This window comes from Elephas maximus, chromosome 11, assembly GCF_024166365.1.
Source record: "Elephas maximus indicus isolate mEleMax1 chromosome 11, mEleMax1 primary haplotype, whole genome shotgun sequence".
Classification (NCBI taxonomy): Eukaryota; Metazoa; Chordata; class Mammalia; order Proboscidea; family Elephantidae; genus Elephas; species Elephas maximus.
Genome location: NC_064829.1, coordinates 101156509 through 101217456, shown reverse-complemented (window position 1 = coordinate 101217456; position 60948 = coordinate 101156509). Strand labels below are relative to the sequence as shown.

Below are 60948 nucleotides of genomic sequence, written 5' to 3'. Positions count from 1 at the left end.
AAATTGACAACAGTAAATGGAAAGATTAGGTAGGAAGCTTAGGGGGCAGTAAGTCTATGTTAATGGGGGAGGAACAATTTGGAAAAGGAGAGTGAGAATGGTTGTACAAATCAAAGAATATAATCAATGTCACAAAATTGGACATGTAGAAATTGTTAGTGTATGTTCTGTGCCAGCAGTTCCAATCCACCAGGCGTTCCTTGGAAACCGTATGGGACGGTTCTACTCTGTTCTATAGGGTCGCGATGAGTGGTAAACAACTCCACCGCAATGGGTTGGGTTGGTTGGCTGGTTCTTCTGTGTATATTTTCAACCACAATAAATAAATAATTCAAAAAAAAAAAAAAAAGGAGACTGAGGTTGGGAGAGATGGGGTGTGGCCAAAAGTCGCTGCACTCGGAGATGGAGGCTGAATTCGAGCCTCCGACTTGAGCCGGTGATTTTACCCGCCTCACTAAGGCGCCATCCCCACTGTCCACCAGGGGGCACCAGAGGCCGAGCGAACGGTTTGAGGGGGGGCACCCTTCCCGCCCCCCCGCCCCTCCCTCCCCTCCGCTCGGCTGCGGGCCCCACCCGGCTCAGACTGCTCCGGACGGGACCGCGAACACAGGCCGTTCTGCGGGCGCCTCGGATCCCAGCGGGACCCCCGCCCAGCAGTCTGCACACCCGGCCCGGCCCGACGCCAGCGAGCCCCGTCAGTGAGTGGCCCCCGCCACCCGCCCGTGGAGCCCCCGAGCCTGCCCTGGCTTCACATTCCTTTGCCCACCCAAAGCCTCGAGGTCCCCCCAGTCGGTAACGGTCTCTCCCAGCCTCCCCAGTCCCTGCTGAATCTTCCCAGTCTCCCCACTCTCCCCGGCGCTTTCCAGTTGGTAGTAGTGTTTCCCACTCTCCCCAGTCTCCCCCAGCCTTCTCCAGTATCCTGTCTCCTCTCTCCTCATCCCTGTCAGTGCGTCACGGTCTCCCCCAGTCTCTCCCAATTTCCCTCACTTTCCCGGTCTCTCCCAGTCTCCCCCACTTCTCCAGTCTCTCCCACTTCCCCAGTCTCCTTCACTCCCTCCTAACCCCTCTTCCCATCCTCCTAGCCAGGGAGATCTCCTTAGGGTCTCCCCTCCATCGCCCCCATTTCTGTCCTGCTTAGCCCCTCCTAGTGTCCAGCACTTTCCTACCTCACCTCTCCCGCTGCCCTTCCAGCCACCCCCAAGCTTCCTCCCGGAGATGTCCCCCAGGCTACTCCCTGCCTGGGAAACTGCCTGTGATCCCCTCCATGTGCCCCTCCATGTGTCCACATCCCAGGCCCCAGCTCCTGCTTCTTCCTACTTCTCCAGCCACTCCTTCCTTGACTTTCCTTTTTTTTTTTTTCTTGGTATCATTATGATTTAATGAGTTTTAGCATATTTGAATTGCCATTATTTTTGATTCTCAAATTATCCTATTTTTGGCCAGTGGGAGCCTCTTTCAAGCTGGGTCCTGTGTCCCTTTGACATGTTCCCATCAATCTCTGAGCACTTCCTTACTATCAAATCCAAGCTCACTCATTCTTTCCCTGCCCCGGCCCTGGAATCTGCTATTTCTCCAATGATCTCTGGTTTCTTTTAGTGGAGAATGGTATTTAGAGACTGCAATCTGACCAAAAGCTGTTTTTTCAAATGATTAGTAAAATTGACAAGCAGCTAGGTACACTGATCAAGAAAAAAGAGGGAGAGCAAAGACAAATTGCCAATATCAGGAATGAAAGAGGGGCATCACTACAGATCCTACAGACAATAAAAAGCCAGTAAGGGAATGTAGAGAACACAGTCTGGATGCCAGGGATACTCACTGCTGCTGGATTGCTGATTGTTTCTCTCCCTAACCTTAGACTTTATGATAGGAGCCCAGGTTTGAGGTCAGATTGCCTGGATTTGAATCCCACCTTGAGCATTTTCTGGCTAAATGGTCATGGATGAGTTCTTTTTATTTTCCTGAAGCTCCATTTCCTTGTCAAAAAAAATGAGAATAATAATAGACCTACCTTCTAGGGCAGTTATGAAGATTAAATGAGGTAATTCATGTAAAGTGCTTAGAGCAGTGTCTGGAATGTAGTAATCATAAATGTTGAGTTATTGTTTTTGTTAACCCCCAAGGCTCCTCATGCCCAAAGACCCTCATGTCCTGGGTGCATCCAGCCAACCCCCTCAGCCTCATTTCTCATCCTTCCTCCTTGTTCCCCTGTGTCCAGCCACCCCAGCTAGTTCACAGTTCCCAGCATCCACGGACCTCTCAAAACTCCAGGTCTTTGCACATACCATTCTCTCTGCCTAAATGCTCCTTTTCCTGCCCACCCTTCACAGAGCAGCTCAAAAGTCAGCCTAGCCCTCAAGCTTTGCTGATCCTGTGGTCAGTTCATCATGCCCTCTCTGGGTGCCTGGCATTTCCCAGGCATCACTGACCATTTGATGCTAAGGTCATCTCCTAACTGGGGGCTTTGGGCAGGTAGGGGCTGGTCTCTGGCTCATTTCTGGCTTTATAGCTCCTGATACACAGAGTGACTTTAGTAAAAATTTGTCAAATGATGGAAGAGGGGAAGGGAAAAAGAAAAGAATGAAGGAATTAAAGAAAACATTTCTTCCAGGCCAGTTCTGCATCCTTCCATTGGTCTCCCATCATCAACCCCCTTTTCTTCTACCATTAACCCCTTCCTCTTCTTCCAACTGGTTCAGTTGAATCCCCCTCTTTCTCCTTTATCCGTCTCCTCCAACCATTCCACCACTGATGCCCGCTTTCTCTTCCATCCATTCCACCATCAATGTCTCCTCCAACCATATCACCATTAATACTCTGTACTCCTCCTCTACCCATTCCATCATGAATATTCTCCCTTCCCTTCCTCCTCCTCCAGCCATTTCTTTGTCAATGCCCCGTCTTCACCCAGCCATTCTACCTTCAGTCTCCCTTCTCTATCCTTCTCTGCCAGGCAGCCCTCCATTAATGCCCTTTCCTCCTCCTCTCCACTCATTGCATCAGCGTTCTCTTTCTCCTCCTTCATTCATTCCTTCATCAACCCCTCTTCTGCACTGATTTCTCCATCATGCTCTCACCTCCTCTTCCTCCATCCATTCTCACATCAACATCCCCATCTTCTTCCAACCATTCTACCGTCTCTCTCCCTTCTTCTTCCTCTTACTCCACAAGACAGTCCATCATCAATGCCCCATTCTCCTCCAGCCATTCTACCTTCTCTCTCCTTGTTCTCCTCCACCACCACCACCACCACCGCCAGGCAGTCTACCATCATGCTCCTGTCCTCATCCAGCCATTCTCTCCCTTCTTCCTCCTCTACCAACACTAGGCAGTCCACCAGCCCCTGTCCTCCTCCAGCCATTATAACTTCTCTCTCCCTTCTTCTTCGTCTTCTTCCTGTACCAGGCAGTCCACCATCAATGCCCTCTCCTCCTCCCACAGGCAGCTCCCCACTCACGTGTCCCCCTCGGTGAGCCCAGTGGGTAGCAAGCAGCCACCATGTTCAGCTGGCTGAAGCGGAGCGGGGCGCGGGGCCAGCAGCCTGAGGCCATCCGCACCGTGACCTCGGCCCTCAAGGACCTCTACCGCACCAAGCTGCTGCCCCTGGAGGAGCACTACCGCTTCGGCACCTTCCACTCACCCGCGCTGGAGGACGCAGACTTCGACGGCAAACCCATGGTGCTGGTGGCCGGCCAGTACAGCACGGGCAAGACCAGCTTCATCCAGTACCTGCTGGAGCAGGAGGTGCCTGGCTCCCGCGTGGGACCTGAGCCCACCACCGACTGCTTCGTGGCAGTCATGCACGGCGACACCGAGGGCATAGTGCCTGGCAACGCCCTTGTTGTCGACCCTGACAAGCCCTTCCGCAAACTCAACCCCTTCGGAAACACCTTCCTCAACAGGTGTATGGCGGCACGCCCCACGCTCAACTGTGTTTCTCTCCTTCTCAGCCATGGTTCCCTTTTCTCTACCTGATTCTCCCACCTCCTGCCTCTATTCTTTTTCTGCTTTGATTACTCCCTTCTCTGGGGAAGCAGAAAAGGATTGCCATAAACCCCATTGCTGTGGAGTCGATTCTGACTCTTAGTGACCCTATAGAACAGTGTAGAACTGCCCCATAGGGTTCCCAGGCAGACTGCCACATCTTTCTCCCGTAGAGTGGCTGGTGGGTTCAAACTGCTGACCTTTCAGTTAGCAATAGAGTGTTTAACCACTGTACCACCAGGGCTGGGTTCAAATCCTAGCTCTACTGCTGGCTAGCTGTGTGGCCTTGGGCTAATGGCTTAATCTCTCTGTGCCTCTTATCTGCATCTGGAAAATGAGGCTAATTGTTGTCTTTGTTTCTTAGTGCTGCTATAACAGAAATACCACAAGTGAAAGGCTTTAATGAACAGAAATGTATTTTCTCAGTTCAAGAGGCTAGAAGTCCGAATTCAGGGTGCCTGCTCTAGGGGAAGGCTTTCTCTGTCCTCTCTGAAGGAAATCCTTGTCTCAGTTTTCTCTACCATTTCTTCTTGGTGTTTCTTGGTGATCTCCACATGGCATCTGTCTTCCCCTCATTCATGGCTGCTGCTCTCTGTGTCTAATCTCCTCTTTTTATATCTCAAAAATCTATAAGACACCCCCTACACTGATCTGACCTTATGGACATAACAAAGAAAACCCTATACCCAATGAGATTATTCTACAGGTATAGGGATTAGGATTTCAACACATATTTTGGGGGGACAAAATTCAGCCCATGACAGCCCCAGCTTACAGGTGGTTGTGAGGATTGCATGAGTTAATGCATGTAAAGTGCTTAGAACAGCGCCCAGCACAAAGTAAGTGCTCGGTAAACGTTAGCTATTATAATTTTTGGGTGGTTTTTACTATGATTTTACAGTTATTCTGTACTCTGCTCTCTCACAGTTCCTCTCTTCGCTGTCCCTGCTTCTCCTCTGTGCAGTTGTGATTTTGTTTCCTGTGTTTCATCCTCCTGCCCTTTCCTGCATTGACCCTGCCCTTTCTTCGGCCCACAGGTTCATGTGCGCCCAGCTTCCCAATCAAGTCCTGGAGAGTATTAGTATCATCGACACCCCGGGCATCCTGTCAGGTGCTAAACAAAGAGTGAGCCGCGGTGAGTGAGGCTTGACTCCTGGTCTGAGGGAGGAGGGACAGGAGACCTGGACACCTGGGTCTGAGGGAGAAGGGGTTCGGGACAGGGACTCCTGGTTTGAGGGAGGAGGGGGCCTGGGCTGGACTTCTGGGTCTGAGGGAGGAGGGGCTTGGGGGTCCGGACCTTTGGGTCTGAGGGAGGAGGGGACTGGGGGTCCGGACCCTTGGGTCTGAGGGAGGAGGGGCTTGGGGTTCCGGACTCCTGGGTCTGAGGGAGGAGGGGGCTGGGGGTCCGGACTCCTGGGTCTGAAGGAGGAGGGGGCTGGGGGTCCGGACTCCTGGGTATGAGGGAGGAGGGGGCTGGGGGTCCAGATCCCTGAGTCTGAGGGAGAGGATGTTGGGGCCCAGGCTCTCTGGTAGGACTTGGTCTGTGTTCCCTGAGCCTAGGCCGGCTGAGCAGCAGAAAGGAGCTAGTGGGAGGACGTGACCTCCATGTTGGCGCAGGGGGGAGGCGTGTGGGTGAACACGTGTGAGCAGGGCTGGAGCGGCAGGTCCGGGAGGATGGAAGAATGGAGCGGGAGAGATCCAGAGAGAGGGAGACAGATACAGAGAAAGAGAGAGTAGTAGAGATTCGGAGGGCAAGGCAGCGATGCAGAGAGAGAACCCCAGCCAGGCAGGGAGGCCCCGGGCTCCACGTCTGGGCCACAGATGGGCAGGGGGGAGGGGGTCTGGGCGGGGGCCAAGGCCGGGCCCGGAATTTATAAACAGCTGCGCAGGGGGAGCGGCGGGAGGTGCATTCCAGCGGGGCCTCGGGAGGGAGCTGGCCCCACCCTGCCTCCACTCGCCCCGCCCCGCTTAGCATCCCTCATCCCAAGACCTGTCCCCATCCGCACCCCCCAAGGCCCCTGGCCTCAGAGACCAGGAACTGGGGCAAAGGAGGCGGCGGAGTGGGGCAGAGGGGACAGAGGAGGCAGTCATGGGGCGGGGAGTGCGGAGGGTGACGGTGTCCCTGGCCCCTGCCCAGCGGTTGAGGGGGTGTCGACCAGTGGGAGAAAGGCGGGAGGTAGCTGGCTAAGCGATTGGGAGGGCGCCCGGCCAGCCCAAGAGGGGAGGTGGAGGGCAGGCGGGCACTTCCTGGGGCTCCCACCCAAGGGGCGGGGCCTGGGATTGCAGGAGGGGGCGGGGTCTCCAGGCCAGGCGGGGCGTGGGGGGTGGGGGGTTGGCGGTAGGGGGTGACATAGGGAGAGGGTAAAGAGCCAACTTCTTCCCTGGCTTTGGCGGGTAGATGAGGAGGGAGAGTTGGCCCATCTTTGTATGTGTGTGTTTGTACATTATTTGGGGCGTGGTTGCCGCTGTGTGTGATATCTGAATACACACATGCCTGAGATTTGAGCATAGTGGGCCCCTCTCCAAAAAATAAAACAAACAAACCCATTGCCATCGAGTGGATTCCTGCACACAGCGACTCTATAGGACAGAGTAGATCTACCCAACAGGGTTTCCAAGGCTGCAGACTGCCACACTTTTCTCCCACCCCTGGGTTTGGTTGGGTTCAAACTGCAGACCTTTCAGTTAGCAGTGGAGCTCTCAACCACTGCGCCACCAGGGATCCATACTGGGCCCCTGGCTGGGGTCTTCACATCTAGGCTCTGCTATTTTTAAACTGTGGGACCTTGGGAAAGTCACTTCACCTCTCTGTGCTGCAGTTTCTACGTCTGGAAAATGGGAGTCCTTATAGTATCAGTCTCGTAAGGAACCCAGGTGGCAAGAACGGTTAAGCTCTTGGCGGCTAACCAAAAGGTCAGCGGTTTCAACCTATCCAGCAGCTCTGCAGGAGGAAAGACCTGGTGACCTGCTCCCGTAAAGGTTAACCTGTAGCCATTGAGTGATTCCAACTCATAGCGACCCTATAGGACAGAATAGAATTGCCCCATAGTGTTTCCAAGGAGCAACTGGTGGATTCAAACTGACTACCTTTCGGTTAGCAGCCGAGCTCTTAACCACTGTGCCACCAGAGCTCCTCTGGCAAAGATTACAGCCTAGGAAACCGTATAAGGCAGTTCTGTTCTGTCCTGTAGGGCCGCTATGACTCAGAATCGATTCGATGTCACACAACATAGTATCAACCTTGTAGGTTGTTCAAAAAAATCAAACCAAACCCCATGTATTACAGAGTTGAATTGCTCTCTAGGGTTTTCTGGGCTGTAATCTTTATGGAAGTGGATCACCAGGCCTTTCTTCTGTAGTACTGCTCGAGAGTTAAATTAGTTAAAACGTGTGATGCATTTAGAACAGAGTCAGGCACATAGTAGGTGCTATGTAAGTGTTAACAATTATTATGTGATCGCCATCGTGAGCCCCAGGGTCCCACAGAAGTCTGAATATCCGTGTGCAGAGCTCAGCTCCTCTCTGCCACGTCTCTCTGCCACGCTGACTCAACCTCCCTCCCTCCACCCCTCCCTGCCCCATGAGACACACTTTCCAAATCTGGGCTAGTGTGTGTTTGTGTAGACACTGGGGGAGAAGGACCCCCCCCAGCTGCTGTCCCTCCGGTAACCCAGCCCTTCCTCCCCCAAAGCCATGCCCCCCACCCCTGCCCCATCCCTTCCCTAGTGGCCCTCAGGAAGCTTGCTTTCTCCTTGGTGGCCTGGGACCTGTGGAAGCCCATGGGGCTCTGGAGGTGGGCTTCCAATCCCTGTTCTTCCACCTTCTAGTTGTGTTCTTGGTGGGTAAGTCCTTTAACCTCCCCATGTCTCAGTTTCCTCATCAGGAAAATGGGTTTCCTAGGGTTGTTTTGGAAATCATGGTGGTGTAGTGGTTAAGAGCTATGGCTGCTAACCCAAAGGTTGGCAGTTCAAATCCACCAGGTGCTCCTTGGAAACCATATGGGGTGGTTCTACTCTGTCCTATATGGTTGCTATGAGTCAGAATTGATGGCACCAGGTTTTTCAGGGTTGTTTTAGGAGCCTGGTGGCACAGTGGTTAAAGCGCTCAGCTGCTAACCGAAAGTGGTGGTTTGAACCCACCAGCTGCTCCTCGGGAGAAAGATGTGGCAGTCTGTTTCTGTAAAGATTTACAGGCCTGGAAACCCTATAGGGCGGTTCTTCTCTATCCTATAGGGCGGTTCTACTCTATCCTATAGGGTCGCCATGAGTCGGAGTAGACTTGATGGCATCAGATTTGGTTTTGGTTTGGAAAGTTGTTCTGAAGATTCAGCGAGTTAAATGAGAGAGACCCTTGCACTAAGTGGGCTGTGAATCAGCAATGGGCTCTGTTCTCCAATTACCTTCTCCTCCCCCGGTCCTCACTTGGTGTCTCCTCCTTCAGGAAGCTCTCCCTGGTTACCCACAGTGCCTGGCATAAATCATAACTCACACTTGCTGACCATTTACCACGCGTCCAGCACTGTATTGTTTAAAAAAAAAAAAAAAACACTTTTGTTGAGGTATAATTTACATTCCATAAAGCTTATCCATTTTATGCATGTGGTTTGATACCAAGCACTGTTTTAAGTGCTTTATGTATTTTAGTTCATTTCTATTTGTTTCATCATCACATCTCCCTGTGAAATCCTTCCTGTTATGATTTCCGTTTTACAGAAGAAGAAACTGAAGTTCAAAGAGGTTATGTGACTTGTCTAAGGCGACACGGGATGGGGGCAGAGCAGGGATTCAAACCCAGGTTTTCCCTGGCTGCCGAGTCAGGGGTCTCAAGGGCTCCTCTTCGCACTCCCAAGCATCAGTTGTTGAATGCACTCAGGAACGAGTGAGTGAACAAGCTCTTAAATTAGAAAATGAATGGTGAAAAATGAGTGAACAAATGAACGCAGGAGCCAGCCACTGGGATGGGTGATCCAAGGGGGCAGGAACCTTGTCTGTGTGCTTACAGTGGAATCCCCAGCACCTGGTTCAGGGCATTAAATTTGGAAGTAACATTAAAAATGTTTAACATCTGCTCTAGCAAGGACACAGCCAAGGCCAGGCATGAACTCTTTAGTTGCTGAATTGCGAAGAGATCGAGGGGTCTTGGGGAAGGGCTGGGGTCTTGGGGAACACTTTAGGAGAGCTAAGGGGTCCAGAGACTCACAGGGTCCCTTAAGAAACTCTTCAGTATTTTACCAACCTGTACTTCCGTACTGGAGTCCTTAGATGGTGCAAACGGTTACCATGCTCGACTGCTAACCTAAAGGTTGGAGTTTCAAGTCCACCCAGAGGTGCCCTGGAAGAAAGGCTTGGTGATCCTCTCCCAAAAATTAAGTCATTGAAAACCTTATGGAGCACAGTTCTACTCTGCACGCATGGGGTTGCTATGAGTTGGAACAGACTCAGTGGCAAATGGTTTTTTTACCTTCTTACCACGTTGTTGTTGAGTCACCCTCAACTCATGGCGACCCCATGTGTTTCAAAGGAGAACTGCTCCATAGGATTTTCTGGAATGTAATCTTAATGGAAGCAGATGGCCAGGCCTTTTCTTCTGTGGTACCCCTGGGTGGGTTTGAACCACCAACCTTTAGGTTAGCAGTGAACACAAACCACTTGCAGTCATCTAGGGACCTCTGCGGCTGATGGACTCAAACCACTAACCTTTCAGTTAGCAGCCAAAGCACTTAACCACTGTGCCACCAGGGCTCATTCCTACCATACCAAAACCAGAAAACCAGCCCGGTTGCCATCAAGTTGATTCCAACCCATAGTGACCCTAGAGGACAGAGTAGAACTGCCCTATAGGGTTTCCAGGAGCGGCTGGTGGATTTGAACTGCTGACCTTTTGGTTAGCAGCAGGATCACTTAACTAACCACTGTGCCATCAGGGCTCCATTCCTAGCACACTGCCAATATCTGCTGAATGAATGAATGAATGAAGGGAGAGGTGTGTCCTCCCCTCCCCCAGCCATATAGCTCCAGAAGCTGGGACCAGAGTGATGGGGGAAGCTCTGGGGGACTGGGGAGACAGAGCAGTGGGACACACTCAGGACTTAGGCTATTTCATACAGACAAGAATTTCCATAGTTAACAACCTGAACATCCGTACAGACCCATCCTCAGTCCTAAGGAACATAGGCGCCCTAATGGCTGGGGGCGGGGCTGAATGCTGCCCTCTGAGCCCCTGCTCTTCCCCCTCCACCCTAGGCTACGACTTCCCGGCAGTGCTGCGCTGGTTTGCCGAGCGCGTGGACCTCATCATCCTGCTCTTCGACGCCCACAAGCTGGAGATCTCTGACGAGTTCTCGGAGGCCATCGGCGCCCTGCGGGGCCACGAGGACAAGATCCGCGTAGTGCTCAACAAGGCCGACATGGTGGAGACGCAGCAGCTGATGCGCGTCTATGGGGCGCTCATGTGGGCGCTGGGCAAGGTGGTGGGCACCCCCGAGGTCCTGCGAGTCTACATCGGCTCCTTCTGGTCCCAGCCCCTTCTCGTGCCGGACAACCGGCGCCTCTTCGAGCTGGAGGAGCAAGACCTGTTCCGCGATATCCAGGGCCTGCCGCGCCATGCCGCTTTGCGCAAGCTCAACGACCTGGTCAAGAGGGCCCGGCTGGTGCGGGTGAGCAATAATGGAGGGTGGAGAAGCAGGGGCAGCTCTGGCTGCCAGTCCTCTGACCCTGCTCTTGTGAGATTATTCACTGATTGGTTAATGATCTTCATACTGCTAATATCTGTGGAACGAATGAATGAATGGATGACACAAAGGGGGTTGGGATGGGGAGTTGCATGGAGAGCTCTTCCTTCTCCTTTGCATTTGAGGTCCCTGGGGCGACCAAACAGTTTGCATTCGGCTGCTAATCGAAAGGTTGTCTGTTCCAACCCACCCAGGGTGCCATGGAAGAAAGGCCTGGCAACCTGCATCTGTAAAGACTGTTGTTGTTAGTTGCTACCAAGTCCGTTCTGACTCATGGCAACCCCATGTATGCGGAGTGAACTGCTCTATACGGTTTTCAAGTCTGTGACCTTTCAGAAGCAGATCGCCAGGCCTGTCTCCTGAGGTGCGTCTGGGTGGGTTCGAACTGCCAACCTTTCGGCTAGTAGTTGAGCACTTAACCATTTGCGCCACTCAAGGACTCCTCTGTGAAGATTACAGCTAAGAAAACCCTATGGAGCACAGTTCAACTCTGATACACATGCAGTTACCATGAGTCACAATTGACTTGACAGCAAGGGGTAAACCACTGTATTCCTTTCTTTCTATCTTTGTCTCTCTATCTCAGTGTCTTCTCAGCTCCTCTCTGTCCTGTTACTCCTTCATTCATTTCTTACCACCAGTTAGTTGGTATCAGGTCCTGCCACTGCTCACAAAACCACAAGAAAAAAAAAAAAAAACTTACTGCTGTTGAATTGATTCCAACTCATAGGGACCCAATAAAACAGAGTAGAACTGCCCCCAGTGGGTTTCCAAGGAGCAGCTGGTAGATTCAAACTACCAACATTTTGGTTAGCATTCTCACTCTGCAAAAGTCAAGTTCTCACCATGGCCCATAAGGCCCTGCAAGATCTGTCCCCTCTTTCCCCTACCTTCCCAGTCTGTTCTCATCTCCTATCCTCTCTCCACTGCTCCAGGAGCCCTGGTGGTGCAGTGGTTAAGTGCTCAGCTACCAACCAGAATGTCAGTGGTTCAAACCCACCAGCTGCTCCACAGGAGAAAGATGTGGCAGTCGGCTTCCATAAAGATTACAACCTTGGAAACCCTGTGGGGCAGTTCTGCTCTATCCTATATGGCTGCTATGAGTTGGAGTCAACTCAACAGCCATGAGTTCTCTATTGCTCATCTGCTCCATCACACTGGCCTCCTGGCTGTTTCTACAACACACCAAATTCAGTTCTGCCTCAGGACCTTTGCACGTGCTATTTCCACCTCCTGGAGCCTTTCTTACCCCGACACACACCCAAAAGCTGGAGGATATCCACATGGCTCATATTCTCATCTCCAATCATACTTACATGTCAATTTCTTAGGGAGGTCTCCTCTGCTCCCCACTTCTATGACTATCTCCCCCTGCTTTACCCCTTACCCCAGTGTCGTTCTCTTCACGTGTTCATCTCTGCTCTTACAGTCTCTGTTCATGAGGTTTCTGTGTTAACTGTCTGTGTCCTCCACTCCCATGGAAGCTCCACAGAGTCAGGGCTCTTTGTTTGGTTCCCTGCTGTCTCCTCAGCGCCTGGAACAGTGCCTGGCTCAGTAAATATTTATTGGATGAAATGACATTCAGGAAACACATTCAACAAAACCTCCTCTGTGCCCGGCCCTGTGCTGGGCAGTACTGAGGACACAGCAGTGACTGAGACAGCCCCGGCCCTGCCCTATCAGGGCTCGCAGTCCAGGGGAGGAGACGAACCTGCCTCCAGACAGTGATGGTCCAGGCCGATTAGGGCTGGGATGGAGAAGCCAAAGGGGAATCAGGGAGGGCTTCCTGGAGGGGAGAGCATCGGAGCTTTGGCCTGGAGGATGACGAGGACAAGAAAGGGACTACACAGTGAGACCAGCCAGTACATGGACCGGAGGTGAGAGAAACCATGGCCAATTTGGGGAAGAGGAAAAATGTCAGTGTTGAACCCGGTGTAGACAGTGTGAGGAACTAGATTTGAGACTGGAGACGTGGGTGGGAAGGAGACTTGCCTAGGCCTTGTGGACCATGGTGAGGAGCCTGTGCTTTGTCTCGAGGGTACTGGGGAGCCATGGAAGGCTTTAGAGCCGGGAAGGGGCAGGGGCAAGTTCCAGCTGCCTTTGGGAGGGTGGATAGGAAGGGGCAAGATTGGAGCCAGAGAGTAGGGAGGAGGCTTGGGGGCAGGGTAATGGGGAGCAGAGAGGCCCCTGGACCAGGACAGGGCCTTGGGGATGGGGGAGAGTGCTGGTTTAAGAGTGATTTTGGAAGCTGCCAGGGTGGAGGTGGGGCAGGAGGCTGGGCAGGCAGGGAGGCTGAAGAGGTTCTAGTGGGTGGAGGAGCCTGAGGTGTTGGTTTAAGGAGCAGCTGAGAGAGGGTGAGTCAGAGCCCCCACCCCCACCCCAGGAATCCTCCTTGGGAGGGAATGGCCAGTGTGGACAGGCAGCTGCTGGGGCCTCAGAATCCACCTTTCCTCCTCCCCCGCTCTGGAGCTCCTCTCCCTCTCTGTCTCTCAGTTCCCATATCCTACCTTTCTCACTTTTTCTCCCTCCTTCTCATTCTTTCTCTAACTCCCCCAATATTTTCTTTTCTGTCTCTTTTTTTTTCCCTCCTAGTCTGAACAGCTCTCTGGCCCTGTCTTTCTCTCTCCTCTCTGTTCCCCTCTTTCCTTCTCTCTTGTCTCTCCCTATCTCTCTCCTTCTCTCTCTCTCCATCTTTTCCTCTCTCCATTTCTCTGCTTCTCCTCTTTTTATCTCTCTCCTTCTCTGTCTCTCTCTCCCTCCATCTCACTCCCGCTCTGTGTTTCTCTCCCTCTCTTTGTCTCTAACTCTGTCTCTCTCCATCTCTCTCGCTCTCTCTCTTTCCATCCCTCTCCCTGTCTTTCTCTCGGTCTCCCCCTGGCCCACCTTTGTTTCCCCAGGGATCCCTGTCCACCAAGCCCCTTAGGGAAGCAGACAGCGGGAGTAGGAGCCCAGGCCCTGGGGACGGAGGGGCGGGGTCGGGCCGGACACCTGGAGCCCCCGCCAGGCAGGAGGCAACTCCGGAAACCCGGACAAACCCGGAGTCCTGGCCCCCAGCCCACCCCGCCCTGCCCTCTTATCTCTTCCTGGCACCTTCCCCCGCTTCCTCTCTGGAAAAGCCATCAGGGCCTCCCCTCTTCTTGGTCCCCAGGAGCCGCCCATAGGCCCCGCCCCTCCACCCCATTGGCCAACTTTCACAGGCCCACCCCCCCACCTGGCCTCACCCCTGCCCTGATTGGCCCCTCAGACCTACAGGCCACTACCTACAGAGCTATCAGTGGCTCCCCAGTGCTGCTCAGGACACAGGCGCCCTGGGCGTGGCACTCAGGGCCTGCTGTGACCTGGCCCATTCTCCCACTCCTCACATATGACTCTGTCACTGTTGGTGCTGCCATCATGGAGTAGCCCATGCCATTTACCTTTCCCCCAACGGTATGAGGCCTTCCCGGACCCTTGGTAGACCACCCCCATCCTTCTTAGTTTCCCCGTCTGTACTGTGTAGGGGATTGGATGATTCGCTCTGGCTCTGGCAGTTGGTTGAAGTGAAAGCTGCTAAGAGGGGTGATTCCACGATGCTGTGGTGTTTGACAAGTCCCTGGGGTTAGTGAATGGTTAATAGCACTAGGCTGCTAACTGAAGGGTTGCTGGTTAGAGTCCACCCAGAGGTGCCTTGGAAGAAAGGCCTGGTGATCTACTTCCCAAAAAATCAGGCACTGAAAACCCTGTGGGGCACAGTTCCACTCTGACACACATGGGATCGTCATCTGTTGGAGCCAACTCAGTGACAGCTGGTTTTAACCAGGGCTTCCAGAGAGTTTGAACCCCTGAGGAGAATTTGTATTTCTAACAAGTTGTATAACCTGCTGAGAATTACACCCCAGATAGACTGAATCAGAATCTACATTTTAACAAAGTGATCCTTATGTATAACTTCCTAGGAACTTGTTAGATATGCAAATTCTAAGCAGGGGTATGAACTGGTTTGAAACCCTGGTTTTAACTGGTAGTCCTTGAGGCCAAGATCTTGGAAGGGTCTGACTCTGAAGAGGCCAGAATGCCCAGAGCCTTCAGCTGAACTCTGAGGTGGCTCGGCGATATTCGTTCGATAAACAGTTACTGAGCGCCTACACGAGCTGGCACTGTTCTAGGGCTTCAGGATACAGCCAGGAACAAGTCAGAAAATATTCTCTTCTCATAGAATTACTTTTTAGTGGGGAAGTGAACATTAAACAAATAAATTTATAATGTGATATATATCATATGTGATAAGGAGCCCTGGTGGTGCAATGGTTATGCACTCGGCTGCTAACCAAAAGGTTGGCAGTTCAAATCTACCCAGTGGCTCCTCGAGAGAAAGATCTAACGGTCTGTCCTGTAAAGATTAAAAAACAAAACTCAAACTCAACGTTGAGTCGATTCTAACTCATAGCAACCACAATAGAACATAGTCCAAGCAGCACTTGGCTGCTAACCAAAAGGTCGGTGGTTCGAACTCAACAGCTGCTCCATGTGAGTAAGATGTGGCAGTCTGCTTCCGTAAAGATTACAGCCTTGAAAACCCTATGGGGCGGTTCTGCGTTGTCCTATAGGGTTGCTGTGAGTCGGAATCCACTGGACAGCAATGGTTTTTTTTTTTTTTTTTTTTTTTTGGTTTGTGGCTGGAGGAGACAGAGGGTGACGGGGGGGGGTGAGGGGGTGGAGGTGAGGAATCAAAGTGAGCCAGATGCCACTAGAATATTTAACATTCTAAACCTATGATTCTTCACAAGAATTTTCGAACAAGTGTTTTTACTTGAAATTTTAAAACCTCCTGGTAAAACATTCATGCTATGTCAGATGTGTTCTCTGCCAGCCCTCATATTCTACCCCCTGGAGGCAACCCCTGGAATGAATTTTTTGTATCTCTTTCCAGGTATATTCTGTTTTTATACAAGCATGTTGTTGGTAGTTGCCCTCTAGTGGATTCCAATTCATGGTGACCCCAGGTGTTTAAGAGTAGAACTGCTCCATAGGGTTTTCAAGGTTGTAACCTTTGGAAGCAGATTGCCAGGCCTTTCTTCCGAGGCACCTCTGGCTGGGTTTGAACCACCAACTTTTCAGCTACTAGTCAAGAGTTTAATTGTTTGCACCACCTAGGGACTTCTAAAAGCATATATATTTAATTATCAAGCTTCCTATAAAAAAATTCGGACATACCATGCTATTGGAAAAAAAAAATTTTTTTTTTTGGTTTGCTTTTTGATCTTTGCACGTATAGTTCAGTGACATTGTGTTCATCATGTTCAGTCATCACCATTAACCATTCTCAGATTTTTCCATTGCTTTTAACAGAAGCTGAAGCTCATATTTTGATGCAGGGAGACAGACTAAGTTAAAAAAAAAAAAAAAAAAACCTGTTGCCATCGAGTTGATTCCAACTCATAGCGACCCTCTAGATCAGAGTAGAACTGCCCCATAGGGTTTCCACTGAGCAGCTGGTGGATTCGAACTGCCAGCCTACTGCTAAATAAAATGACGACATGTTGCAATAACTGTTGTGAACAGATCAGTAAGGGTGAAGATGGAAAATAATTGGGTGATGGTGGTTGAGATCCCTGGGTGGCGCAAATGGTTTGCACTCGACTACTAACCTGAAGATTGGCGGTTTGAACCCACCCACGAGTCTCTCAGAAGAAAGGACTGGCGATCTGCTTCTGTAAAGATTACAGCCCAGAAAACCCTATGGGGCAGTTCTGCTCTGCCCCATGGGGTGGCCCTGAGTGGGAACTGAGTCAATGGTTTCGCTGGTGGTTAGGCATCTGCTTTCTATGAGAGTTCCACATCTAAAGGATGGGGAGGGAACCAGCTGTGCAGAGGCCCCGGGCAGAGTTCCAGGTGGAGTGAACAGCATGTGCAAAGGCCCTGAGGTGGAAGAGAGGTTGGCATGCTGGTAAAACCAGGGAGGCAGGTGAGGAAGCTGGAGCAGAGCGAGTGAGGGGCAGACTGGGAGAAGATAACGTTGGCTGGATCGGCAGGGGCCAGATCATACAGGGCAGTGATTCCACACTTGCTGGTCTCAGACCCCTTTACATGACTAAAAATTATTGAGCACTCCAAAGAGCTTGTATATATGTATATTAAATCTGCCCACAGTAAAAATATTTACCATATTAGAATTAAGACAAAGATTTTAAATATTTATCTACTAATAATTCATTTTCCAATCCCAGTTGCTGTCGAGTCGACTCTGCCTTACTGCGCCCCCATGTGTGTCAGGGCAGAAGTGTGCTTCATAGGGTTTCCAGTGGTAGATTTTTCAGAAGGAGCTCTCCGGGTCTTTCTTCCAAGGAGCCTTTGGGTGGACTTGAATTGCCAGCCTTTTGGTTAACAGCCAAGCACATGAACCATTTGTACGACCCAGGGACTCCCTAATAATAAATACTGATATTAATTAGTGATTAATAATTATGTAATAGTATTTTTTAATAGAATAATGTTTTCATAAATGTTTTCAATAAATTTTTAATAACACGTCAATATTGATAGTTAATACTAGAATTAATAATTCATTTACTAGAGTTAATAATTCATTTACAATAACAATAATAAAGCTATTACATGTTAACCTAAACAATGTACGTTTTATGGAAATAAGCTATCTTCGACCCCCCCCCCCCAAAAAAAAAATTAGATGAGTAGCCCTGCTGTACGTTTTGGCAAATCTCTGGAATGTCTGGCTGTCGAGAAGACAGTGGATTCTCCTCTCTGCTCCTGTGTTGTGTTCAGTCATTTGCACTATCATATCTTGTCTCCTTTTAAAAACTCCACCATCCACTCCAGTGGGAATGAGAGTGAAGAAAGAAAAGAACATCTTAGCATTATTATTAAAAAGGAGTGCAAGTGGCACAGTGGTTAAGCACTCAGCTGCTAACCGAGAGGTCAGCTATTGGAACCCATCAGCTGCTCCATGGGAGAAAAGACCTGCGATCTGCTCCCATAAAGCCTACAGCCTAGGAAAGCTAGTGGGGCAGTTCTACTCTATGATATGAGGTCAGCATGAGTTGAAATTGACTCGACAGCAACAAATTTGGTTTTTTTTATTATTATTAAAAGGAGTCCTTGGGTAGCACAAACAGATAAGCATTGGGCTGTTAACCGAAAGGTTGGCAGTTCAAACCCACCCAGACACACCTCAGAAGAGAGGCCTGGCAATCTGCTTCCGTAACGATTATAGCCACGAAAACCCATAGAGCAGTTCTACTCTGTAACACATGGTGTCGCCATGAGTTGGAATTGACTTGATGGCAACAGGTTTGGGTTTTTTGGTTTGTTTATTTAATCTTTATGGACTCAGATTGCCAGACCTTTGTTCCGAGGTACCACTGGGTGGGTTCCAACCTCCAACCTTTAGGTTAGTAGCTGAGAGCAGATGTTTGTGTCACCCAGGGACTCACTCTGAAAGATCACAGCCATTGAAATCCCTGTGGAGCACAGTTCTACTCTACACACATGGGGTCAGAATCGACTCAACTGCAACGGGTTAAAAGTGGCACAGATCTGGGTGCTGGGCCAAAATTCCAAGTAGGGTGGTACACCATGGAGATGTCTGGGAATGTTAACGATTAGCTGTGTGAGCCCTGCGCCCCAGGGACAGGCCTGGACTGGTACGTCAGACTGGGAGTGGACAGCTAGGAGGGCCACCAGGAGAGGGGCTGAAATCACTCAAAGATGAGAGAAGAGCAGAGCCTGCACCCCAGAGGCTGCTTCCGTAACAATTACCACCCCAGAGAGACAAGGGAGGGGATCTCAAAGTGTGACCCCCACCACCACCACCAGGAACAGCTGTTGTTAGCTGCTGTGGAGATGGCCCCCAACTCATGGCACCCCTATGTGTTACAGAGTAGAACCGCTCCATAGGGTTAGGAGCCTTGGTGGTGCAGCGGTTAAAGTGCTGGACTGCTGCTAACCAAAAGGTCAGCACTCGGAACCCACCAGCGGCCCGGCTGGAGAAAGACCTGACAATCTGCTTTCGTAAAGATTCCAGCCAAGAAAGCCATATGGAGCAGTTCTACTTTGTAACACAGGGTTGCCATGAGTCTGAATTGACAAGAGGGCAATGGGTTTTTGTTTTATTTTTAGGGACGTGACACAGCTTGTTTATCCATTCACCTGTTGAGGGACACCCTGGGGCAACCTGGGTTTTAACAAGCCCTCTAGGTGACTCTGATGCAGGCTTAAAGAGACCCACTCTGCTTCCTCCCCCCCGCCCCCAGGTGCACGCGTACATCATCAGCTACCTGAAGAAGGAGATGCCCTCCGTGTTTGGGAAGGAGAACAAAAAGAAGCAGCTGATCCTCAAGCTGCCCGTCATCTTTGCTAAGATTCAGCTGGAACAAAATATATCTCCCGGGGACTTCCCTGATTGCCAGAAGATGCAGGTGGGAGGCTATCCAGCAGGGGGTGGGAGGGAGGACGGGACCCTAACCTTCTGTGAGCTCCAGGTCAAGATCTCAGGAGCTGAAAGGATGGGTGGGAGATTCTGGAAAGCACCTTCTGCACCATGGGGGTGTGGCTTTGTGAGTTAGGATAAGCAAATGAAGAAAAGCCAAGAAACCAAACCCATTGCCCTCGAGTCGACTCAGTGACCCTATAGGACAGGGTGGAACAGCCCCATAGGGTTTCCAAGGCTGTAATCTTTACGGAAAACAGACTGCTGCCACATTTTTCTCCCACAGAGAGGCTGGTGGATTTGAACCACTGACCTTTTGGTTAGCAGCTGAGTGCTTAACCACTATGCCACCAGGGCTCCTTAAGCAAATGAAGCGAAAAACCCAAAATAACTGGGTGGCGTAAACAGTTCAGCCATCGACTACTAACCAAAAGGTTGGCAGTTCAAATCCACCCAGAGGCACCTTGGAAGAAAGACCTTGTGATGGATGTACTTAAGAAAGATCACAGCCATTGAAAACTATGGCCCACAGTTCCACTCTGACACAGGTGGAGTCACCATGTGTTGGAGTTGACAATGGCAACTGGTATAATTAAGACAGAGGTTTAGTTCTCTCTCTCATGAAAGTCCCAACGGTGGTCAAGGGCTGATTTGGCCCTTTACAGAGGGAGGGACCCAGCTGTCGTATTTCTTCTCCATGTCTGGCCTCTGGTTCCAAGCACACCTCATGGCTGTGGAAACTCCGGCCATGGTGTCTGCATTCTAGCCAGCAAGAAAGGGGGGAGGGGGAAAGAGAAAGGGAACAGTCTCTCCCTTTAAGGACGTTTTCTGGAATAGGGCTGTTCAGTAGTCCTTTTTACGCTGATTGACATGTTCTGTGCTGCATTGTTCAATATGGCAGCATTGGTGAGCTGAGGTTTGTGTGTGTCTATGATGCTGAGCAGATTTCAGCAGAGCTTGCAGACTAAGCCGACCTAGGAGGAAAGTCCTAGTGATCTACCTCCAAAAATCACCCAGTGAAAACCGTGTGGATCAAAGGTCCAGTCCCAACCAATCATTGGGATGATGTAGGATCAGGCAGTGTTTAGCTCTGTTGTGCATGGTGGGGCTCTGAGTATGGGCCTGCCTGGATGGGAGCTAACAACAACAGCTACATGTGACTACTGAGCCCTTAATATGTGGCTGGTGCAACTATGGAGGTGAAGTTTAAATTTCATCTAGTTTTAATTAATTAAAATTAAATAACCAAATATGCCTAGTGGCTACTGTATCAAACAGGGCAATTCTATTAGTTGCCCTTGCAAATTGTGCTTACATCCGATTGGCCATGAGTGGCTGCAAGGGATGCTGGGAAATGTAGTCTTTAGGGGGCCACATGCCTGGGTAATATCCAGGGATTCCAGTACTGATGAACAGGGAATAAATGGATAATGGGGGGCCACTGGGAGGCGCCTTACATGTCTGGGTCTAGGATTTCCAGTGTTGGCGGAAAGCATTGGATGTGGCAGCATGGTGGAAACATCGCTGCAGTAACCAAATAAATATGGAGCAGAGTTGTGGCCAGGTTCAGGCACAGAGGCAGGGGACCAACCTCCTGACACAGGCCTCTTCTCGACTGAGTTATGCTGATATTCAAAAGCCTACAACTTCTGGGTCTGAGAAGGTTCTAGCCCAAGACTCTGAGGGCAGTGGTGTCACTAGAGGGGTGCAGACCACATCCCTGACACTGTCAGGGTGTGACACCAAAATGACCCCATGATGGCACCCCCTTACTCCTCAGTGCCCCCATCTCTCCCTGACAGGAGCTGCTGATGGTGCACGACTTCACCAAGTTCCACTCATTGAAGCCAAAGCTGCTGGAGGCGCTGGATGAGATGCTGACGCACGACATTGCTAAGCTCATGCCCTTGCTGCGGCAGGAGGAGCTGGAGAACACCGAGGTGGGTGTGCAGGGTGGTGCCTTCGAGGGCACCCACATGGGCCCCTTCGTGGAACGGGGGCCCGACGAGGCCCTGGAGGATGGCGAGGAGGGCTCGGATGAGGACGAGGCAGAGTGGGTGGTGACCAAGGACAAGTCCAAGTACGACGAGATCTTCTACAACCTGGCACCTGCCGACGGCAAGCTGAGTGGCTCCAAGGCCAAGACCTGGATGGTGGGCACCAAGCTGCCCAACTCTGTGCTGGGCCGCATCTGGAAGCTGAGTGATGTCGACCGCGACGGCATGCTGGACGACGAGGAGTTTGCCCTGGCCAGCCACCTCATCGAGGCCAAGCTCGAGGGCCATGGGCTGCCCACCAACCTGCCCCGCCGCCTTGTGCCACCCTCCAAGCGGCGCCACAAGGGCTCTGCTGAGTGAGCCGCCCACTGGCCCTCCCTCCCACCCTGCTGTGGCTCCCCAGCTCTGGTCAGCTGCACGCACACCTCCTCCCTGGCCCACATGCCCCCCGCCTGCCCACCCTGCCCAACTGTAAGGACCAGGGGGTCTCCCTACCTCCCACTCCCAGACACCCATGTCCTAGCATCTAGTGGGGACCAGAGGAGGGGCAAGACCTCTCTGCCCACCCTTCCTGTCCTTGCACCTCCACCCTCACGTACATTTAGGCACATCACACCCACACCAGCACACACACAGATACATACACACAGGCAGCCATCTATTCCTCAGTCATTCACATATTTATTGAGCACCTACTCTGTGCCGGGCCCTGTTCTAAGTGCTGGGGATTAGAGCAGAGAACAAAATAGACAAATGTGTCTGTCTGGTGGAGCTGAGATTCTCAGGAAGAGAGGGCGCCATCATAAACACACACACACACACACACCAGGGTGACCCTGGTGCAGCTGAGATTCTCAGGAGAAGAGGGCGCCATCATAACTACACACACACACATCCCTAACCAGTGTGACCCCCTTGCCTCTCTGCACCAATGAGCGGCTACTTGGTTGAAATGACTAACAAGCAAGCCCTCCTGACCCATTCAAGGACCACCCCACCCCATCCTCAGGCCTCGGGACCACTGGGGGTGCTCAGAGAGAAGACAAAACCTCTTACTCCCTCAGCTCGCCATCTTCAGCCCCGCTCCCAGCTCAGGACCGCCCCCCGAACCTGGCCACACCCATCTCTCCACTAAGGATCCCGCTGTCCACAGAAAAACCCCGTCAGTCATTGTTCCCCTGCGGCTGCCCACCCCTTAAAGTTCTTTCGGCCTTCCGCCCCACCTGGCCTGGACTGAAGCCCAGCGCGTCCCCGCGGCTCCTCTGCAGGCTCCCACGGCTGCTGGTCCGAATTTTAGAATGCTAGGGACACAGCCTCTTGGCCCACTGTCAGTCCATATTTAAGTAGAGTCCTTCCCTGATACAAGGTCCCGGCCTATATTTTAGCCCCCTTTTCAGGAATGTCATGGGAGGGTAGGGTTTCTTGGTGCTACAGCCCTCCCCCTCCCTAAAGGGACTTCTCAGCCCCCACGCTTTTTCCTGCCTTCACTACGTATTAGTGCTTGAGCCTGGCGGAGGAACCCCATGGAAAATTGGGGAGAAGCGGGGACCCTGCCCCGTCCAGGTTGCTCACGGGGACTCCCACGTCCACTGTGGACCCTCACCCCATGCCCAGGAGGGGCCTGTGAACGAATCGTGTCCCCACAGAGCAATAAAACCAAGGCTTCTTCTCATATCGGAGTCAGGCTATGCTGGGGAGGGCTGTGGTGGGGGTCGCTGCCCCAAGGGAAGGAAGGCCTTGAGCAGGAGAGGGGTCCCCTCCAAGCTCCCAGGGGCAGGGGCGGAGTCCATGACTCAATCCAGCCGAGCCTGGTGACTCAGGCCTGGGCTGGGGGCCAGACCGACATATTTTCCGAAGAAAAGTTACTCTGGGGCCCTCCCGCTGGGACATCCCTCCTTCCCATCGCCCGCTGCGAGGGCCTGGGAACCGAGCCCTGGGGCGGGACCTTGTGTGCACAAGAGCTTAAGCACAACGTGCTGTCCCCGCCACCCTCCCACCACTGGCACGCACTCAATCTAGGTACACAACTTCTGACACGTAACGTCAGGGACAAACGGGCTCCTTGGGGGAGGTGATTACGGCCACAAGGACCATCATTGTACGCGCGCGCCAACCTTCAAGCCCCGGAGACTCGCAGGCCTTGTTATGCAGCGCACTCTGGGCTCGTAGCCCCGCGCACTCACACCCAAGGCCACACCCACGGCGCCCCGGGACACGCTGGCCAGCGCGCTCTTCCCACCCACGCTCGCCCCGTTTCGCGGCTCCTGTCGCCCTCTGGCGGACACTCGGGAGCTGGACAGTTTGATCACCGTCTTGTCCCCCGCCCGCATCTCGAGGTGCTACGTGCTCAGGGCTCGGAACTACAGTTCAGTGCCTATCACCTTGCTAAGGCTCTGCGCAGGGATTCAGCAGCGCCTGCTGTGTGACCTCTGAGTGACGCCTTCCCTCTCTGTGCCTCTTTATGTAGTGGCGAATGGCCTTTCTGAGTCCCTGGATTCCTTTGGATGGTTGCCAGGGTTCAAGAGCTTCCTTCCTTATTTGTAAATAGCAAAAATTAGTTGATGCAAAGATGAAGTCCCCCGGGGGTGAGGCGGTAACAATAGCTAACATTTAGATGCCAGGCAGTCTTAAGTGCTTTACATGTTGTTGTTAGGTGCCATTGAGTGACACCAATTCATAGCGACCCCATGTGACAGAATAGAGCTGCCGCATAGAGTTTCCTTCAGTAAGGATTACACCTCAACATGAAGAAAACGAAAATTCTCACAACTGGCCCAATAAGCCACATCATGATAGAGTGAGAAAAGATTGAAGTTGTCAAGGATTTCATTTTCCACGGATCCACAATCAACACCCATGGAAGCAGCAGTCAAGAGATCAAGAGATGCACCACCCTGGGCAAATCTGCTGCAAAAAACCCCTTCAAAGTGTTGAAAAGCAAAGATGTCACTTTGAGGACTAAGGTGCGCCTGACCCAAGCCATGATATTTTCAATTGCATCTTATGCATGGAAAAGCTGGACAATGAAAAAGGAAGACCAAAGAACAACTGAGGCCTTTGAATTGTGGTGTTGGCAAAGAATAGTAAACATACCATGTGTTACAGGGCAGGGCTTCCCAGCTCAGGACTAAGCCCTGCTTAGGTTCTCAGCTTCTTCTGACCAAGAATGACAAGGAGAGGCTCAGAGGTTCTACACAAACAAAGGTTTATTAGAAAAAGTCTCGTGAGGGAGAGATGGAGAGGCGTTTTCACCTACACTAGCCTCCAGTCTCTCTCTGAATGAAGGATTTCTTAGGGCTTATTTTTTTTTATAGAAAGGTTTTATCTTTATTCATTAGGTGGGTGGAGATTTTCAAAAGGGGAGGGATTATGAAAATCAAATGCACTCATAGAATCCAAGATGGATTTCCTCGCAGCAGTTGCTGGAACTGAGATGGAGTCTGTCACAAAGGCTGCTGGGATGTCAAACAGGGCTTATTCTGGGATGTTGCGCGTGTGTGATGTCTCTGGATCCTGGTTCAAGTCCCGGGCAAGGAATCTTTGTTCATGGCTATCTCATGTGGAAGGTCATTCACAGGTTACCTTGATTTTTACTGAGCATGCTCTGCACCTGGTGGGGGACTTGAAAAAAAACAAAGGAGAGTTATCAGTAATTTATACCTGGTCAAGCATATTTTTTTTTTTTTTTTTAAATATAGCCGCCCTTCATCTTGTCTGAGCACCTAGTTTGTTAGTCACAAGTAGTCCTCGAGTGCCAGCAGTAAAAGTTATATGGTGGTCTGCACTTAGTTTTAGATTCCAAGAATACTGAATCAGAGGTTCTTAAATTACAGCTGGTCAAGCACACAGGGCCTTGGAATGTAGCCCCTTATCTCGCCTGAGCACCTAGTTTGTTAATCACAAGTAGTTCTCAGGTGCTAGCAGTAAGTTATATGGTGATCTGCACTTAGGTTTAAATTCCAAGAATACTGAGTCAAAGGCCTTTTAATTATAGCCAGCCTAATCTCTTGCCTGTCTCACATGAACTGTGAAAAGAATGAGCAAATCTATCTTGGAAGAAGTACAACCAGAATGCTCCTTAGAAGTAAGGATGGTGAGACTGTGTCTGACATACTTTGAACATGTTATCAGGAGGGGTCAGTCCCTGGAGAAGGACGTTATGCTTGATAAAGTACAGGGTCAGCAAAAAAAAAAAAAAAAAAAAAAGACCCTCAACTAGATGGATGGACACAGTGGCTGCAAAAACAGTCTTAAGCGTAACAACAATTGCGAGCTTGTGAGTGTGGAGGGAACTGAGCAGTGTTTCATTCTATAGTACACAGGGTCGCTATGAGTCGGGGACCAACTTGACAGCACCTAACAACAATAAAGTTTCCATAGTGGTAATCTAGGAGATCTCCAGCTCTTTCTCCGACGAAGTTACCATGTGGGTTCAAGCCACCAACCTTTCGGTTACCTGCCCAGCATTTAAGAGTTGTGCCACCAGGGCTCCTTATAATCATATGTAACAAATGTAATAGTACATCCCTATTTTACAGAAAACTGGGACAGCAAAGTAACTTGCCAAGATTAACGATAAGTCTGTACTTCTAGGGTTCCAACAGCACACATTTCTAACATCCCTTGAATAGAACTTCTGTGCGGCCAACCTGGACATTCTTAAAGTTCTTTGATTTCCAAGATTCTAGGATTTAAACATTAAGAGCTCAAACGTTCTAAGATGGGAACGTGTCTTGTGCCGCCTCTGCCACTGACGGTTCTGATTTTTCTTTTTTAGCAAACGAGATTACGGTAAAAAAAAAAAAAAAAAAAAGTAACTATTTTAAATAATAATAATAGTCATCATCTTGAACAAAGGCCTAAGGCCGCCAAGAAGAATGTTTCGCTTAGGGGGAGAGCCGAGAACGTCGAACCTGCAGCCACCAGGAATCTGCAGCTTCCGCTGCACAGACACTTTCCAACATGGCAGCCTCATTGCCCCTTCGTGGCGCCAATAACTTTACAAAGATGGCAGCCACCGGAAGTAGGTCATGGAGTGGGCGGGAGACCTGCGCGCGCACGCCCCAGACCGGATCTCAGGGGGCCTGTGACGAGATTCTTCCTTTGACAAGATGGCGGCGGGAAGTAGTGGCGGTGGCGGCAGCCAGTGCGCGAAAAGCGCGGCCGATTCCGGCTTCTTGGGGCTGAGGCCCACTTCGGTGGACCCGGCGCTGAGGCGGCGGCGGCGAGGCCCACGAAATAAGAAGCGGGGTTGGCGGCGGCTTGCGCAGGAGCCGCTGGGGCTGGAGGTAGATCAGTTCTTGGAGGATGTGCGGCTGGAGGAGCGCACGCGCGGGTACGTGGGGCGGGACTTCCGGAGCCGGGAGGCGTTCTGCGCTGCTTGTGCCTGGGGAATTTTGGGGGGATGGCGGGCTCACCTGTCCGAGCTCCGCTGGGGAAACAGGGTGGGCTGGAGACTCTGGCTGAGAAGTTGGGGGACTTCTCCTGGGCTTGGCAGGGTTCTCAGATTTAGCACAGGGTGCACAGTTAAATTTAAGTTTCAGATAAACAGTTTTTTAATATAGAAGCGTGTTTTTTAGGTATTTGTGTTACGAATCTTTTTAACGTAAGGAAATGAATGTTATTAGATGTCATCCAATGGATTTCGACTCATAGCGACCCCGTGTGACATTAGAACTGCCCCGTGGGGTTTTCTAGGCAGTAATCTTTATGAATACGTTAAATGTTGCATGAAATATGTACTAAAAAGGGTATTCTTTATGTCTATGAAATTCAAGTTTAATTGCGCATGCTGTGTTTTATCTGGCAACTGGCACCTCGGAAGAAAGGCCTGGTGATCTACCAAAGAATCAGCCATTTAAAACTCTGGAGCCCAGTTGCAGTCTGACACAAATGGGGCCACCATGAGTAAGAATCAACTCGATAACTGGTCAAACTGAGGAGAGAAGTCTTGTTTTTGAATTTTGTTTATTTTGTTGTTGAGAATATACACAGCAAAACATAACATCAGTTAAACAGTTTCTATGTGTACGATTCAGTGACATTGATTATATTCTTCAAGTTGTGCAACCATTCTCACTCTGCTTTTCTCAGTTGTTCCTCCCCCATAAACAGAAACTCAGTGCCCCTTAGGTTTCATATCTAATCTTTCGAGTTACTCTTGTCAGTTTGAATCCATATAGATAGTTATCAAAAGAGCGTAATGCTCAATACAGACATCATTAATTAAAGTAAACTACTCTTTAGTTTTAAGAAGATATCAGGGGATGTTTTTGGTTTAAGATGTAAAGATAGGGCAGTAGTTACGGGAGTTCATCCAGCTTCCATGGCTCCAGAAAGTCTAGAGTCCATGAGAATTTAAAATTCTGTTCTGCATTTAGAGAGGAGAGGTCTTAGTCTGGAAGTGTTCCGGGGTGGGAATGAGATTAAGAGGAAGGTTGGGCCCTAAGGGGTTAAACCCGTTTCCTCTTCAATGTCTCTGCCTGACACTCTGCTTTTCATCTCCCAGTGGCTTGGTGTCAGAGGCCCCTGATGAGAAACTCTTCTTTGTGGACACTGGCCCGAAGGACAAAGGTGAGGAGCGGACTTTGTGGTGATGTTTGGTTGTTACCTAGCCCAACCCGGCATCTGATGGGATTTGTGTTAATGACATAACCTCGAAGAACCCACTTGAGTGCCCACTAAATAGAATTAAAATGTATTTAATGTAAACAAGGTGAGTACCGATAAGTAGAAAGCAAGCTGGAAACTAAAAGGAGTCAGCTCTTCTGTAAGGCATCACGGCTGTCAATACACAGATGAGCCAAGTAGGGGTCTGCCTGGATGTGTAGGTTAGAAATAAAATAGGAATTCTGCTGCTGACTTGCAGAAGAGCAAGTCAAAGCTCTGCTTTAAGGAGCGAGACCTGCTTCAGTGAATAAGATGTTTAGTGAGAACAAGAGCATCTATTTGAACAAGGAGGCAAGAAACTAGTTATAACCTGCCTGCTTTATTTTGCCGGAAAACAAAGTCAGGACTTGCTGCAGCAAGTGGACAAGGAGCAAGTTAGGGATTGCTTCAGTGTGTTATAGGACTTCAAAACAATACGTAGAAAAACAAACTTAAGAATGGGTGATATCCTTTAAGGAGGAGACAGAAAAGCTGGATTCCCTGAGTGGTGCAAACGTTTATGTGCTTGGCTGCTGAGCGAAAGGTTGAAGGGTTTCTCCACTCAGAGGCACGTTGAAAGAAAGGCCTGGCAATCTGCTTTTGAAAAACCAGCCATTGAAAACCCTGTGGAGCACAGTTCTACTCTGACCCACATGGGGTCGACTTGAGTTGACTTGATGGCAGCTGGTTAGAAAACAAGCTAAGGGATGTGCTCTAACGGAAAGCTTTTTTTTTTAATATTATGTTTTAGGTGAAAGTTGACACAGTAAATTAGGTTCCCATTTGTCAGTTTCTATACAAATTGTTCAGTGACGTTAGTTATTTTGTGTGTGTGTGTGTTAGATGTTCTGATATTTTTAAGTCTGTTTTAATTCATTTTTTAAAAAACGCTGATAAGAACCCACTACATTGGTTTTATAATTCCCAATGGATTGAGATCATCAAAATGAAAAATGTTACACCTGGAAATAGAATTATGCTGTGTCATGGGGTTTGCTCCTGTTCAACTTTCCTGTACGTTATCAGCTTCGTTTTGTCAGTGGTTGTATTGATTTAGCTCTGTCTTGCAGTGTCTGGGAGTTCCAGTGTTTTTTTTTGGCCAGGATTTCATTGTTGTTACCAACCTGATACACATGAAAGGATATCTCGTTGTGTTTTAAAGTTGAGTTTCCTATTACTGGTGAGATTGAGCTACTTTGCTTTGTTGATGGGCTGCTTGGTTTCCGTTTGTGAACTTTTTTTTTTTGGTGTTTTTTTTCCTCTTTTTATTGTACTTTAGACGATTTATAGAGTAAACTAGTTTTTTATTAAACAATACACGTATTGTTCCGAGACATGGGTTGCCAACCCCATAACATGTCGACACTCTCCCCTTCTCAACCTTAGGTTCCCTATTACCAGCTTTCCTGTCCCCTCCTGCCCTCTTGTCTTTTTGCTCCTGGGCTGCTATGCCCATTTAGCCTCGTTTTGTGTTACGGGGCCTGTCCAATCTTTGGCTGAAGGGTGAACCTCAGGAGTGTAGTTACATTTTTCCCAGTGTGTCAGCGTTCTCTTTGATTGTATTCAGGTTGTTCCATCCCTAATACTCTAGTTGCCCAGTCCTCATCTCATCTTTGTCTTAGAGTAATTGTTGACGTTTTGGTCTCACAGATGGTCTTTTACTAGAGCACCGTACTTACGGGTAATGTCCTTTATTTTGTGTGTCAGTTTGATATTTCACTAAAAGGTTACCTCAGGAGATAGTTGTCAGTTCAGGGTTTAAAGAGCATCCCAGGGCGATTGTCTCAGGGAGTCCTTTGGTCTCAACTGCTCCAGTAAGTCTGGACTTTTTAAGAATTTGAGTCCTGTTCCACAGTTTTCGCCTTTTGTCTCAGGGTCCTTCTGTTGTGGCCCAGATTGGAACAGCGGGTAGTGGTAGCTGGGCACTGTCTTGTTCTTCTGGTTTCAGGATAGATGAAGCCATGGCTCGTGTACGCTATTCGTCCTGTAGACTGTGAAACACGATAGCTTTAATGAGCAAAATGGCAAACTCCTTCAACAGCAGGGCTCCTTCATTGAGCTTGCATTAAATCAGCAAGAATTGACCCATCACTGTGGAGGCGGTTCTGACTCATAGCGGTCCTATAGGGCAGAATAGAACCGCCTCATAGGGTTTCCACGGCTGTAATCTTTACGGGAGCAGATTTATACATTTTTCTTCAGCAGAGTGGTTGGTGTGTTTGAATTGCTGACCTTTGGGTTAGTGGTCAAGTGTTTAATCACCAGGCCACCAGGGCTCCAGGGGTCTGTTTTAATGAGGAGAGCACGTGTCTTAGTGAGCAGACAGGCTGTCCAAGGGCCTGCTTTGAGGAGTAGGAAACTGAGCGAGAGATCAGAAATGGTTATTAAAGGAGTCAGCTTTAACAAAAACAAGATCTGGTGTGTGGACAGAAAGGGGGCAGGTCCGGGCTCTGCCCTACGGAACAGATGGGGGAGTAGGGAGTCTCTTTAGGGAGCCCAGGAGAGGCAGTTCATGGATTCTACTTCAGTAAAAGAGAAAAGGGAAAAAGGTAATGGTGATTATAAGCATTCACAGGTGATGCTGTGCTGTGTGCTTCTGAAAAAATTCAGTCCTCACAGCACCTTATAGGTAGGTGTTCATATTCTCAGGAGTTCCTGGGTGGTACAGACGTTTAAGCACTTGGCTACTAACTGAAAGGTTGGTGGTTCGAATCCACCCAGAGGCACCTAGGAAGACAGGCCTGGTGATCTGCTTCTAAAAGGTCACAGCCACGAACACCCTGTGGAGCATAGTTCTGCTCTGCACACACAGCGTTGCCATGAGTTGGAATTGACTTGATGGCAACAGGTTTGAATCTTGTGGAAGTAGATCGACAGGCCTTTCTTCCGCAGTGCCACTGGGTGAACTTGAACCGCCAAACTTGGGGCTAGTAGCCAAGCTGCACCCGGTTGGCGCCACCCAGGGACCTTTCACAGCCACTGAAAACCCTACAGAGCACAGTTCTGCTTTGCAGCATGTGGGGTTGGCTGTGAGTCAGAATGGACTCAAAGGCAACTGACTGCCTGGCATTCGTGTTCTCACGTTGGGGACACAGAGTAGTGAAGTCGCTTGCACAAGGTCCCCTAGTAAGTGGACGGGTAGGGCCTCTGGCCTAGTGTGTTCTGATCCGGAGTGTTTTTTTTTTTTTTTCATTATTAGTGTGTTTTAAGTGAAAGTTTACAAATCAAGTTAGTCTCATACAAAAATTTTTATATGCTTTGCTGTGTGCTCCTAATTGCTTTCCCTCTAATGAGACAGCACACTCTTTCCCTCCGTTTGGTCTGGGGTCTTTTTAACTGTCAGGCTTTAGAAATAAAAGGTGGAGGAGACTGTGCTGAGGATTGTCCATTCTGTGGTCTTGCCTGACCACCTGCTCTTTTCCTCATGAATGTTACTGGTCCTGTGGCTGTTTACCTGCTGCTGCGCCTGGGACCCCGTCATGTGCAGGGCCATCGCTCTGACTCCCGCTGTGTCCTCAGCACAGAGCCTGTCTCCTGCTGGCCCAGAAAAGAGGTGTGGGTCAGAAGTTGGGCAGCCCTGAGCCCTGTCCTGGAGGCTTCTCCCCTCAGGTGGGAGCTGGGTCACCCTGGAGACCTCCCAGTCTGTGTGTGATGGCCCGCTGGAGCCAAGATGGGGGCGGCATCTTGGGCCGTGGGAGGGCTGAGGCCTACCTGCCCTTTCTCCCATTCGCAGACCTGAAGAAGAGGAGGAACAAAGGCCAGAAGAAGTCACTGCTCCTCAAGAAACCCCTCCGGATTGACCTCACCCTTGAGAACACATCTAAGATCCCTGTCCCCAAAGAGTGAGTGTCCTCCAGCGCTGACCCTTCCTGCCCACTGGGCCCCAGCCTTCTGCCCTTTTCCACACGAGCCCCCACCCACTGCTTGGTGCTAAAGGGATTCCAGGTTGAAGGGAGATAAGAGTCAGGGGGGTGGGGTATCAGATTTGGGCTTTGGAAAATTCTGGCTGCCGGGTGGAGCATGGATTGGAGGGAGTAAGCCTGGAGGCCTGGGTGCTGTGGCCAAGGCCAGTGAGGGTGGGGCCCGGGGTTGGGGGGGGTCTGGGGGTGGAGAGGAGGGGTGGGGTGGAGCCTCATGCAGGAGGCAGGGTAACAGGCTTAGTGACTGCCCACTGGGGAGGGAAAAGGGAGGTTCTCCGGACAGGCTGGACAAGTGACGGAGTCGGGATGACCAGTTGGTGAGGTGGGGAACTGGGAGGAGGGCTGGGTTTGAGGATGATGCAGAGGTGGATTTGATGAGTGAGGTGCCCAGGCGACATTGAGGGCGAGGGTCCAGGAGGCTGTTGTATTGGCCACTCTGGAGCTGAGGAGATAGGCCCAAGGTGACAGTATCTGAAGTTGGGAGATGGGATGAGGAGTGGCAGAGCCGCCTTTTGGGGGGCTCTTGGGAGAGAGAATGCTGCAGAAGGAGCTGTGGAGTGGTGGGGGGAGCTGGGACAGCAGGGTTAGTGAGCGGAGTCAGCAGGTCCTGACCCACCCACCTCACCCACCTGCCTCTCCCCAACCCAGCATCCTTGCCCACCAGGTCCCCAATGCCAAGAAGCTCAAGCGGAAGCAGCAGCTATGGGAGAGGCTGGCCAAGCAGGGCGAGGTGCCCCGCGAGGTGCGCAGAGCCCAGGCCCGCCTCCGCCACCCCCCTGTTGCCAAGGCCAAGCCCGGGCCCCAGGACACTGTTGAGCGGCCCTTCTATGATCTCTGGGCCCTGGACAGTGAGTGACCCTGCTCTTTACTCGGGGTGGGGGGTAAGGGCTGTCACGGGTGGTTGTGTAGGTCGTGCACTGCACAAGAGCCCCACGTCTGAGGGGCTGCCCTGTGGGCATTGCTTTGATGATCTTCTAATACAGTCAAGTGTCTAGAGGTGGCACCCTCTTCACATCTGTTCTTCAGTCCTGGGTCTTTACATTGTGGTTGCTGTCCAGACAGACACTGTTTGACCTGTCCTTCAAGGTCTCTCATGGCGCATAATCAGTCCCACCTTCAGCCGTGCTTCAGTGCTCTTGTTCATGAAACAAAAGACCGGAGGGAGCTCCTAGGATATGACCTTTTCCTTAGCTGGGAAGCCCCCAACAGCCCTTCCTTGTGTGCAGACCCTCTGGACCGGCTGCTGGTAGGCCAGGACACCTTCTTTCTGGAGCAGACCAAGAAGAAAGGAGTCAAGGTAGGAGTATGTCACATGGGTGTGCTGGGTGCCTGCAGCTCTCGGGGCTGGCGAGCACTGGCAGGTGTCAGGGTTCAGGGCCTGGAAGGATACATTTGGGCCAGAGTATGCACTTCAGAGCCAGGCTCCCAGTGACCAGAACCCATATTGGGGGCCAGGTTCTACAGGCTCCTGTCCCAGCCCAGCACTGCAGGTCCTGGGAAGGTGCCTTGTGCCCTTAGACCTCTGTTCTTTCATCTGTAAAATGCTGTGATAACAGTGCTTAGTTACTGGGGTGGCTGGGAGAATTTACAGCACTAACACCGAAAAGGCCTTGAACAGGGCCTGGCGCATGGCAAGCATGGTAGAAGTGTTGCTGTTTCCATGTTTGATTTGTAATCTCCTTCTTTGTCTTGAGCTGGTAGAACCCAAGGGCTTCAGAGTCTTCTGGACCCACCTTCGCTCACTCAACAGATAGTGTGTGTCTCTTCCTGCCAGGCACTGCCGGGTGGTGGAGCAAAGTGAAGGCTCTCATCCTCGCAGGGCTCCCGTTGAGGTGGAGTGGCCGAGAGACAAGTGATTGGAAACAAAGGGAGAGGAGGGGGTGCGGTGCAGGTCAGCGGGACGTGCTGCAGGCTGGGAGGTCCGGGGAGCCCTAGCTGATAAGAAAACCACCAGGTGCCATGGAGTCGACTCGACACCTGTGCTCCATGGGGTTTTCAGTGGCTGATTTTTCAGAAGTAGATTGCCCTATCTTTCTTCCAAGGCACCTCTGGGTAGACTTGAACCTCTAGTCTTTCATTCAGCAGCTAAGCGTGTTAACCATTTGCACCACCCAGGGGAACCCCACCCCGAAGAAGGAGATGGTGCTAATCAGTGTTAGAGCCCTGGAGGAGGTGAGGGAGCCACCATGCAGATATCTGAGGGGAGAGTCTTCCAGGCATGGGGAACAGCGTGTGCATAAGGCTCTGAGTGGGGGCTGGCAAGTTCCAGCGAGGAGGCCCCTGTGATTGGGGAGGTTGGGGAGAAAGTGGAGGCTAATTGAAGGTTTTATTCACCTGGTGGCTGTCCCTGGGAGTCTGGATTGTGGTAGAACAGGCATGCAGGGCCAGGGACCCCAGGGGACCAATGTGGGAAGAGGCGGGGTGACCCCAAGACTAAGTGCTAGGGTAGAACTACTAGAACTGGCTGGTGGTTGGGTGAGGAGAGAGGGTGGGGGCAGGGAGGCATCCAGGGTGAGCCCCAGACTTCTGGCAGCCGGCAGGGCCTTGGCTGGGGTAGACCGGACAGGGTTTTGTGAAAGCAGAGGGCTAAAGACCAGTGCTGCCCAGACGTGGCGTCATCCAGGCCTCTGGCGAAAATGCAGCTTCTGATTAGCAGGTCCTGGGTGGACCTGGGATTCTGCATTTCTTACCAGCCCCCAAGGGTCCATGAGCCACTTGGAGCAGCACGACTCTAGACACTGCAGCGGCCTTGGTCAGCTCTGCCTTACTCTGAGAGACTGGGGAAACCTCACTTGCCCTGTAAGCAGGGGGCAGGTGGTAGGGGCTAAAATCAAGTTGGGACCCACTTCACCATATCATTTTGGGAGTGTTGCCAGCCCAGCCCCCAGTGCCATGGGTTACTGTGTGGCCTCTTCCCAGGAAAGGCTGGCGAAGCTTTTGCCTGCAGGGACTCGCTGGTTCTCAGCCGTGTCACCCCTGGCGCGTCAGATAGCCCTTGTTCAAGACGCTGCTGGGCTTTGGTCAGTCTCCTAGGGCTCTGTGGTGAGGGCCAGCATGGCCAGTCGGTTGCCCAGCTGCAACCCCTTGCTGCATTTCAAGCCTGGAGTCTTAGCACCACAGGTTGTAGAACCTGAGCCGCGGGGCTCCCAGTCCTCACCCTGCCCCGCCTTGTCTTCCTCCAGCGGCCACAGCATCTCCACACCAAGCCCTCCCAGGCGCCTGCTGTGGAGGTGACACCCTCCGGAGCCTCCTACAACCCGTCCTTTGAGGACCACCAGGTACGTAGCCCTGGCCATGCAGGTGTGTGGGGACAGGACAGATGGGAGGTAAGGTGACTTAGGACTCAGTACTACCCAGGAGAAGGCCCTGGGGCCAAGCGCCTCACCTCCCACCCCTGCCCCCTCAGGCCCTGCTCCAGGCGGCCCACGAGGTTGAGCTGCAGAGACAGCGGGAGGCAGAGAAGCTGAAGCGGCAGCTGGCCTTGCCCACCTCTGAGCAGGCTGCCACCCAGGTGAGCCCTACCTGACCTCACCCTTCCTCCCTAGCCTGGCTCGCGCTCCACCCTGACTCTCCCCTGCTGCCCCTAGGAGTCCACGTTCCGGGAGATGTGCGAGGGGCTGCTGGAGGAGTCGGATGGGGAGGGAGAGCCCGGGGAGAGCCCGGGGCCCGAGACTGGAGGAGACCAGGCCTTGCCCACGCCTGCCCGCCTGGCTACTGCCGAGAAGAAGACTGAGCAGCAACGGCGCCGGGAGAAGGCTGCCCGGACTCTGGTGAGCATCATGGGCTCAGCGGATTGGTCCCTACCGCCCAAAGTTTGCGTTCTAATCCCCACAGTCTCCTTTCTAATCCTCCTAGCCTCCTTTCTGTGCTGTTTGGGATTTTGCAGCTAGGAACTATTTCCCAGTGTCCTCCAGGTGGGCAGCAGGCACCACTCTGGGCTCAGGGGATACAGCAAGGACCCAAGATAGTAAGACCCTGCTGGGGAGGTGGGGCTTACGGACCCCAGACAGACAGATGGATGGCAGGGTAGTTTCAGAGAAAACCTATGAAGAAGCTAGGGCACCGCCATGTCACCCGGGGAGCGGGGCACCAGGAAAGGCGTCCTGGTGGAGGGGGAGCAGGGTGGCAGAAAAGGCGTCCTCGTGGGAGGGCCCCTACTGAAAGAGGAGCAAACCCCCTGACCCTTTGGCCTCTCCCACAGCGGGTACAGCGGGCTGCACTGCGTGCTGCCCAGCTCCGGCACCAGGAGCTCTTCCGGCTGCGTGGGATCAAGGCCCAGGTGGCACAGCGGCTGGCGGAGTTGGCGAGGCGGCGGGAGCAGCGGCGGTTACGGCGGCTGGCTGAGGCAGACAAGCCCCGCAGGCTGGGGCGGCTCAAGTGAGGCCCAGGGAGGGGCTGGGGTTCGGAAGGCCTGGCCAGGAAGGGAGACCCAGAAGGGGAGTCTGGGAAGGAGGACCAGTTGGGGGGAGATCAGAAGGGGGCCTGGGGGTTGGCTGGCAGGGAGCCCTGGGGGCAGGAGAAGGCCAGGATGGGGTCCCGGAGGTGGGGAGACTGGGGAGGACAGGTGGCGGGAGTTTGCCAAGGAGGAGGTTTCAGAGGGCTCCATTGCCCACATCTGGCACCTGGTCCTCCCCTGCTTGGGCTGTGCTCCCCTGGGAGGTGGTGGTGGCATCTGGTCTCCAGGTAATCATGCTGTTCGGAGTCTCACACTGGCCCACGCACCCCAGAGGGGCACGGGGCTCTACAGTGGGCCGGCCCTGAATCCCACCGCCCTGGACTCTCCAGGTACCAGGCCCCGGATATCGATGTGCAGCTGAGCTCAGAGCTGTCAGACTCACTTCGGACCCTGAAGGTGCCTGCTGTGGGGTGGGGGTCCTGGGGCTGTGGGGACACTGTGCCCGCTGATGATACCCATCCTTGCTCCCCGTGCCCCCCAGGGCTGTGGGCGACACAGTGGCTCCCCTGGGCTGGCTGGTTGGGCCAATGCCTGGGGGCTGAGGGCACAGGCTCCAGAGATGGGGCACAAGTGGGGAGTGACCAGGATGGTTTGGGCCTAGATACATAGGAGGCACTTGTTCCCAGCCCCTGCCCTCCCCAAGCCTCACCCTCTTCAATCTTCAAGGAGTCTTTTTTTTTTTAAATAGTTATGTCGTTGGTGAAAGTTTATATAATAAATTATGTTCCGTTTGACAGTTTCCACACAAATTGTTCAGTGACGTTAGTTACACTTTTCACAGTGTGTCAGCACTGTCTTTGTGTTCCAGTTGTTCCATTTCTTGTTGCCCTGCCCCCTTATCTTGTTTTCGTTTTAGAGTAAACTTGGACCTTTTGGTCTCGTACAGATGGTTTTTTAGACGGGCACCTTCTCATGGGTAATATCCTTAATTTTGTGTATCACTGTTATTTCACTAAAAGGTGAGCTCAGGGAATAGTTGTCAGTTAAAGGTTTAAAGAGTATCTCAGGGCAGTAGTCTCAGGGAGTCCTCTGGTCTCAGCTGGTCCAGTAAGTCTGGCTTTTTTTAAGAACTTAGTTTTGTTCTACATCTTTCTCCCATTTTACTTGGAACCATCTGTTGGGAGCCCAGTCTGATTGGTCAGTTCTGGTAGCTGGGCACCATCTAGTTCTTCTCGTCTCAGGGTCGATGAGGCTATGGTTTGTGTAGGCTGTTAGCCTTGTAGACATATATCTTTTCTGAGATTTTTGTTATTCTTTTATTTTTTTGCTCCTGGCAAGTAGAGACCAGTAGTTGTATCTTAAATGGCTGTTCACAAGTTTTTAAGACCCCAGATGCTGCTCACCAAACTAGGATGGAGAACATAAACTTTGTGAACTGTATTATGCCAATTGAGTTATCTTCAAGGGCTTTTCTTAAAGCCCAGACATGCCTCTCTCTGCTGAGAACCTGAGCTGGCTCCTGGTGCCCCGGGAGGAATCTCTGGTCCCTCTCCAGGCCTGCGAACTCCAGGCTGGCTTTGTGCTCTGACCAGCTGGGCCTCGTCGGGACTGTGCACCCTCCCTCTGACCCCTGCTGCACCCTCTGTCTGCCCTTTCCTCTCCTGCTTTTTACCAGCTCGTTCCTGTTTATTTCTCAAGACCCAGCTCCAAAGCTGCCATGGGTCAGTCCTGACCACCACCCGGGGCATAGCCCCACGTGTGCAGGGCCAGGAGGACGGGGGGAGGGGCCTGGCAGGCAGGGAGGCTCTGGGGAGCTGAGCCCTGTCTGGACGCCATGTAGGGTCAGCGACCTCGGGTTCTGCCAGGCCCCCACTGAGGCCTCCCTCTCTCACTGTCCGGCAGCCTGAGGGCAACATCCTCCGTGACCGATTCAAGAGCTTCCAGAGAAGGAATATGATCGAGCCGCGAGAGAGAGCCAAGTGAGAGGCTGGGGCCACTGTGGGGGTGGTGAGGGGCAGCCGGGGCCTCCCTCCCACCATGTGGGGACTTGCAAGTCACTGACTGCCCTTCCTTCCCTTCCCCAGGTTCAAACGCAAGTACAAAGTGAAGTTGGTGGAGAAGCGGGCCTTCCGCGAGATCCAGTGAGTGCTGCCACCCTACCTGGGTCTTCCCCTCGTCCCCGCTGCTAGGCTGCTCTCCAGCTGCGTCAGAAAGCACAGCTCCAGCTTGCTTAAACAGAAAGAAATGAGCCTTCTCTTTCCCAGTGGGGTTTGTCGAGCTGGGAGACCTTCCCAATCCCAGCAGCTACAGGGAGCCATGCTAACTTGGCCAAGTCCCGAAGAGTGGGGAGGGCAAAGAGAAACCAAAAGTCCAAAACCAGAAGGGGTGTATGGAGGGCAAGAGCAAGGAGTGCCCTTTCCCCTCACCCGTCCTAAGCCCCCTCTCTTCTGTCCCCAGGTTATAAGAGCCACTGGATGCCTGCGTCCCCAGCCTTTAATAAAGCACCTTCTGATGTCACCTTGGGCTTTGTGTGTGGCACACCTCCCTCCCGTGGGCAGCTTCCTGCTCTCTCTTGACCTGTCCCCCTCCAGGGCTTGAGGACACAGCTACAGAGCATTCATCTCCACCAAGGCCTGTGGCCGCAGATGGCCGTCAGCAGCTGGGGTCCTGGCCCACCCAGATAGCCAGATGGAGGGCAGCCACTCCAGGACTGAGGGGACACTTACTTAAAAGGCACAGAGGGCCAGGCTGGATGTGGGAGGCGAGGGAGGGAGACAGTGAGGTTCACACCTGGCTCTCCCACTTGGAAAACAGCCCACTTCTTTCTGCCACAGGATGGGGGCAACAACAAACAAGTCTTGATCATAATTATTAAGGCATTAATGGTGGTGTCAGCTGCTGTGAAATTGGCCGCTGACTCATGGGGACCCCATTGTAATGCAGCTGCCTCTGAAGTCTTCTAAGTTCACCAGGGGGAAGGAGAATCAGCATTAGCCCAAGGCTGATTCCTCTGAGATGGAGGTCAGACATACTTTCACATCCAGACTTTTTACCAATTCTCCTTCCCACGGCACACTCTTCTCTGCTGGGTTTGATAATTCATTGCAGTGGCCACACACAACTCACAGACCATACTCACAGGATTTATTAGGAAAGCAGCCATTGCCATCGAGTTGATTCTGACTCATAGCGACCCTGTAGACAGAGTAGAACTGCCCCATAGGGTTTCCAAGGAGTGGTTGTGTGGATCTGAACTGCAGACCTTTTGGTTAGCAGCTGTAGCTCTTAACCACTGTGCCACCAGGGCTCCTGTGAGAAAGCAGACCTCCCATAACTTTCAGTGCAGCTTTTCTGAGCCATGGGATGGAAGGAAGCAGCCCTTTACTCAGCTGTGGCCACTGAAGTGTTCTCACCTAAATCCAGTGATACAGATCTCTAGACCCTCGACAACTCTCACGTTTTACCTTAGTGTTTTTGAGTCACTTTCTTCATGATCTTCGTATCGTCCCTGTTGTTTGAATCCCAAATCTTCTACCAGTCCTCCTTTCCCCAGGCAGAAGGATGAGGCAACTTAATGGCCCAGAGTGACTGCCCTGAAATTCTGCCACAGGGCCAGCTGGAAGTTACTTCATCTCAGGATGGATTTCTGCTCCTGGGGTGACGTCAGACCTCAAGTATGACAGCCCCTCTAGTCTGCACGCGTGCAGGACTTGTGAAATGGAGAAGCAACTTGATGCTGCTGGGTCCTGTACTGTGTACCCTAAACCCGTGTCTCCTGAGCAGGAATCCGGTCTTCTCACACCCTCCTCGTTCAGCAATCACAGTCTCAGTTTACACAGGTGTTCTGGATTTTCCACCTTTATTCATTTCTGGCATACAAGCCCTAAAGTTTGCTCCCTGACACTCTCCCTTACCTGTCAAAACTTGCTGCACCCCTCTTGTCCCCACACCTCAGATTCAAGCTCCATGTCCCAGATTAGTTTGCTGAGAGAAGACAATACAGCCTAAGGCCTGTGGAGAATGAGCCTCTAACGTCTCCCTCCAGACCCATCAGGGCGTGCAGTGCTCAGCGTCTGACTCCCCTAGGCCAAGGTTTCAGCTGTGTTTGGTTCCCTAGTCCCTCTGCTCTGAGGAGTTTGGGGGTCTAAACCGAGTCCCTCCAGGTCTCACGATGACTTCTGCAACGATAACACCCCACCTTCCACTTCTGTGTGTATGCCACATGATCCTGTCTGTCCAAGGCCTCCACTCATGTGGTCCACAGGAGGCAGGTGGTGGTAGGAGCTATGCCACCTTTAGAAGCTCCTCAGATACCCTGGTCAGGACCTTAGTCCACCTGACTACAGCCCCACTGCTGCCTTGTTGCCGTTGTTAGCTGCCATTCAGTCAGTTCCAACTCATGGTGACCCCACATGTGCAGAGTAGAACTGCTGCGTAGGGGTTTTCGAGGCAATCAGAAGCAGATTGCCAGGCCTGTCTTCTGAGGCAGCTATGGGTGGGTTCAAACTGCCAGCCTTTCAGCTACTAGTCAAAAGTGTAACTATTTTGCTAACCAGGGACTCACTGGTGACTAGAGCTTAGACCTTTTGCTAACCAAAAGGTGGGCAGTTCGAATCCTCCTGCCTCTCCTTGGAAACCCTATGGGGCAATTTGCTGTCTTAAAGGGCGGCTATGAGTCGCGATCAGCTAGACAGCACACAACAACAAGTACCCCTTGAAGGCTAACGGGGGTTCCCTTAAGGTACTGTCCTGACTCATCCCCCAACACCATAGGCAGAGCTGCTCACCCCCTTTTCTGTCAAACATGTCACCTTAATCAAACCACATTACAAATTTTCTACTTCAGTGACTTTTTACCAGAATGTGAGCTTCTTGGAAGAAATGCATCTTGGTTTGTAGTGCGATGGATCACTTGTGTGTGGCCTTTCTAGCCATGGTTTTGTAACTCCCACCCAGATGATTGGGAGGGACTGTGATAGGGGAATTGTGGCCCACCAAGGGATTGGTCAGTTTTGCCATCCCGCTGGGCTTGAAATGAGCCACCCCAGAGGCAGGGGAGAGAGGATCCCACCACCACCACCAAGGAAGAACAGCCAGGAGCCAGCACCTCCTTTAGACCTGGGATCCTTGTGCTGAGAAGCTCCTGGAACCAGGAGACAGACAGAGCTGTAACCCTGAAGATGGTGAGAAGCGGTAGCAGAGACTGGGCAGCAGGAGAGGCACGGTGGGTTTCCCAGCCCAAGGATATAGAGAGCTGAGTGACTTTGGGCAGAGGCCGAGGGCCAGGGAGAGGCGCCTGCAAGCACGGCTGGGAAGAGGCTGTCCTGCTGGAAGAACTGTATCCTGAGTGTTCCTAAACCTGAATTATAATCTGTTATTGGTAGGTCCCGTCAAGTCGGTTCCAACTCAATAGCGACCCCATGCACAACAGAAGGTAACATTGCCTGGTCCTGAGCCATCCTTACAATCGTTATTATGCTTGAGCTCGTTGTTGCAGCCACTGTATCAATCCACCTCCCTGAGGGTCTTCCTCTTTTCCGCTGACCCTGTACTTTGCCAAGCATGATGTCCTTCTCCAGGGACTGATCCCTCCTGACAACATGTCCAAAGTATGTAAGACACAGTCTTGCCATCTTTGCTTCTAAGGAGCATTCTGGTTATACCTCCTCCGAGACAGATTTCTTCGTTCTTTTGTCAGTCCATGGTGTATTCAATATTCTTCTACAATGCCACAATTCAAAGGCATCAATTCTTCTTCGATCTTCCTTATTCATTGTCCAGCTTTCACTTGCATATGATGCACTTGAAAATACCATGGCTTGGGTCAGGCGCACCTTAGTCGTCAGGGTGACATCTTTGCTCTTCAACACTTTAAAGAGGCCCTTTGTAGCAGATTTACCCAATGCAACGCGTCTTTTGATTTCTTGACTGCTGCTTCCATGGCTGTTGATTGTGGATCTGTGGAAAATGAAGTCCTTGACAACTTCAGTCTTTTCTCCATTTATCATGATGATGTTCATTGGTCCAGTTGTGAGGATTTTTGTTTTCTTTATGTTGAGGTGTAATCCATACTAAAGGCTGTGGTCTTTGATCTTCATTAGTAAGTGCTTCAAGTCCTCTTCACTTTCTGCACCCAAGGTTGTGTCATCTGCATAATGCAGGTTGTTAATGTGTCTTCCTCCAATCCTGATGCCCCGTTCTTCTTCATATAGTCCAGCTTCTCGTATTGTTTGATCAGCATACAGATTGAATAGGTATGGTGAAAGAATACAACCCTGGCGCACACCTTTCCTGACTTTAAACCAATGAGTATCCCCTTGTTCTGCCCGAACAACTGCCTTTTGATCTATGTAAAGGTTCCTCATGAGCACAATTAAGTGTTCTGGAATTCCCATTCTTCCGCAGTGTTATCCATAATTTGTGATGATCCACACAATCACATGCCTTCGCATAGTCAATAAAACACAGGTAAACATCCTTCTGGTATACGCTGGTTTCAGCCAGGATCCATCTGACATCAGCAATGATACCCCTGGTTCCATGACCTTTTCTGAAACCAGCCTGAATTTCTGGCAGTTCCCTGCCAATACACTGCTGTAGCCGTTTTTGAATGATCTTCAGCAAAATTTTGCTTGCGTTTGATATTAATGATATCATTATGTAATTTCTGAGTTCAGTTGGATCACCCTTCTTGGGAAAGGCATAAATATGGATCTTTTCTAGTCAGCTGACCAGGAAACTGTCTTTCATATTTCTTGGCATAGACAAGTGAGCACTTCCAGTGCTGCATCCATTTGTTGAAATATCTCAGTTGATAGTCCGTCAATTCCTGGAGCCTTGTTTTTTGCCAGTGTCTTCAGAGCAGCTTGGACTTCTTCCTTCAGTACCGTCGGTTCCTGATCATATGCTACCTCTTGAAATGGTTGAACATTGACCAATTCTTTTTGATATAATTACTCTGTGTTTTACTTCTCTAATAAACCCCATAATCGTGAGTACTGTCTGTGAGTTCTGTGTGGACACTGCAATGAATTATTGAACCCAGCAGAGAAGTAGAGAGTGCCGTGGGAGGGACAGTTTGTGTCAGAATTGGTAAAAATGGTGGAGAAAGGAAGCATGTCTGACCCCCGCTTTAGAGGAATCAGCCTTGGGCTGTTGATTTTTATTCTCCTCCCCCCTTGTGAAGTTAAGAGGAGGTCAGAAACCACCTCCACACCATTTTTTACATGGTCATTTTGCTAACCCTAGTGATAAAACAGGCTTTTGTGGCATATTTTATCATTTTCTGAAAGCACTTGGCTGCTAACCAAAACGTTGGAGGTTCAAACCCACCAGCCGCTCCATGGGAGAAAGATATGGCAGCCTTGGAAACCCTATGGGGCCATTCAGCTGTGTCCTACAGCATTGATAGGCAGTAGGTTTGGTTTGCTTCTCAATAAAAGGATTATACCTCCCTGCCCTTGACATCAGGCTTGACCTTGTGACTTGCCTTGGGTAATGCATGTGAATGAAGGTAACAGAGATTTCTAAGTACTGCATGACTCCACCCTCTTGTTCTTTTTCCTTTGCCACGACAGCAACATGTTTCCAAAAGGGGCTCTTCTTCAGCCTTGGTTCTACTGGAAAAAGTCATGGTGTAGAGCCAAAACCAACCTATGAAGGGTGAGGAATAGGGTTGGGTTTAAGGTTAGATGGCTGTGAGTTTTGGGGGTCATGCATTACTGCAGCATTACTTAGCCTAAGCTGATAAATATAGCTCCCCTCCTCCTAGCAATACTAGTATGAGTAACAAACTTTTATAAGCAGGTACTGATCCACCAGGCGCTCCTTGGAAACTATGGGTAGTTCCACTCTGTCCTGTAGGGTCACTATAAATTGGAATTGACAGCAACGGGATTGGGTTTTTTTTTGTTTTGTTATTTTGGTACTAAATTGAGTTCCGTTAATCTTCTGACACAGCCAAGATGTAGATACAGCTATTATTTCCATCACAGACCAGAAAACTGAGGCATTAAGAAATTGGTTTATTTGTTCCTAAGGTCATAGAGTTATCAAGTGTTGGTGCCAAGCCTAGAATGCAAGAGTCCCATTCCCAAGCCTCTTTTCTTCACCAGTGCCTAAAATAATATCCACTGAAAAAATGACTACATGAAAAAGCAGAGTGACCAGATGTTTTTTATAGGGTTCTAAATTCATCCTGAAGAAGGCAGGACCCTGAGTGAAGTGGAGAAAAGGGTCTGTATTGTTTAGGATGGGCTGTTATTCCATAATAAGAAAAAAACCTCTCAAAATCTCAGTAACTTAAAGTAGTAAAGGTTTGTTTCTCACTCAAGCTCCATGTCCATCACCTGTCAATTTTAACTGTGTTCCATGTCATCTTCACCTCAGGACTGAGGCCAACAGAACAGCCTCTGTTTGGAACATGGCCAGTGGGAATGGCAGAGGAAGGGAGTGGAAGAAGGAAATGAAAGATGAAAAACCATACACAGTAAATAATTTCATGAATAAAAATCAGCACAAAGCTGTTTCCTGTACAGCAGAGGTTAAATATATCCCAGATTTCCAACTTCTCCAAGCTGCTGTGCCAGTCTGTCATCTCTAACACCAGCTACTTCCCCCTCCCCTCATCATTCTTCTTCCCCTATTAAATCCAGTAATTCACTGCAGCATCTCACAGAACTCAGGAACTGTGCTTATAGTAAAGTGGTTTATTGGGATACAACTCAGAATAGGATGCAACTTGAAAGTAACAGGATACAACTGAGGATGCAGCTGGTCAGTCAGAACAGCTTTCTTCCAGGGTAACCCTTGCAGCAAAAATACTCCCCACTGGTACAGTTCTTCAACAGCCTCTCAGATGGTTCTGCTTTCGGGTCCAGCTCACAGCCAGTATAGCAGCTTGCTCAGCTCTCTTAGCTGCTCTCTGTCATCAAGGCTCTCTGCTGCTAACCGGTCCAGCTCATAGCCAGTGTAGCATCTTCAGGACCACTCAGCTGCCATGTGACTCTGGTGCTGTGCCAGCCTAGCTTTTGGCCAACATCACTCTCTCTGTCCAGGGGGCCTCAAAAATCTCTGCTTTTCGGCCACTTACATATCCCAGTCCTCATCAGTTACAAGGCACAGCCTTCCTCGCTAGACCAGAGTTCAACCAATCCTCAATTACCGATGAGATGTCAGTCAACTCAGATCTTGTTAATTACCAGCCCAGGGCAGACAAAAGTATCAAATCATCAAGCTGTTTACATCTTATCTGGGAAATGTCAACCCACCTCTGAATCCCCTGGACAAAAGTAACAAACCTCCTGGAATAGAAAATCAGCTGAGAACCCCTATCTCCACCTACCTAGTTGCTTCTCCAAAGAACAAGTGCAAAGGTAACAACTCACCAGGGCTTTTTTTTTTTTTTTTTTTTTTTTTAGGGGGGGAAAATTTCCCAAGTTGTTTTTCCAAAGAACAAGGCAAAAGACCACCTGAAGGAACTCATTGCACCAGACACAGTCTCTTAAAAATTCTACCCAGTGACACTTCTACCCATTGGCAAAACAAGTCACATAGTCACTCTTTAGTTCAACAAGGTAGGGATGTATCCTTATTGGGAAAGGCAACACAGGATGCCAGGATACTTGATGAACAATAAAACATGCCATAACAAGGTCCCAAGCCCATAACCCACTCTCACCCAGCCACAGTCCCCACTATTGACTTGAACTTCAATGTGCAGCAGCTGTGGCCAGGGCCAGGACACAAAAATAAAGAACTTAGTTCCTATGTTGCTGGTTGAAAATCCCAGGTTTTTTTCAGCATGACTTGTTGCAGCCAGTAAACAAGAGGCCAAGGTGGAAGATCAGAAAGACTCCTTTATTTCACTGTACAAGGAAAGGAGCAATCGGAGCTGCTGCCTCCAAGACTGCTCGAAGGCAGCTTGGGGAGGTAGGCTTTTACAGAGAGCAGACACGGAAATGCAAATTCATCATGAATATTCAGGATTGACCTTCACGCAGTTGATCAGAGCTTGGGGATGACTATGCATTTTCTTTAAATAAGGGTTCGATCCCCAGGGTGGAGGAAGAGGTTGATTTTTTTCATTAGGATGTTAAGTCTCTACCCAGAGGCAGGTTGAGGCTATGTATGGCCCGTTCTGTGGTTATTTTCTCAAGGACAACTTCGGAAGAACGTGCAGATTACTCTGTTCGGTGTAGGAGGATGGGCCAGAGCAGGTGGCTCTCAGAAGGGCTGAGCTCTGAGGCTGCCTGCCTCACCTACACTTGCCACCACCATCAGGGAACAGGCAAGAATACTGATCAAGAAAAACCTAACTCAAGACAGAGAGGGTGCTATTAGGGAAGATCCAAAGAAGTAAAAAGAAAGCTACTATTTAGAGCAAAAGATAATGTCTGTCCATATACCTGGGCAAGAAACATTCCAGGCAAAGGGGATGGTCTGATCAAGCAGAGACAGAAGGAAATGGAAATGGAGAGAGAAGATTAAGACCAACAGTTTAAAGACCAGAGATCAACCGATTTTCAATTACCCATGAGATGTCGATCAACTCAGGTCTTGTTAATTACCAGGCAAAAGTATCAAACATCAAGTTGTTTACAGATTACCCAGGAAATGTCAATCAAACCCTGGGCAAAAGTAGAAAACAACCTGGGAGTCTCCCCCACTTAAGTTACTTCTCTAAAGAACGAGGGTAAAAGTAACTCCTCAGGGTTTAGGGAGAGAATCTCCGGAACAGTTTTTCCAAAGAACCAAGGCAAAAGGCCACGTAAAAGAACTCATCTCACCCCAGAGAGAGAAAAGATTAAGACTAAACAGTCTCGGGACTAAAAAGGCAACATGTCCACAGATGGAAATTTTTTAAATTGTATGAGCTCAACTTTGTAATAAGGAATTTAAAATATCTGGAAGAAATGGGTAATTTCCTAGGAGAATACAAATTGTCTAAAATAGACTCCAAAAAAAAAAGGAAAGGAAAAAAGAATTAACCAAAGAAGAAAATAAAAAGCAGTCAAAGATCCACTCTCCAACAGGTATCAGACGAATTCATTGGCCAGTTTTAGCAAAATTTTTGGGAATAGGTAATTCCTGTATTAAATATTAAATGCCCCAAAGCACAAAAAAAAAAAAAAAAAAAAGAGAAATGCTTCCTAACTTATTTGTCAAGGACACCAAAAGCAAATAAGAGCACTACAGAAAAAGAAAACGAGAGGCCAATTTCATTTATAAATGTAGATGCAAAAATCCTAAATAAAGCAATACATCATGAACAAGTGTATCTTATTCCAAGAATGACAGGACAACTTAACATCAGAAAATCTATTACGGGAGGAGGAAACTCCATTCTTCTTCTAGTAAACTGATATTTTAGGAAACCTTTAAGAAAACATTCCTGTTAAACTATGATCCAATTATTAATACCTTGCCCTATTCACCACATATCTATCCATTCATATAGGCAGGTATATGGACATTCAGTGTAACATATCTTTTAATTTTGTATATGCATGTGATAAGGGGAATAATCCAAAAGTGGACTATTACCCTGGCCTGGTCACATGTTGTCACCAAGCGCCTCTACCTTGGTTGAACCCAACCGGATTTGTGCTGCCCAGTAAGGCTATTGAGGGAGCCTGGAGTCACACAGGCAAATTTATTTTGCCAGCAGCTAGCAAAAGGAGATAGTAAGGGCCAGAACCTTCAGAGACTGTCTCTCCGATTTGCTTAGAGCCAGGTATTTAAGGATTCCATAAGAAGGGGTCTTAATGTTTATTCATGAGGTTTTTGGGTGAAGGGCAAAGATTTCTGAGAAGGGGTTGGGCTATGTAAATGCAGGTATGAATGAAGGATTTCTTCAAGATGGAAGTCCTTTGGTTCCCCTTGACATAACTCATTATGGGATGTGAAGCAGGTACGCTGGTCCCCTTCTTCACATCACCCCCTCCAGCAGGCACGAGAAGGTCAAACGGCGGTCGTTTTTACTCCTTTTGCTCATGCTCTGCACCTGTGGAGACCTGCAAGATCTACATCAACAGTTTATTTGCAACATCTTAGAATATTTCAGTTCCTTTCACCCCACAGCCAACACATTTTGCCCCATAGGGCCTGTGTGTTCTGTTCTAATCTGCAGGAGGTGGGTTATGGTTGCAACAGTCCCAATAGGTCAGGCTGTTTATTGCACTCTCTGTCCTGTTTCATCTTTTCCCAGCCTATGTGCAAGGAGCCCAACCAGCCCTGCTCCAGCCTAATCCTGTCTGAACGTCAAGAGAGTAAGACTGATTCCATCTTGACCCATACATATATGCTTGGATTTCACGTCTGCTTTTTAGTTTTAGTATATGATAGAGTGGAAATTTTAAGGATACATCGCTTGCCCTCCTTTTTTTGAAAATGTGGTTTTGCTTGCCTTGCTTGCTCAGGTGTTCCAGGAAGAAAAACAAATCATGGATAAGCTTATGTATCTGGGGAGATATGCTTATGATTAGAAGAAACCAAAAAACCCACTGCTGTCGAGTTGATTCTTGACTCATAGCGACCATATAGGACAGAGTAGAACTACCCCATAGAATTTCCAAGGCTGTAAATCTTCATGGAAACAGACTGCCACATCTTCCTTCCAACCTTTTGGTTAGCAGATGAGCGCTTTAATCACTGTGCCACCAGGTTGATGTTAGAGACACACTCATGGGTTTTCTGTTTCAAAACTTTTTCTCCCTTTGGGCACTAGAGTACTTAGCATTTTCACTTGTCCTTCAACAAATTCCTTGCTTTTATATTTTAACAGTCTACCAGTATAATATAGATCTAATTCCAGTTTTTGCTCCTTAGACCATTTCTCTAAAGTAACCTAGTTTAACACAGGCTGCAGATATCTAAATGATCTAATGTTCCAGGAAACATGTGACTTTAGTGGTTGGCCAATTCTCAGAAGTTACTTCCTTCAACCCCCACCCGCCTGCTTGACCATAGCTGTAATTTTCCACAAAATTTGTTTGTTCTAACTAACCCAAGTGTCAGCCAATCAGAAGTGTTTTAGCTGTACCTCTCTGCTTCCTGCAGTAATGTCGGCCAATGAAGATAACTTTCGCTGTACTCCAGCTGCCTGTGGTTTTTGCCTTTATAAACCTTGTTACTCTGTGCCTCAGTGGAGCAGTCTATCTTGCCCTGTGGGATTCATCACCTCTCCAACTTAAGTTGTTTGTACTCTCAATAAATCTCTCTCTTTATTTTGAAATTTTCAGTCCGATTTTTACTCTTGAACATTTCTTTGGTATAGTTGGCATGATCCGAAACATTACTTGCCAGTGGCAACCCTGAGGAGTCAGGAACTTGGAGCTTCGGTGCTAGCATGGCCCCTTGGCACCCATCTATCTTCACAGAGTCCCTGGGGTCGTCCCAGGTGAACCCTCTTGGCTTGAACTCTGTTCTCGTTGTATCGAGTTCTCTGGAGAGATTTATTGATTTTCTCCCTACTTTCTTTTTCCACTCATTTTTTATGAGCAGCTTGATAAGTTCATTATAAGTTAAGTGAGGCTGACCTCTAGTAGTCAACCTGTCAGTTAAACTCTCTTTGTCCTCCAGGCTGGTGGCATCAGCCCTTTGGCAGGGACACCTGTGTATTATTGGAGCCAGCTTGCAAGCAGTGCTCAGTGAGAAGATGGGGAGTGCCACATCAGATACTGAGGTAGAGCCTCCTTTGGGACTCCTGGGTGTGAGACAGGCCCTCTTTCAGGGACTCCTGTGGCAAGGATTCCTGTGTGTTATGGCCCCACCTCAGTCTTGTATAAGATTGTTGGCATGCGCTACCCACAGAAATTTAGAAAATCAGTGACCATTATGAGGATCATTTGAACTAACTAATCTTTCTGTGCAGTAAATTGGAACACAAAGGCTCTTGCATAAAACAGATACTAGTATATTTAATATGAGAGACTAATCTCTAGCTGGCAGAAACATATTGATAAATGAGCTTGGATTTTCTCCCTTACCAGGATGCTGGTTTGGGGTTCATGTTCAAATACTATAAGCTGAATATATTTTAATTAATTTAGAATCTCAATGATCACTTTAAGAAAATAAGTTTCCACTCCTGTGTTGTCTCTTCTTTCCTCTGGACTATTTTTGTTTAATGCTAATGTTTTGTTAAAGGGTCTAATATTCTTCTATCTCCCTGAGGCCCTGACAAATCAGTGAGTTTATCTAGAACCTTTTTCTCCTGCTAAATTAAGTCAGTCTTACCAAAGAATTGTTGTATAAACTTTAAGGAACTGGGTTCCTTATATGTCAGCCTTATGTGATGCTCAATATAAACCTAGGTTTTGAACTAGCCTTACAGACTGACAAGTTTATGTGGTTATTCTATTTCTCTTTTTCAAGTTCCCTGTCTTGTTTTGCCAGTTTTATCTTCTGTATGGTTGAAATTTAGCAGTTTTGAAGAAAAAGGAAATTGTAGCTCTTCTTGAATTAAAACTTTTAAATGTATTCTAGATATGTGTATAAAACCCTTTTATGCCTGGCAATGCATACAGCAACTATGAACTTTTTCAGTCTCTGGAGCTTATCAGGAAGCTGCTATACCACTGATAATGGGTGCTGCTACAAGGCAGAGGCTTTTATGACTGTTTGAAACCAAAGAAATGATCATGTGCTGCAAATTACTGTTTTCACAGGGTATTGTATGAGGTGTCTGAATTTTTGGTAGGAAAAATAGAAATCTTGAAAAAATTTTGCTACACATATGTACCACTTGATCCCAGTGGGGACTCTGGAGTGGAATTAATGATACATCATATACACCAAGGGACACTATGTGTAACTGAAGTAGCAAAAATGCATTTTCTTTAGTGTTTTAATATTAGAATATATTTTTCCATTTGTTTTAGTATAGCTGTATAAGCTGTGATTAATCTCTAGTCCTTGGAAAATGGTGCAGGCTCTGTTCAAAGCATAGCTGAGCAGCCTGTTCCACTCTTAAACAAAACAAACACCCTAACACCTTACAACATGTTTTCCCCTATTCAAAACAGGTGATTGAGAGCTTGACATGACTAACACCATAATGATGCTCTGAGTAATCTCTAAACATTTTTTAATTACAGCAGCTGCACTGGTCTCTTCCAAAGGGATGTGGAGCTATGTTACAAATATGCTGATTAGAGTCCAGATGCCTGACATGTTTACCTTTCATTTAATAAAGAGTTTTTGTAGTTGTTTTGTGATGTATGAGACGATCTGTGGACTACGTGCTCAAAACATTAGGTAACCCTGATCTTTCCCATATAAAACCCTCCCATCAACCCTTTAGGGTAGACATAATTTGGGAGGAATGTAACCCCCTCTGTCTCTTGAATACCGGTATTCAATAAAGCCTTCTTACTGCTTACCTCCTCCTGTCTCAGTATTGGCTTTGCAGCAGGTGGCTTGAACCCGCAATTTGCAGTAACATAACCTTATAGGAAAAGAAAAAAAAAAAACTATACTACCTACCAAAAATTCAGACACATGCAATGATTCAGCATGCTCGCATTAATAAAAACACATGGTATCAACAAAAAATTCAGAGCAGAAGATAATTGGGTCACCAAAGGATTAAGAAAAATTAGAAACTAGTTTTTATTTTCAAGATTTTTCATAAAAGGATATCAGAGGAAATAGCAACCTTCGAGATGTTCCAAACAGTTTTTGTAGTTTGTAGCATACGTCTAAAATTTTGCTTCTTGACAACACATGTGGTTCTTCTGTTTCGATTTGTGTTTAAGTTTCTACTTTATCTCAGAAAGCCATGACTAGGAGTCACCAGTTATTTTTTTTTTCTCTCATAAAGTGGTTTTTTAAGTTTTTTTTTCTTCTCTAGGAAAAACTGCTTTTTTCTTCTATTTTATAATATGAATTTTTGATAACTACTCTGAGAAATTTTAATATAGTCTATCTGAAAAGCGTACTGAAAAAAGGATGGATTGTTGATTTTAACAGGTATAACAAGGCCTTAAAAAGAGACAAATTATTCTAAATTGCTTCTCTAAAGGATCCTATAAAGTTTGCCACAAGGAAATGTAATAATTTTCTACCTCCAGATGGTATTATTAAATTAAATTATATTTTTTCAAAGAACCTGCTCTGATTAGTTTAATAATAATGTTTACATAAATAGTCCTAATATTCCCAGGAATTAATGAAATGAATTTGTTCTGAAAAAGGTTTTTGTTTATGTCAATCTTAAAAACAAAACCTTTCTACATAACTTAAACTAAATATATGAAATGTTTATTCAAAGAAAAAATAATTTTTATTAATTCCTGAGTAATAATAAAAATTAAAAAGAAAATAAAAGAAATAATAAAGATTTAAATAGAAATAGACTATATAAACAAACCTTACTTCAGTAGTAATCATGTTTTGTAATATATAGGTTTAAATTAAATTGAAAGATTTTGAGGTAACATTGATATTAAATTAAGTTAATGAATATTCATTATAATTAAAATTTATAAGCTCTTACTCTTTATGCCACAGAGAAAATATATATTTAGGTCTGGTAGTGAATGTATTCATTTTTGCCACTTTAAAGAGTTGCACTATAAGAAATACATAAAATGAGAAATTAAAAAGGTTATTTAAAGGGAATTTATTTAATATAGTCAAAGTTCATATTTCATACAGCTAAAAATTTAATGAGTTAATTTATGAGAATTAAAAACTTTAATATCAAATAGCTTATAAAGCAAAGAATTTAATTTCTTGTTATTAAAATACCAAAATTTTCTTTGATTACTAGATTGAAGAATTGATTTTATTCTTTATGCAATCTGCCTCAAAGACAAAGGTTCAACAAAATAAATTCCTAAATAAAAAGCTAAACTGCACTACTTTAGAAAAAGCTATGGTTTTTACCTTTAAGATCTTTGATTAAATTACTGAAGTACTGTTTCTATTTTATAAAGAAGAAAAATGCTAAAAAGCTCTATTTAATGTTATAAATGACATAAAACAAATCGCTAACTTAATCACAATTCTATGTTTTTTAAATCTAGTATCATCAAAGTCAATGATTTAACTTGGGACTTCACATAATTTACCCATGGAGTTTTTAAAATTATTATTCAAAGGTTTAGAGACTTAATAATCTCAGTAAATTGTTAGTATATCTTAATATTGCGTCTTGAGATTATTACATGTTGTATCTGAAGCTCTTTAAAAATAAGGTTAATCATTATATTATCTAAAGTTTTTTATTAACTTTATTTGGCTTACCTTACCCTTGTAATTCTCATGAAGTCCTTCACTTCTAACAATTATTATTATAAGTTAACCATAGCCATCTTTTAAGTCTGTCATCTGCAGACAAATTCTACTTTCCCGATTCACTAAATACACTTGACTAAAGTATTTCAATTAAAAAAACAAAAACAAAAAAACTATACCAGACTTATGAAGAAAACTGTATTTCAAGTATGGATACTATTGGACTAAATCAAGATTTTGATGACTCTTGTGTAGAAACTAACAAAGTTTTTAAACTGCTGTTGATACCGAATTGCATGGAACCAAACTAATCCCATCAGATTGAGTAAACTAAAAGAATTACTATAAGGTTTTTATAAGAATATTACTAATGTCCACCTGTGGAGTCCAAGAAATTCATACTGAAATAAATATAATGAGAGAAACAGTTCTTCAAAATTGAATGGCTCTAGACATCCTTACTACTGCACAAAAAGCGATCTATGGCATTACTAAAACTGATCGTTGATGCCAGGTCTTAATGATCCTGTTCCTTCCTTAACTGATTTCATAATAATTCGTTTTCATCTTAGGGTTTATTGCCACTACTTTACTTTTGGAATCTTTCTCATCATTTCTATGATTATAAACTGCTGTATCTGCCATACTTAATTTTGCTTTAAAAAAGTATTCTTCACAGGTCAAAGAGATATATGACACTTAAAAGCCAGATATATCTCAATTACCTTCTATTCCATCTGGAGACTATGTTTATTGGAAAAGACATCAATTAAAAAAATTCTCTCACACCTTCCTGGAAAGGACCATACTTGGCCCTTCCTACAAACCATTGTGCTGCCAAATTACACGGGTCAAGACCTGTATCACCTCTCTCAAATGACGAAGGTTGGAACCCTCCTGCCTGGACTCTCCAACCTGTAAAGAACTCAAATTCCAACAACCTGGAGATCAGAAGCAGTCAAAACCTGGAGTGGACAGTTCTTCCCAAGCCCTCCGGACCAGGCCTGTAAAACACACAGTGTCTAACAGAGCTGGACTTTACTTAAATAAGCTCTGCCATTGCTTGTTCCCGTGCAGACAATGGACATTTTGTGATCTGCTTCATACTCGTAGTCATTCTTTTTTAATTGCCTTACTACTTTGTTTGGTATTATCCTTTGTTTTAACATTTTATTCTTTCCCTAAAAATAACTGTTTTATCTTAGTTATAATTGACTTTGTTCAACATTTACACATTATGAAGTTCCTATTAAGTTTTACATTTGTGCTTTCAATAATCTCTACCAATGCATGGAAAGAAAATACTTCTGTGAAGTTAACCCACTCAGTAGCAAATGCTGCTAATGTAACTGAATACTGAGTCTATCATTCCTCTCCAATTGCTGTTCATGAAAATTCGAAACCATTACCTTCTCCCATATGAAACTAAAGTTCTATAACCCCTGCTACCACCAACTTCAAAATCACCTTTGAGTGAATCATATGTGTCAGATTATAGTATCCTCCTGGACTGTTAATGCAGCTTCAGGTACTCTGCTTTAATTTAACCCAACCCTTAACTCTCGACCAAGTTTTGATGTGCTTTGTGACTTGCCTCCCAGAATGTCACCTCTTTTGTCAACTTAGTTATTCAGGTTTCAAATACAGAGAAGTTACCAGATGACTGGTTCAACATTTTCAGGTTACCCAGTGGCATCAAATCTTGGCCCAGCTCTCTTGTGAAAACTGGGCTAGTTATACTCCTTTTTGTTGTCACTTTCTTTTGCCTAGTCAAGTGTGACTTTTCTTGCATTACTCAGTTCTGTACCAAAAATTCACCACCACTTATAGACAACATGTCATATCCTTTAAAAAAAAAACTATTGAGACATCTGTAAACTCACCTGTTCCCTAACTTGAGTCCTTTTCAGGACCAACTGGTTCTTCTTTAAGTCCAGCTTTTCTCCCAGTGAGCTCTCTAAAAATTTAAATAACATGGTGAAGACGCTTGTGGTGGTGCCCAGCTATCCAACTAGTGGCATTCAGCCCCATCACTCATCTGATAGCATCTGTAGTCTTAAACAATTTAGGATGGTAAATGGCCACCCACACAGCCACCGAGCCCTTGCAGAAGATGAGGGGGGCATGGTTACAGTAAAAGACAGCCGACTCAAAGCAGTGATCAGAGTATCCTGACTCGTATGGACTTACGGCACTGACTACTTAGTCATGATGTCCCTAGGAGTGAAAAAGATAGGAAATCTACTAAATATTTACTTGATTTCTACAAATGGATGAATTCTAGGTCAGGTGACCAGCAGTCTAACTTGACTCACCAGAATAGAGAGTCACAGTCCCTCAGTCAATTTCCAGACTTGAGCTAGTTTGAAGACCCACAACCCCTTGAATGAAGGGGAGGCCAGGTCCCTTTGAGGAAGGACACCAACACACTGCCAAATATTTTTACTGTTAATCTCTCTTCCATGCACCCCTTGTCTTTGTTGGTTGAGTGTAGCAATCATCTCCATTGTAGTTAGGTGTCTTAATTCAGTTAGGGCAGTTCCCACTGTCAAATCTGATTTACATAAAATGGCAATCACAGCAGTCTTCAAGGATGCTGGGGCCCCCTTCACAAATGTGTTCCTCATAATTGTGGTAAAAGGTTTGTCCTCTAGGCACTCCATGTGTGGATCTGTGGACCTAACCTGATAAATCCACTGTAGAATGCCAATTTCTCTAAGCCTTTGGATACCTTCTTCTACAGTATACCAAGGCAGGTCTGGTAATTCAACCTGCCTTAGTGTAGGCCACCTTGTAATCCATGCTTCAGCAACCTAGCCAAATAAACTATTAGATCCTTTCCTAACTTCTTGAGCCGAAACACTGAAAGAAGAATCTGTGCTTAGTGGACCCATATCAATAAACTCAGGCTGATCTATCCTTACGTTCCTTGCACCATTATCCCACACCCTTAATAGCCATTCCCACACATATTCCCCAGGTTTTGGTTTGTAACATATTAGAAAAGTCACAGAGTTCTTTTGGAGTGTAGCGTACCTCCTCCTGGGTCACACTTTGTATTTCACCTTTTGGGGCTTGCTGGGACTTAAGCCTAGTTACATGTCTAGAAGCCAGAATTGGTAGTGTGGAATTGTCTTGATAACATTCAGCATTGTCTTGTATAGCGTCTACCTCAGGTGATGCCCCATGCAATGATCAGGCAAGTGCTCTTTAGAGGCAATTGGACTAGGGCTAATCTCATTAGATGGGAGTGGAGAGGGTAATAGTTTTTTCTGGGCAGGGTGGTTTAGCAGACAAACATGAAGTAATCTCTTCAGATGGGAGTGATTCTACTGGCAGAAGTGATTCAATGGAATTTAGGGGCTCAGTGTCCCCAGCTTCCTGATTATCTGCCCATATGTCCCCATCCCAAGATTCAGGATCCCATTTCTTCCCAATCGATGCCTCTACTTTAACTTCAGACATGTCTTGAGGTTGGCAATTGAGCTGGCATTGTAATTCACCCACTCTTACTGTCTTAGTCATCTAGTGCTACTATAACAGAAATACCACAAGTGGATGGCTTTAACAAAGAGAAGTTTATTTTCTCACAGTAAAATAGGCTAAAAGTCCAAATTCAGGGCGTCAGCTCCAGGGGAAGGCTTTCTCTGTTGGCCTTCTCATCGATGTTCCCCCGGACTAGGAGCTTCTTCGCACAGGGACCCTGGATCTAAAGGATATGCTCTGCTCCCGGCATTGCTTTCTTGGTGGTATGAGGTACCCCTGTCTGTCTGTGCGCGTCTCTCTTTTATATGTATCTCAAGAGATTGCCTCAAGACACAATCCAAACTTGTAGGTTGAGTCCTGCCTCACTGACAAAACTGCTGCCCATCCTCCTTCATTAAAATCATAGATGCAGGATTTACAACATACGGGAAAATCACACAATATCGGGAATCATGGTCCAGCCCAATTGATACACACATTGTTGGGGGGACATAATTCAATCCATGACACTTACAAGAAGACTCTGGGTTTGGTTTTCAGCAATATCAGCTCTGTTACTACAAGAAATAAGGCTTTCTTTCAAAGCACAAATGGAAACTTGGAGGTCATTTATACAGCACTCGAGCTTTGAATCTGAAGCCCTGAGTGCATCTCTTTCTTGCACTAGTTTGTGTAGCAAAAGTAGGACCAACCACCCAGCTTCCTTATACTTCTCATTCTGACAAAACTGTAGAAAGATACCACACATGTGTTCACCTGGAGCCTCGCCTTTCACCAATATCTGATCTATTGGTGGTGATATTTTTTGTGTTTGCATCCTCACCTCACACCATGGATTAGCAGTGCCTTCCTTACTGCTGGAAGCAGAGTCATCAACATCTTTAAGACTAGCCAGACTTGAGAACCAATTTAGAAAACTCATCCTTCAATTTTGTTTCTCTAGAACCACTCTCAGTACCAAATGTCTTAGGCTGGATTCTCTACAGAAGCAAAACCAGTAAAGCATATAAATATATATATAGAAAGATTTATATCAAAGAAATGGCTCACGTGATTGTAGAGGCTGGAGTGGCCCAAGTCTGTGGATCAGGATAGAGGCTTCTCCCTATTCAAGTAGCCCCAGGGGCTGGTGAACCCAAGATTGGCAGGTTGGAAAGCAAGGCTCTTGCTCACAGGCTGTGAATATCGATGAATCCCAAGATCGGCAGATAAGCTGATAGCTCAAGTCCCAGTAACCAAGGGTCAGACAAACAGAAGGCAGCCACACGATCCAGAGTGGTTTAAAGTCAGGAAAGGTGTGCATCAGGGTTGTATTCTTTCACCATACCTATTCAATCTGTATGCTGAGCAAATAATCCAAGAAGCTGGACAATAGGAAGAACGAGACATCAGGATAGTAGGAAGACTCATCAACAACCTGCGCTATGCAGATGACACAACCTTGCTTGCTCAAAGTGATGAGGACTTGAAGCACTTGCTAATGAAGATCAAAGACCACAGCCTTCAGTATGGATTACACCTCAACATAAAGAAAACAAAAATCCTCACAATCGGGCCAATAAGCAACATCATGATAAATGGAGAATGAAGTTGTCAAGGATTTCATTTTACTTGGATCCACAATCAACACTCATGGAAGCACCAGTCAAGAAATCAAAAGACGCATTGCATTGGGCAAATCTGCTGCAAAGGACCCTTTGAAGTGGTGAAAAGCAAAGATGTCACCCTGAAGACTAAGGTGCTCCTGACCCAAGCCATGGTATTTTCAATCACATCATATGCATGTGAAAGCTGGACAATGAATAAGGAAGACTGAAGAAGAATTGACACCTTTGAATTGTGGTGTTGGTGAAGAATATTGAATATACCATGGATGGCCAAAAGAACAAAAAAATCCGTCTTGGAAGAGGTACAACTGGAATGCTCCCTAGAAGCAATGATGGCGAGACTGCGTCTTACATATTTTGGACATGTTGTCAGGAAGGATCAGTCCCTGGAGAAGGACATCATGCTTGGCAAAATACAGGGTCAGCAGAAAAGAGGAAGACCCTCAGTGAGGTGGATTGACACAGTGGCTGCAACAATGGGGTCAAGCAAACAATGATTGTAAGGATGGTGCAGCACCAGGCAGTGTTTCGTTCTGTTGTGCACAGAGTCACTATAAGTCGGAACCAACTCGACAGCCCCTCACAACAACAACATATGCTGTTTACAAGAAACACACCTTAGACCCAAGGACAGAAACAGGTTGAAAGTGAAAGGATGGAAAAATTATTCCATGAAAATAATAACCAAAAGAGAGCTGGGGTGGCAATCTTAATATCAGACGAAGTAGGCTTTAATACAAAATTTGTTTGAAGAGAAAAAATACACATTATATAGTGATAAAAGAGTTAATTCATCAAAAGATTTAGCAATATGCACTCAAAATCAGAGCACCTAAATATTTGAAGCAAACACTGATAGAACTGAAGGGAGAAAGAGATACCATTACAACAATAAGTAAAGACTACAATACAGCACTTTTAATATTGGACAGAAAATCTAGAAAGAAGATCAACAAGGAAACACAGAACCTGAATGATACTATAAACCAACTAGACTTAATAGGTATATATAAAACACTCCTCCCAACAACAACATAATAAACGTTCTACTCCAGTGCACACGGCTCATTCTGCTGGATAGAACACGTGTTAGGTCACAAAGTAAGTCTCCATGAATTTAAAAAGATTGAAATAATACAAAGTATTTTCTCTGACCACAGTGGAATGAACTGCCCCCACAGGGCTTCCAAGGAGTGCCTGGTGGATTCAAACTGCCAACCTTTTGGTTAGCAGCCATAGCTCTTGACCACTAAGCCACCAGGGCTTCCAGAAATCAATAGCAGGAAAAAAAAAAAAAAAAACTGGAAAATACACAAACATATGGAAAATAAACAGCACACTATTAAACTACCAATGGGTAAAGGGAGAAATAAAAAGAGAAATCACAAACTTCTTAGAGTCAGATGAAAATGAAACACAACATACCAAAATTTATGGATGCAGCAAAGGCAGTATTCAGAGGGAGATTTATAACAATAAATGCCTGCTTGAAAAAAGAAGGAATATCTCAAATCAAAGGCCTAACTCAACAACTCCAGGAACTAGGAAGAGATGAGTGAACTAAGCCTACACCTACCAGAAGAAAGGAAATAACGAAGATCAAAGCAGAAATCAATAAAATCAAAAACAGGAAAACAATATAAAGAATCAATAATAAACCCAGAAGCTGGCTCTTTGAAAAGAGCAATAAAATTGACAAACCTTTAGCTAGACTGACAAAGAGAAAAGATATAAATAACCAAAATAAGAAATAAAAGAGGGGACATTACAATGGGCCCAGTAGAAATAAAGAGAATTATGACAGAATATTATGAACAACTCTACGGCAACAAGCAATAATCTAGAAAAAATGGGCAAATTTTTAGAAGCACACAACCTACCCAGACTGACTTGAGGAAATCAAAAGTGTCAACAACCACATAACAAGTGAAGAGACTGATGAAATCAAAAGTGATCTAAAACCTCCCAACAAAAGAAGTCCTGGACCAGATGGCTTCAGTGGGGAATTCTACCAAACATTTAGAGAAGAATTGACACCAATCCTGTTTAAACTTTTCCAAAAGATAGAGAAGCAAGGAATACTCCATAATTTATTCTATGAAGCAAACATAACTGTCTTAGTTACCTAGTGCTGCTATAACAGAAATACTACAAGTGGGTGGCTTTAACAAACAGAAATTTATTTTTTCACAGTTTAGGAGGCTAAAAGTCTGAATTCAGGGTGCCAGCTCTAGGGGAAGACTTTCTCTCTCTGTCATCTCTGGAGGAAGGTCCTTGTCTCTTCTGAGCTTCAATAATCTTCATGTGGCTTGCCATTTCTCTTCCTCCATCTCTGCTTCTCTGGCTTGCTTGTTTGGTCTCTTTTGTATCTCAAAAGAGATTGACTCAAGACACCATACTCACTGGCATCGAGTTGATTCCCACTCACAGTGACCCTATAGGACAGAGTAGAACTGCCCCCATCGAGTTTCCAAGGAGCACCTGGTGGATTTGAACTGCTGACCTTTTGGTTAG

The 60948-nt window shown here is 47.8% G+C and overlaps 2 protein-coding genes and 1 non-coding gene across 6 annotated transcripts; all 3 read left to right on the top strand.

The window, feature by feature from the left end:
• Positions 1 to 576: 576 nt before the first annotated feature.
• EHD2 (EH domain containing 2) lies at positions 577 to 23245 on the top strand. 3 transcript variants are annotated; one of them, XM_049902510.1, is made up of 6 exons: positions 577 to 698; positions 3442 to 3902; positions 5022 to 5119; positions 10227 to 10639; positions 18964 to 19128; positions 20942 to 23245. In XM_049902510.1, the coding sequence occupies exons 2-6, from the start codon at positions 3499 to 3501 to the stop codon at positions 21494 to 21496; spliced, it is 1635 nt and encodes a 544-aa protein (XP_049758467.1). In that variant the 5' UTR covers positions 577 to 698; positions 3442 to 3498; the 3' UTR covers positions 21497 to 23245. The 3 variants fall into 3 exon arrangements, with proteins under 3 accessions (XP_049758467.1, XP_049758470.1, XP_049758469.1); XM_049902513.1 differs by having other exon boundaries at positions 3406 to 3902; XM_049902512.1 differs by lacking the exon at positions 577 to 698 and adding an exon at positions 705 to 792.
• Positions 23246 to 26222: 2977 nt separating this feature from the next.
• Positions 26223 to 38617, top strand: NOP53 (NOP53 ribosome biogenesis factor). 2 transcript variants are annotated; one of them, XM_049902514.1, is made up of 13 exons: positions 26223 to 26471; positions 27645 to 27709; positions 31518 to 31626; positions 32353 to 32552; positions 32931 to 33001; positions 34887 to 34982; positions 35111 to 35215; positions 35292 to 35474; positions 35906 to 36081; positions 36490 to 36556; positions 38003 to 38079; positions 38185 to 38241; positions 38558 to 38617. In XM_049902514.1, exons 1-13 carry the CDS (start codon positions 26248 to 26250, stop codon positions 38562 to 38564), a joined length of 1437 nt encoding a protein of 478 aa, XP_049758471.1. In that variant the 5' UTR covers positions 26223 to 26247; the 3' UTR covers positions 38565 to 38617. The 2 variants fall into 2 exon arrangements, with proteins under 2 accessions (XP_049758471.1, XP_049758472.1); XM_049902515.1 differs by lacking the exon at positions 38558 to 38617 and having other exon boundaries at positions 38185 to 38245.
• Positions 36600 to 36707, top strand: LOC126086354 (small nucleolar RNA SNORD23). Its single transcript, XR_007519448.1, has one exon. It is a non-coding gene; the product is annotated as a small nucleolar RNA SNORD23 (small nucleolar RNA).
• Positions 38618 to 60948: the final 22331 nt, after the last annotated feature.

What these genes read in the sequence shown, in the direction of transcription:
- NOP53 (XM_049902514.1), top strand. Translation starts at nt 26,248, where the DNA reads ATGGCGGCGGGAAGTAGTGGCGGTGGCGGCAGCCAGTGCGCGAAAAGC. An exon ending in CACTGGCCCGAAGGACAAAG is followed by an intron (nt 27,710 to 31,517) that starts GTGAGGAGCGGA and finishes TCCCATTCGCAG; the next exon opens with ACCTGAAGAAGAGGAGGAAC. An exon ending in AAGATCCCTGTCCCCAAAGA is followed by an intron (nt 31,627 to 32,352) that starts GTGAGTGTCCTC and finishes TCCCCAACCCAG; the next exon opens with CATCCTTGCCCACCAGGTCC.
- EHD2 (XM_049902510.1), top strand. Translation starts at nt 3,499, where the DNA reads ATGTTCAGCTGGCTGAAGCGGAGCGGGGCGCGGGGCCAGCAGCCTGAG. An exon ending in GGAAACACCTTCCTCAACAG is followed by an intron (nt 3,903 to 5,021) that starts GTGTATGGCGGC and finishes TTCGGCCCACAG; the next exon opens with GTTCATGTGCGCCCAGCTTC. An exon ending in CTGATTGCCAGAAGATGCAG is followed by an intron (nt 19,129 to 20,941) that starts GTGGGAGGCTAT and finishes TCTCCCTGACAG; the next exon opens with GAGCTGCTGATGGTGCACGA.